At 39.8% G+C, this 66,630-nt stretch overlaps 2 protein-coding genes across 2 annotated transcripts; one reads left to right on the top strand and one right to left on the bottom strand.

Annotated features, from left to right (window-relative positions):
- Positions 1–20,320: 20,320 nt before the first annotated feature.
- Positions 20,321–27,266, bottom strand: SSMEM1 (serine rich single-pass membrane protein 1). Its single transcript, XM_024555060.2, has 3 exons — positions 27,084–27,266; positions 22,369–22,423; positions 20,321–20,811 (listed from the first exon to the last, which is right to left on the bottom strand). The coding sequence occupies exons 1-3, from the start codon at positions 27,264–27,266 to the stop codon at positions 20,321–20,323; spliced, it is 729 nt and encodes a 242-aa protein (XP_024410828.2).
- A 2,388-nt stretch (positions 27,267–29,654) lies between these two features.
- On the top strand, positions 29,655–61,463 carry TMEM209 (transmembrane protein 209). Its single transcript, XM_024554963.3, has 15 exons — positions 29,655–29,767; positions 30,671–30,807; positions 30,912–30,970; positions 32,002–32,133; positions 32,604–32,842; positions 39,352–39,553; positions 46,461–46,636; positions 47,477–47,548; positions 48,936–49,032; positions 50,253–50,378; positions 52,947–53,044; positions 54,156–54,270; positions 54,364–54,461; positions 55,718–55,791; positions 60,212–61,463. Exons 2-15 carry the CDS (start codon positions 30,671–30,673, stop codon positions 60,264–60,266), a joined length of 1,680 nt encoding a protein of 559 aa, XP_024410731.1. The 5' UTR covers positions 29,655–29,767; the 3' UTR covers positions 60,267–61,463.
- Positions 61,464–66,630: the final 5,167 nt, after the last annotated feature.

The raw sequence follows: 66,630 nt of genomic DNA, 5'->3' as shown, positions 1-66,630 counted from the left end.
TTCAGGTTTGAACTGTCTCTAAAGTGATCCATCTGCGTTTGCGTCAAATTGATATCTTCGTTTCTGTGCTTTTTCCCAAAATGAAAATCTCTTCCTGCTTATGACAGTGAAATTGCTTGTACTGGCAAGTTTAAATGAAATGGAGGTGTTTTACTCACCGGTAATTACCAATAATTTCTCCACCCAAAGAAAACCATTTGGTGTATCTTTCCAAATTTCTGTTTTACAACTTTTCCTTAAACAAAAAAAAAATTATATCGTAGATTCTGATTTTTTCCTTTGAAAAATTTTTAGAAGATTTTATTTATTTATTTTTAGAGAGAGGGGAAAGAAGGGAGAAAGAGAGGGAGAGAAACATCGAAGGAAGAGAGGAACATTGATCAGTTGCCTCTTGTACACCCCCACCTGGGGACCTGGCCTGTAACCCAGGCACGTGCCCCCACTGGGAATCGAACAAGTGACCTTCCGCTTTGCAGGATGCTGCCCAACCACTGGTCAGGGCTGGAAATTTGTTTTATTGAAGGGTGCATCGTGATCTGATTTCTGTTTGTTTGGGGTTTTTTTCCATCACCATTTATTCCCCTACACCCTCTTCTACCTCCACCTACCCCTCTCCCCCCTGAAATCACCGCACTATTGTCCAGGTCCATGAGTTCATTCTCTCTCTATTTTTTTGTTTGCTCAGTCCCTCCACCCTTCAGCCCCCCACCCCCAGAGCTGTCAGCCTGCTCTCTATCTATGAGTCTGCCTCTGTTTTGCTTGTTACTTCATTGTGTTCATTAGCTTCCGCATATGAGTGAAATATGGCACTTGCCTTTCTTTGACTGACTTATTTCACTTAGCATAACGTTCCCCAGATCCATCCATGCTGTTGCAAATGGTAAAATTTTCTTCTTCTTTATGGCTGAGTAGTATTCCATTGTGTAAATGTCCCATGGCTGTTTTATCCACTTATCTACTGATGGACATTTCTGTTTCCACATCTTAGCTATTGTAAATAATGTTACAATGAACATAGGGGTGCACAGATTCTGACTGTTAAAAAAGTATTCAAACAAAGGTGATTTTTTTTCTTGTCTATTAGCATAGATCTACATTAATCTGAATTTGCTCTTCATTGCAAAAGGAGAATACACACCTAACCTACTTTTAGGAATCATATTTTATTGCATTTTAGTCATTCGCACACATTATATTCAGCCTAGCAAGAACCAACCACAAATGGACGCAAGGACATTTTCATCTATCCTCTGTGTATCGAATTCTTAGTCTGCACACACTTTAAATCCCTGGCTAGAATTCTCAAGTACCTACCTGAAGGGGAAAACCATGTATCTGGTGTTTCTGGTTTAAGAAACTCCTGGATTAACTTTTGCTGTGTTTTTTGTTGTGGTTTTAATCTCTTTTGTGTCCAGGAAAAACAGAAACCAAGAGGCTGAGTTCAAACCAAGATGAGATTTGAATTGAGTCTTAGGGTGGCCAGGATTTGGCGAGGAGAGCCTGGCTTTCCAGGGGCAGGGAAACACGAGACAGGTAGAGAACTGGGAAAACACACGGCACACGGTTGGGTTAGGCAGGAAGACTTGACCTTGGACAGAGTGAGAAAGGGAAAATATGAGAAGGCGGGGCTAGATGGTGGAGGGCCTCACAGTCCAAGAAGAGGGGTTCACACCTGCTGAGAGGGGGAGGTGGAGAGCCCCAACAGGTTTCTGAACAGGGAAGTGACGATGAAGGCAGCGTTGAGAATGATGAGGCTTGCACGATGGGTTTCCCAGCAGAAACACTCTAAACGGGAAGCCAAGTAAGGAGATTTCTAGACAAATCCAGACTTAAAATGATACATCTGGACCAGGTGGCAGCAGAGGGAACGCATGGGATAGGCTCAAAGAGGTATTTCAGGGCAGGAGTCACGAGTCCGTGGGGAGTGACTGGTGCCTGACGGGGGTAGAAGAGGTCGGGGGAGAATGCCAAGGGTGGGCAGACAGCCGCCTCCACGGCCGCCTCTCAGCAGTTCCTCATCCAACTGCCGCCTTGTGGGGTGTTCCAAAAATTCAAAGAGGAATTTTTTCTGAGAAGTACCGTCCAATGAACTGAAATGACCATAAGTGTTAGGAACACTTTTTAGCTCTATTTTCTTCCTGGACGGGACAGTGGGGGTGAGTCCTAGAGTTGCAGGGAGATCCAAGGTAAGCATGTACCCCTCACTCCTGAGCCTAGGGCTAGTCCAAAGAAGGAAGAGGACTCCAGGATCATGCCTGAGATGAGGAAAAAGAACAGTCCCTGCAACAGATGAAAATAGTAATTAAAAAATAAATAGAAGAAGTCAGGGGAGCAGGAAGCACAAGCCTTAGTAGGAGGCCACAGGGAAGACTCGGGAAAGCACTGCTGTCCCTGTCCCTGTCGTTTCTGACAATATACACAGATCCTTACCAAACGGAGCTTCATCCCTCCTCTGCCCCCTCATCATTCTAGAAGCTGGATAAAATCTGTTTAGATAGCTGTTTTAAGGTGTGCATGACACCATAAACTGAATATTTAAACCATGGCACTCAGTAAGTTTTGACATGTATACACACCCATGAAACTATCACCCCAATCACAAACACAGGCATCACCCCCAATAAAACCCTCAGTGTTTTTCAGAATCCCTGAGAAAATTTCCAGCCCAAAAGAGATCACTAGAGCCCCCTTGCTTTGCCAATGAGGAATGGAGACCCGCAGCAGGGAGTGGCTTGCCTGAAGTCCCAGGGCTGACCCAGGATTGGAGCAGGCACTGGGAGCTCTGTCCTCAGACCCCAGGTCACTGCTCTGGGACTCTGGACTGTCCAGTTATCTTAGGTGATTCTACTTGGCTCTGGGAAAGGACCATTTCCGACCAAACCCTTCCTTGTCCACCTCTCCCCGGGGAAGCTATAACTCAGAAAGAGACAGATGATAGATTTCTTTAGAAAGGTGCTCCAGTAGCATGTTGCTTCCTATTAAGGGTGACGTTAGGCACACTTCTCACTTCTGCCCTTTAACCTCAGGAAGTGCGTAGCCTAACCGCAGGGAGGGTAAGACACTAAACGGAACCATCGGAGAGTAAGTGACGAATTAAATCCTCCAGTAGAACTACCAGACTCCAAAGCACTTCCAAATCCAAACTCTGAATGTCTTTGCATGTAGAAACAGTCTTTCCTGGAGTAAAAAGCGTTCAATGGCTCTGTTAGTAAACTACTAATGCTATTTTTCAGAACATTGTGAATTGGACTTTTGTGTTCTTACTAGAAAATACAAAAAGTCATGCTTTCTGGGGGAAAAAAAGAAAAAAAACATGCTTCAAATTTCAATCAACCAAACTTTAAACCCAATTTTCCATCAGAGGAAGATCATTATATCAGAGTTGCTTGATTCTCTGCCGCACGTGAACAAGGCCACTCTAAGACTGTACGGGACTGCTCTGTTTTCACAAGTGCACCACGGTTGCATCAGAAGTTAACAGCAGGGAGAGGTGAGTGAAAGACATACAGACACTCCCTTGGCAACTTCTCTGTAAATCCAAGGTTCTTCCAAAAATTACTCTATAACTAAAAGTTTATTTTAAAAAATAAAACTTTCTGGGAAGCCACACGCAAGAACAACGAAAATGCAAACAATGTACAGGGGGAAGTATTTGCAGCATATATTTTATTTTATTTATTTTTGCAGCCAAGAAAGTAAGGACGTGGCGCCATGGCTGGAGTGGCAGGTAGCTAATGCTTAAAGACCTGACTCACAGCAGCGGGTACTTTACAGGGTTAATGTCTTTACTACGTAGACAGTCCTTACAAAACTCTACAAGAAAATATCTTGTAGGGAATGGACAATAACAAAAATGGGCAGATCAAACACACGCGCACATACGCACAAATATATGGCCAAATATTTTTAAATGTTCAACATCTGTAGCAACCAAAGAAAGGCTATTTTAAAAAAATGAGATGCCCTTTTTTCCATCAATTCTAGTTTCAATTCATATTTACTCTGCTACCCACCCATAGGTGGGTGCTATGATTCTCATTTTACAGATGAGTTCATCAAAACTTAGAGGTTAAGCATCTCCCTAAGGCACACAGTGAGCTGCCATCAGCGCCAAGACCTGACTACGGGTCATCCGTCACCCCGGAGCCCACGCTACATCACGAGGCACGTGACTGAACGAAGAGCTGACAAAAACACTTAGCAAAGTCGTTGGGTTTTTTATTGTAATTGATGTCTGTTTGCTTGCTTGTTTTTTTATTTATTTTCCATTGACAGTCGACATACAATATTATAGTAGATTCAGGTGTGCAACATAGTAATTAGATGGTTATATACCTTATGAAGTGATCACCCCAGTAAGTTGGGTACCCAGACATCTGACACCATAGTAGTTTTTACAATATTATTGACTATGTTCCCTATGTTGTACTTTACATCCTAGTGAGTATTTTTACAACTGGCAATTTGCACTTCTTAATCTCTTTCACCTTTCTCACCCATGCCTAGAGATACATTTAACCAAGGAAGTAAAAGACCTGTGTTTGGAAACTGTAGGACATTGAAGAAATAAACTGAAGAAGATACAAATAAATGGAAAGATTTACCATGCCCATGGATGAGAAGAATTAACATCATTAAAATGTCTATACTACCCAAAGCAATCTAAAAATTCAACATTTGTTTTTAATATTATCCAGAATTGGTGAGGGTTTGGGGAAAGCGAGCACTAGCAGAAGGGTATATACTATTACCATCTTCCAAGAGAGGGATTTGGCAATTCAAATCCCAAAACTTACAGATATGGACTTCTGCACCTACCGTTCTACTTTTAGGAATTTATTCTAAGGAAATCCTCATAAGCGCACATGAAGATTTACCTAGAATTTATCAAGGTCTGTCTGGAAGAAGTCCAGCCATTGTTAATATGATGAGAATGGTTTGCACAACATCAAGATAACCTAGCAGGCAAGGAGAGTGGATGGAATGCACATGCGTGAACAATGATGGCTTCACTGTACTAGTCAGAGGGAGCAATACACACCATGGAGGGAGCATGTGTACTGTGTGGCCGTTGCATTCAAAATGACTGAGCAAGTAGAACAACAAATCCGCACCAAATTTTGCATTAAGCTTGAACACTCTTCTACAGAAACTCTTTGAATGATACAGAAGGCTGCAGCTATGGGCGACTGGTGATTGGCAGCTTCATTATGAAAACGCATCCACTCGTGCATCAATCTCGTGCAGTTTTTTGGCAAAACATCAAATCACCCAGGTGACTCAACACCCCTACAGCTTGGATTTGGCACTCTGAGACTTCTGGCTTTTCCCAAAACTAAAATCACCTTTGAAAGGGAAGAGATTTCAGACCATCTATACTATTCAGAAAAATATGACAGGGCAGCTAGTGGCAATTGGAAAAACTGTGTGAGGTCCCAAGGTACCTACTTGGAAGGGGACTGAGACATCATTGTCCTATGTACAATGTTTCTTGTATCTTGTATCTTCTTCAATACATGTCTCTATTTTTCATATTGCATGGCTGGACACCTTCTGGACAGACCTCATATTGTTTAAAATGGTGAAAAATTGTAAAAATCCTGATGTGTTCTAATTGGCAACTGGTTCGATCAACCAGAGCAAATCCACATCAAAGATGAGGTGACCATCAAAAATGTTGCTATAGAAGAATATTATGACTATGTAAAGACAGGAAAGGTGTTTATGGAGTATTACAGGTTTTTCTTTTTAAAAGCAGCTTACAAAACAAAACACGTATTCAAAATTATTATATAGGAAGGAAATACACCAAAAAGTTAACCCAGTGACTTGGCTACACAAATTGCCAAAATGTCTTTGTACTTAAGAGTAACTTTAATTTTCTTCAATTTATTTATCACTTAAATAAGAATTTTAAGAAGACCAGATCTCCTTCTGAGGTGGGAAACCACAGACCTCGGCCTCTTTCTTTGTGCCTTGGTCCCAACCTGGTTCAGGGACACTCCTGATACTGTTTCCTAGCCTGGCTTTCCCTTTGGTCGGTGAGTTCCTGGTCTGGGTTCACCCGAACTCTCCATTTTCCCACCAACCTGTTCTTCGAGACTCCCCAGAGCTCACCATCCTGCCCGCTCTCTGCCGCCCCCTCCTGTCACCAGCAGACAACCACTGTGTTAACCTGTGGGACCTAGATTCCATTGGGCCCCAGCCTTCTCCATCTAAAAATAGCCTTCGCACTTGCTTGGGTTTAAAATCCATTACACAAATTCTTTTTTTTATATTAGCCAGGTCGGAAGAACAAACACTCCGCAGATCATTGCTGTTTGCCGCACCAAGGTGGGACGACGTCCAGCACAGTAACTATTGGACCCTCCTCAGCTGGAAGTAAACAGAGGCTCCCAACACCACGCGGTGAAGATCTGTGTTCTGACCCTTCTATGTCTGCATCAGGTTCCCATTTACGATCACCCCAGCTCAAGATGCATGAATGGATTGCTCATTTCTGGAATACCTACCGTGTGACACGTAGGGCTCTAAAGATGAGTAAGATTTTATCGGCCAAGAGCTCCATGTCTAGACCGGCACTGTTCCAATAGACCTTTTTGTGATGACAGAAATGTTCTATATCTGCACCATCCAATGATGCAGCTGCAAGAAAGAAGTGTGGCTGTTGACCACTTGAAATGGGACTGGTATGACTGGGGAACTGAATTTTCAATTTTAATAAATTTTAACTTAAATTCAAAAACTGAAGCTGTGTAAAATATTTTTCCTCTAAACGCACTTTAAGTTTGGGAGCACACTGTAACTGTTGAAAATTTAGCATCCAAAGTGAGATGTGCTATAAATGTAAAATACACACCAGATTTCAAAGACTTAGTATGAAAATTAGAATGTAGAATAGCACATTAATAATTTTTATACTCCTTACATGTAAAAATGATAGGATTTTGAATATCTGGGTTAATAAAACAGATTATTGAAATTGTGCTTGCTTCATTCTACATTTTAATGTAGTTACTAGAATATTCAAAATTTCATATGTGGCTTGCATTAAATTTCTATTGGATAGCACTGGTCTAGAGGGAAAAAAGTAATATCTAAACAGTCTTCTACTAACATACATTTAGATTCTTAGAAATGTATACAAAAGTCTCATGCATACATTTTTTTATTTTTTATTTTGTAATTATATTTTATTGATTATGCTATTACAGTTGTCCAGATTTTTCCCCCTTTGCCCCCCTCCACCCAGCACCCCTACTCCCTCGGGCAGTCCTCACACCATGTCCCTGGGTCACACGTACAAGTACTTTGGTTACTCCATTGCCTGTACTGTACTTCACATCCCCGTGGCTATTCCATAACTACCTATTTGTACTTCTTAATCCCCTCACTCTTCCCCCATTCCCCCACACTCCCTCCCATCTGGCAACCATCAGAATGCTCTCCAAATCCATGATTCTGTCTCTGTTCTTATTTGATTAGTTTGTTTTTTAGACTCAACTGTTGATAGATATGTATTTATTGACATTTTATTGTTCATAGGTTTGATCTTCTTTGTCTTAAGTCCCTTTAACATTTCATATAATATTGGCTTAGTGATGATGAACTGCTTTAGTGTTTTCTATCTAGGAAGCTCTTTATCTGCCCTTCGATTCTAAATGATAGCCTTGCTGGATAGAGCAATCTTAGCTGTCGGTCCCTGCTTTTCATGACTTTGAATATTTCTTGCCAATCCCTTCTAGCCTGCAAAGTGTCTTTTGAGAAATCAGCTGACAGTCTTAAGGGAACTCTCTTGTAGGTAACTAACTGCTTTTTTTCTTGCTGCTTTTAAGAGTCTATCTTTATCTTTAACCTTTGGCATTTTAATTATGATGTATCTTGGTGTGTGCCTTTTTCCATCCATCTTGTTTGGGACTCTCTGCTTCCTGGACTTGTATGTCTATTTCCTTCACCAAATTAGGGAAGTTTTCTTTCACTATTTTTTCAAATAGATTTCCAATTTCTTGCTGTTTCTCTTCTCCTTCTGGCACCCCTATGATGTGAATGTTGGATGTCTTAGAGTTCAACATTCTTAGCAGCCATCCTAAGAGGCTGCTTACACAATCCTCATTTTGGGGGGACTCTTTTTTTCTTCTTCTTGTTGTGGTTGGTTGGCTTTTTCTTCCTTATGTCCCAAATCATTGATTTGATTCTCAGCTTCATCTGCCCTTCTGTTGTTTCCCTGTAAGTTGTTGTTTTTTTCAATTAGTGTATCCTTCATTTCTGACTGGATCTTTCTCTATTTTATTATTATTTTTTTACTTTTAGTATATTTTATTGCTTATGCTATTACAGTTGTCCCATTTTTTTTCTCCCCTTTATTCCCCTCCAGCCTACACCCGCCCACCCTCCAGCATTCCTCCCTCACTTAGTTCATGTCCACGGGTTGTACATAGAAGTTCTTTGGCTTCTACATTTCCTTAACCTCCTTAATACTATTCTTAACCTCCCCTGTATTTTTTGTACCTACCATTTATGCTTCTTATTCCTTGTACATTCCCCCCCATTCTCTCCCTCCCCCTCTCCACTGATAACCCTCTATGTGATATCTATTTCTGTGATTTTGTTCCTGTTCTAGTTCTTTGCTTAGTGTTTTAGTTTTTTAGGTTCAGTTGTTGATGGTTCTGAGTTTGTTGTCATTTTACTATTCATAGTTTTTGATCTTCTATTTCTTAGGTAAGTCCCTTTAACATTTCATATAATAAGGGCTTAATAATGATGAACTCCTTTAACTTGACCTTATCTGGGAAGCACTTTATCTGCCCTTCCATTCTAAATGAAAGTTTTGCTGGATAGAGTATTCTTGGATGTAGGTCCTTGCCTTCCATGACTTCAAATATTTCTTTCCAGCCCCTTCTTGCCTACAAGGTTTCTTTTGAGAAATCAGCTGATGGTCTTATGGACACTGCTTTGTAGGTAACTGTCTCCTTTCCTCTTGCTGCTTTTAAGATTTTTTTCCTTATCTTTAAACTTGAGTAACTTAATTATGATGTGCCTTGGTGTGTTCCTACTTGGATCCAATTTCTTTGGGACTCTCTGGGCTTCCTGGACTTTCCGGACTTCCTGGAAGTCTATTTCCTTTGCCAGATTGGGGAAGTTTTCCTTCATTACTTGTTCAAATAAGTTTTCAATTTCTTGCTCTTCCTCTTCTCTTTCTGGCACCCCTATGACTCGGATGTTGGAATGTTTAAAGTTGTGCTGGAGGTCCCTAAGCCTCTCCTCGTTTTTTTGAATTTTTGTTTCTTCAATCTGTTCCAGTTGGATATTTATTCCTTCCTTTTGTTCCAAATCATTGATTTGAGTCCCAGTTTCCTTTCCTTCACTGTTGGCTCCCTGTGTATTTTCCTTTATTTCATTTTTTATAGCCTTCATTTCTTCCTTCATTTTGCGACCAAGCTCAATCAATTCTGTGAACATCTTGATTACCAGTGTTTTGAACTCTGCATATGATAGGTCAGCTATCTCTTTGTCGCTTAGCTCTGTTTATGGAGTTTTGATCTGTTCTTTCATTTGAGCCATATTTCTTTGTCTCAGTGCATCCGTCATGTTGTGAGGGGTGGAGCCTTAGGTATTCACCAGGGTGGGCAACCCTCTTTGCTGTATTGTGGCACTGTCCATGGGGGAGGGGTCAGAGAGGGGATAATGTCACACTCACTGCATTATAGCCCCACTTTCCAATGAATTCTCCTGTGAGACTGGGAGTTTCTCGCACTGAGGCAACCCCCAATGTAGTCCACCATCAGCTCTGAGTCTCAGTTTCCCCGTTCAGCCAGCTCTGCCCTCGCAGTCCACTGCCTTGACGCAGGTTCTCTCCGTCTGCCCATCTTACTGGTCTGGTTGGTCTGGTTGACTGTTTCTTTAATTCCTTGGTTATCGGAGTTCCATGCAGTTTGATTTTCTGGCACTTCTGGTTCTTTATTCTTTTTAGACTGGTTGTTATCCTCCTTTTGGTTGTGCAAGGAAGTGAAGGGTGTCTACCTACACCTCCATCTTGGCCGGAACCTGTTCCTTTCAATTTTAATATAGCTGTCATTTGAATTTCTTACAATGCACATGGCTACTTCTAATCAGAAAACAACACAATAAAAATGTCATTTTAAAAAGCAGATTCTAGTAACATGATAACCTAAGCAGATACAGTACTTCAGTGAATAATATCCATAAATACATATCTACACATTTTTTTGTACACCTGAAAGGATATTTCTGTTGGACCAATTCTTAATATTGGAATTGCTAGGTCACAAAGTACAAGCATTTTTAAATATTCTCAGGTTGCCCTCCAAAGAAATTATACCTATTTTCTTTCACACCAACATTGCTTTGAAAGGGCCTGATTCTTATACCTTCCCCATACTGGCATCATCAAATATTGGACCTATGTCAATCTAAAATAAAACAATATTTCACTGTCTATTTTGTATTTCTTTAACTATCTGTGAAGTTGAGCATCTTTGTATGTATTTATTGGTCATTTGGAATTCCTCTTCTGTGAACTTTCTATTCATATATTCTGACCATTTTTCTACTAACTTGTTTGGCTTTATCTTATTTTTAAACTTTTTATATATTAGGGAGTATTAGGGCTTGCCCTAATTTTGTGTTCCAATGTTTTTCCCTATTTGCCTTTGTCTTTTCACTTTATTTACTGAGTCTCTCTCTCTTCCTCTGTCTCCCCTCCGCCTCTCTCTTTCTTGGTTTCAATATTTTATGTGGTTCAAGTATCAGTCTTTTCCTTTAAGGCTTCTGGGTTTTACTTATATTTTACTTGGACAAGTCTTCCCTACTTTGAGATTAGGAAACTCTTTACTAGTGCTTTTTTCTAGTACTTTTATGGTTTTCTTGTTTTATCTTTCAATCTTGTTTCATCTGGAATTAATATTTATAAAAAGGAATTAGTTCATATTACCTTTCAGATATATTCTTCAGGAATATATTTTTCAACATTTTATATGTGTTCTTTAATTTTGATCTTTTTTCGCCACGAATGAACAGAGTCAACAGGCTTAAGTCCAAATATGTGATCGATGTTAAAATGCACCCCTTCCAACACATCTAATGATTTCCAGCTTTGTTTCAATTGCACTAAATTTATGAAAATCTAGTCTTCTTATCTCTAACATCAACACATTTGCTTTTCCATGCATAAATGTCAAGAACTAAATATTCAAATGCATGTATAAACTCTGATGCACAAAAATATTGATGCCAATAAAATGAAACAATGTAGTTGTTTGAAAAATTCATTCATGACCTTAAGTACAAAAATGCAAGTTCTGGGAATTGAGGAGTGTCAGTGCCCAGTGCCCAAAAATTCCAGTTATATTTGAACATCAGACGCAGGAGAAGAAAGACTGGGGTGCATTACAGTGAGGTAAGATAAGGGCTCCCACAGGGGTCTCTGCTGTGGGAAGCCAGCTTTCCTGGGAGAGCCACAGGAAAGGTGAAGGGGTGATCTTTGAGACTAGTCTTAAAATTGAGAAGAGGTTCAACACTCAATGAGTCCAATATTTATTTTTTTCACTTTGTTTTTTATTTAATCTTTATTGTATTTTTTCCATTACCATTCAGTCCCCTTACACCCCCCTCCCCCCAGCAATCACCCCACTGCTGTCCATGTCCATGAGTCCTTTTTCCTTTTTGCTGGATCCCTCCCCCCACCACTCACTGTCATCTGCTCTCCATCTATGAGTTTGTCTCTGTTTTGCTTATTAGTTCAGTTTGTTCATTAGATTCTACATATGAGCGAAATCATATGGTATTCGTCTTTCTCTGACTGACTTATTTCACTTTGCATAATGTTCTCCAGGTCCATCCATACTGTGAAGAGTCCAATATTTAAAGATTTGGTGACTGGTTTGCCCTATCTGGTGTGGCTCAGTGGGCTGGGTGTCCTCCCACAAAACAAAATGTCGTCAATTCAATTCATTCCGGGTCAGGACACATGCCTGAGTTGTAGGCAAGGTCCCCAGTTGGGGGCGTGCGAGAGGCAAGCATTTGATATTTCTCTCCTTCTCTTTCTCCCTCCCTTCCCTCTCTCTAAATAAAATCTTAAAACACACACACACACACACACACACACACACAGATTTTGTGACTGGCTTTGCAGGCAGAAGAATCAAGTGTAGGAAGGTGGCTAGGCTGGACGGGGCCTTCTTAAGGTCCTGATAATACCTTTCTCCACCCTTCCCAACTTCCTCTCACCAAAGGAGGGATGGCTCTGATGCCGATGTACTCTTACTGATTGATTATTTGACTTCATTCACAGTTAAAGTATTACTGCAACCCAGCATATGCATTGTATGCCTTCTTATCTTTAATTGTGCAATACAAGGCTTTTTCCCTTTTCAAAGGAACTTCAGACAAAAGCAGAGCAGGTCAGGAGATTTTGCAGGACCAAATTATTTCAAATGACCAAATGGAGCCCTTTGTTGGTGTGGTAACCTGGAATACCAGGCTGCCTTGGCTTCTCAACCCTCATAAAGCCCCTCTTGACTGGCAGGATGTTCTCGTTTTTGTCAAGGCCTGGACCCTGCCCTCACACAGGTCACCTTGGCTCACACCTTACCAGCCCCTTTCCTTTCCTCTGTCCAAGCCCCCTGCCTTCCACCTCGCCCCAATATACCTGAATCATTATCATACTGAAAAAAAAGTATTATTTCAATATTACTTAAAAACTTAATCCTACTTCTCTACTCCCTGAGCCCCAAAACTCAGCACATTTTAAATTAACTAAAAATATTTTAATACCAGAATTCCCAGCTTAGCAGCCATCAGTATACAGCCCCGAATCTCCTACATAACTTAGGGGTTTTCTGAGAAGCGTGCTACATGTCGCATTCTTTAGGGAGTGGCGAGCTGGAGCCGTCTCAGACCAGCTCTCCAAGAGCCAATGTGCTCATCTCTCCCCAACTCCACATTCAGTGATGTCACTTTGGTAGCTTGAAATAAGCAATAGTGGGATTATTTATATCATGGAAATCAGCAAGTGCAATAAAATCAGGGCTTTTAACAATCAAGGCTGATTGTTAAACATTTACCAACCCACTTGAGCTAGCATAAGAACAAAGGGAAACTTATTACAAAAATCTGCTAGTGAGCCCTGGCTGGGCGGCTCGGTTGGGCAGAGCATCATCCTGATATGCCAAGGTTTCAGGTTCAATCCCTGGTCGGGACACATGCAGGACTCAACTAATGAGTGCTCAAATGGGTGGAACACAACAAATTCATGTTTCTCTCTCTCCCTTCCTCTCACTCTACAATCAATCAATAAATTTGTTAAAAAGAACCTGCTAGTAAGGCATCATGACCCCTCTGAGTGGGTAAACACAGGGGCCTTGGGAAGGAACCAGACCCGGGGACTTGACAACCATGAGACTTTCCATCACCTGTCTCTGTCCTTCTCCATCTGTTTCATTCTTTTCTTTCAGGCCCAACCTGCTTTCTCAGGTTCCCAGTCTACGTGGAAGGAAATGTGGACCCTGAAAACCTGCTCTAAGTCCAGTCACCTAAAGAGGCTGGTCGCTTCCTTGGTTGCCATCCCAAATTCTCAGGAAGGGACTTCAAGAAGAAGAAAGTCCTACTGAAGTCTGTGTCTGGATGGGCTCCCCGTGCCACCTGGCAGGATCACGGTGAACCAACATTCACAAGACTTGTGGAATAAGAGGCTCCCAGAAAGAAGAGGAGTAAGGCAGTCAACCCAAAAAAGGCCCACATTTTTAAAGATCTCGGCTCTCACCACTAGGGACAAACCACAGGTCCCGTCAAAGGAGTACGGGCATTGTATTCTGTAATTAACACCTGAAGCATTAAGAGTGCCTTCTAGGGAAGAGGGGCTGCTTTAAAAACCAGAGAAGAGGAGGACTAAGATCCTATATTGGCTGTACGATGGTTCCAGAGTTTGTTCATTCAGCCGCTCAGGACCTGGTCTTGTGCGCATCCTCACTCTGACACGTTCAGAGCAGTGCCTTCATGGACACGTGTGGCTGTCACAGTTGCAGTCATCATGTGTAGACTTGACATTATCCACCAAAAAAAAAGGGACCATTTCTCCCTTGTGCAAGTCTTTTTTTTAAGACCAAAAAAACTTTTCTCAGAATGGCTCCACCTGCAAACTACCCTTTCCAGAATTAGGTCATGAACCCGAGCACATATGTTGACGGAACAGCGCTGCCCTGGCAGGCTTTGACCAATCAGGACCTAATTCTAAGTCTTTCCGGGGGGTGGAGCAATGGAACAAAAAATGAGGGCCTGCTAGAATAGAAGGAAAACAATCCAAGGAGGCTGCCACAGACCCTTTCCGCATCTGAAGGGGTGCAATCAGAAGAAAGAGACAAAAAGACTCTGGCCCTAAGTGGCATTTCTCCAAGCCCCTTTGTCTCTTGCTCAACTCTGACCTGCCAGTCAGTCTTACTAACCCCGGCTGCAGACCCTTCCACTGGGACCTGGTTTTTATCTCCCCGCTCCCCCATTTTGATTTATACTAATTAGTAGCAGAGCTGGCTCCCTGCCTGATGTTCTCACTGCTAAATCAAGATTTTGAGCACGTGAAACTTCTTGGTGAGAGAGGGCCCCAATAAACAAAGACAACTGCGGACAACACACGCCATGGACGGGGCAGCTAGAGGAACCGCCTGTGAAAGAGGCCAAGCTCAGGAGATGAAAAAAAAGATAAGGACAAGAAAACAGTATTGCCCGGGATTATAGCCTTTCTGCTTTTTGGTTTTTGTAAGTATGTTATGCATTTCCTTCTGTGCAGTGAGTGGAAATTTGCAAGGAGAAATAAGCAATTCAGAAAAGGACAAGTATATATTTTGTCATAATGCACCTTCCCTTGGCCAGCTTCTCTAGGGCTCTCTAATAACTTCCAGTTGACATTCAAAAAAAATTGTTTTCTCTTTTTTTCACATCACTCTTTTAATCTTTATTGTATTTTTTCAAAAATTTCAGTTTTCTATTTTCATCTTTGTTAAATTTAGATTTAAAGTGCAGCTCTTTTTTACACCAAGAAAGTGACTACAATCTAATATTATTGATATATAATCAGTACCCAAAAAAAGCATTTTCTCCCTTTGTCTCATTCCCCACGCCTGCATGTTTGTGCCCTTGCCCCCCTCTCCCCACCCCCGCCCCCGCCCATGTACCTCTGTGACCACATGTTCCGGACAGACAGAGAATATCCAGGTGGCCTGGTACTTGGAAACTTGTCAGATGTTATTCAAAGCAATAAAGAACACATCATACAAGTCTCCAGTATATTGTTACAGGGAAACGCTGTTTAGAATTCACTAATTGGGAATTTGTGATAATTTGAGGAGGGCTGGCTGAAGTTAACCTTTGTACTATCTATGGAAAAGAAAGAGAGAGAGTTCACTAAAGTTTCCAATAGTATAAACAAGATTGGAGGGGAATAATTATCTACTTAAAAGAACCAGTTGTTTTGAAAAGCTTTAGAAGTATCCTTTTACATACAAACAGGGTAATTATGATTTAAACAAAGGCTGGCCTATTTCTAAGGCTTCTTTGAAATGTCAATTACAAATTACTCTTGTCTATTCACCAAGACTAAACGCACCCCCGTGTACCAGGCAACAGTTGGTTAGCTTGCTTCCACTTACTCTACTTAGAAATAATAAACCCTAAGTTCTTTTAAAGTAGTAGAATTTAATTCAGGCTTTTCACTAATCTAGACAGTTGGTCCGTCCTATATTGTGGTTGAAGATGCACTAATTACTAGCACACAACAATCAGGAATGCATGGGGCGACAACAGCCTTCACTCGCTCAGTGGAATAGCTGGTTAAGTACCCAACATCTACAAAGAAAGCTCCAGACCACTGGCTTTTTTGTTTTCTTTTTTTAATCTTACATAGTAAGAAGCACATTTCGTATTGCAACCGAGTACACACACACACACAGAGACAAAAACAGTATTTACCCTTATTATGTGCAATGCCGTTATTTTCTACTTATTTTCTAATAAATGCTAGTTGCAACCTCCTAAGTTGATTTCACAATCTATTAATGGGTGACTGTTTTGAAAACACTGCTCTAGAACCCGTGGGGAGACAGTACTCCTTCTGGGAGAAAGGGGTGGCTGTGGGGAAGAGCTGTGGTTTCGGTCGGTTTTCTAAGTGGCGCCCTCTCCCTGTTCTCCTCTCAAATCCTTGGGCAGCAGCCCCACCGCTCTCGTCACTCCAGCCTCTTGTACCTTGACGATCAATGCAAAGTGCATTCTTACCCTCACCAACCCTTCCAGCTAATTTTCTATTTCCCCTCTTTTTTCCGAAGACCACCCTGATTTTCTGCCTGCTCTCCCCAGAAGCTAGGCGGGCTCACCCACTCAGATAAGGCTGCGTCACGCTGCACGGCACCCCCACCCAGCAGTGTGAACCCCCTCCAGCTTCACTTGACCCATCTTATCTCCAGTTTCTGATTCTTTGCTCTGTTTTCCACTAACAGGCCTCTGTTCACTTTGGACTCGGTTTGGTAGTAGGTATTGTTCTCCCAAATTCTAATCTAAGAAGAGATTGGATCTCCTTACTCAAAAGGACAGTAAGGAGTTCACTCTCCTTTGAGAACATAGATTGCATTACCTTCATAGTAAAGACAAAATCTTTGTTGTCAGACAAGACCCGGCTCCCCCACACTCACCGGCTGTACAACCTTGGGTATGTCATTTAATTTCCTAAGCCTCAGTTTCATTATCCGTAAAATTGGGGAAATATCCATTCTTCAGGCTCACAAAGGATAAATAATCCTTATAAAATGCTTGCCTCAGTGCCTGGCATATGGCAAGCACTCTCTAAATGTTACTATTACCAGTGTTACTGTCGTTGCTCTTATTTAGATTTCACGTACTGGCTCATCTCTCCTCCCACCAAAACCACACCACCCAGACGTCCAGGGAGGACACTGGTTCAGAGTTTGAGACCATCTGCCCTGTAGCCAGAGTTCCCAGCTCCTCCAACCCCCCCCTCCCCCCGCCCCAAACACCTGCTACGGGAATACTCTCATTCTCTGCCACACCCATCTCAGTCGGGCCTTTCCCTGCAGCCCACAGTCCATTGCATGGCAGTTCCTAACAAGAATCATAATGCTTGATGTAGCTAGACATCAATTCTGACCAGTTAGCTGCACGGAAGGGCCACAAATAGAAGGCAAGCCCAAGAATTCCATGCCACCCAAACAGGTCCCAACCAGGGGCAGCCTGGTTTATCCCACGTAGCCAAGGAGAGACTGAAGAGGAGCCCACTCTGACCACTCATACCAGACTCTGCATACAAGCAACATCCACCAGGACTGGAGTTCGCGGCCCTGGTTTCCTGAACTGTCCCACCTCACGGGCTCTGTGCCTTGCTCACTAATCCCATTTCAACATGCCTGGCTAAGCTTCTGCTTCTCACCCCACCATGTCCTTGTCTTATTCCTTTGATCCAGCGCATTTCTTTCCTTGGCTTTGAATGTCTTCCCAGCTTTGTTTGACCTCTGTTTTTGGTTTAATGTACTCACAGATTACCCCAGTTAATCCCCTCATATTTACAGCCCCTGGTTTAACTCAACCCTAATTCCTTCTTCCTATCGGCAGCTATCTTCCACCCCCTAACTCTAATCTGTCCTAGCCCCATGGATAAGACCATGAACAGTAACAGTCTTTGATATAAATGACTCTTCAGAAAATAATGTCATTGGTTTATATTCTAAATCCACAAGCAAAACATTCAGGGCATGTGTCTTTACTCTGTTATCTAGAAAATAGTCATTCTTTCCTGGTGAGATTGTATCTGCTAAGACATCACTTACAGCTGTGTGGGAGGTAGTGATTAACTTCCCCTAAAATCAGGATCTTCCATCTTCAGAGAATAATGGGTAAAACCATAGTAATTAAGAGCCAAAACTCTGAAGCCAGAAGACTTGGGTCTAAATCCTGCCTCTGCAACTTACTAGTATATTTTGAGCTTGTTGTGTGTTTTGGTTTTTGTTTTTGGTGCTATTTAGATAAACAAAACAAGATCTTGATCATATCAAGTTGGAAATATCATGATTATTCATTAAGCAGTAGATATTGGCCCCTTCCCTGCTTTCTCTGTCTCTTAGCTTTCCCTAGCTCCTCCCTTTTGAATTCATGTATTCCTGTGTATATTGATTTAATTGCATGATTTACCTGTCATGCTGCCTGGCACCGTGCTGGGTCACAAAGACAAATCATGGAACGAATATATATATATATATATATATATATATATATATATATATATATATATATACACACACACATATACACACACACACACACACTTCACACATTCAGGTGTGGACAAAAGTAGGTTTACAGTTGTAAGTACACAAAACACAGAGTTAACAAAGCTATTGCAATAATCATAACCTGCATTTTTTTCCACATGAACTGTAAACCGCCTTTACACACACACACACACACACACAACACACTCATTAAAATGTTAAGGATGCTGAGATGGAGGACTTTTCAAGGTACACTGGAGCATTAGGGAGGGCCTAGTGAGTTTGCCTGTGGGAACACAGTGGAGGGGGCTGTTGAAAAGTAAAGGAAGTCCACATGGAAGAGGTTGATGCTTGAGCTGAATCTTGAAGCTGCCCTGCCTTTCACTCACAGCCTCAGAACTGTGTCAGTCCCAGGGCAATCTGAATAAGACAGTCTCTGCAAATAAGCTCAGAAACAGTCTTCATGTCCTAGACTCTTGCGGCCTAGTTCCAGTGGTTGGGGCTCCCACAATGCCCTCCTGGTCTCTTTTTTGTGATCAGTTAAGGAAGCCACTATTATCAGAGTGACTCATGAGCCCAGGGTCAGAGCTCTGTGATCTCTCGCCACAAAAGATTCAGTCCTCAGTATTCTGTTGCAATCTTTACCATATGCAGTACTTAAGTACCTAAGTCCTCCCCTAAGACCTAAAGCCTTTCTTTGAACTTTAGCTCAGTGACCAGAGTCTCTGCTGCTTATCTTATCTGGGCCAGTCCTCTTCTCTGGGGTCTGGATTTCCTTTCATTTCCCAGCTGGGGTTCTGCCATTATCTGCAGAATGATCTCCAGAATGGCCACCTGCTGCCTAGGCCTACTGAATTCCCCAGTGCTGGGGTTCCCACTTAACTGGAAAACCCAGCCCCGACTAAGTGTGGGTTCCAGCTAACTTGTGACAAACTTGAAGCCGGGCTCCTCTGAGCCCTCTTCATGGTCAGATGTCAGCTCTGGTGTTCATCACATCTTTGACCTGCCAAGCTGAGTTTCAGCAAGAATACTGCTAAGTAAGTTTAGTGAGAGCCCCCCTCACCCCCCGGCCTTGAGATCTGATCACGCTTGACATTTGATCAAGTTCCTCTTCCTCCATCTTGATGGATAAGTTTTTGGCCTGCCTTTACCAAGAACCCTATTAGGCCAGTTTAACAGAAATCTCCCTAGCCTTGATGTTTCCTCCTAGTAATTTTCCTCCTAGTAATTTTCCATCCACTCACCCCCTTACCCTGCTCCTTTGCTATAAATCACTGCTTGTCCTTGCTGTATTTGGAGCTGAGGTTGATCTCTCTCCGCTATTGCAATCGATTTGACCCCTATTACAAGAGGCTTGAATGAAGTCTTCCCTACCATTTTAACGAGTGTCAGAATAATTTTTTCTTTAACATCTGCCATGCCCTTTGGACAATAACCATGGACAGCCCATGTCTCAGCTGCCCCTCTGGGTCTGCCTTCCCTCCTTGGTCCACTCTAGAAATCAGAGATCTTGTCCCAGGTTCTTGAGCTCCTCCTGCTCACCAGCCTCTAGCTGGCACATGAGCAGCAGTACCGCTTAAGTAGAGTCAGTTGCCTGGAAATATGGACCTGGAGAATACGGGCCAATTCTATTCTAACCAGCTTCACCTAATTCATTCAGTCAGATCATCAAAGCACATGAATAAGCATGAATGGTTTCTGAACATATTTTTAAAGAGCTTTCTTACTGATATTATAGATATAAACAAAACACGTACACCCAAGGGAGAAAATATCTTGTCTTGTGTTCTTTTGAATAAAAAATCATAGTGGATACAAATCTTTGATGTTCCAATGGTGCCATAAACAAATCCACTGGCCTGTTTTTGGACAAAGAATTATTTGAAATTTTACCTCTTGGGTTCCAAGTATTTTTCTGTGTTTTGTTGTTAATAGAGTTTATTGTAAAAAGTCTCTTCATCTAAAGCTTTGGTGATTTTTCGTGTTTTATTTATCCTTTTCATTTGGCTTCAAATAAGGCAAGGACTTGATAAAATTCAAAATTTACTGAATCTTGTGTTAATGTCAGGTACAGAATTTTCCTCTCGAGCATCTGCCTTCATCGGGGCTGTTATTGAAGTGTTTTGAAGGAAATGACGGGCCAACCATTCATGGGTTCTCCTGGCTTTGCAGTAGAGGCAGGGCCTTTCCCTCATTCGGTAACTTCCCACGCTCTGTTGCCTCTGAGCTAATTTTCTCTTTGTGCCGGCTGGTGGTGGGTGTTCACTTTCACTCTCCTTCCATGAGGACGCTCCCAAGTCAGACTCTTCACTGTCGTAGTCCGTAGTATCACTGTCAAGTTGGGTCTGATTCACCGGGCTGAGTTGAGAATGGTGCCTGCATCTTCTTCCGTCGAGACAGTCATTGACCAGAGCCACTTCGGAGTCAGTTTCAGGAGTAACTTGGCTCTGCTTTGGTTTTTTCATCATTTGTGAAGAGTCCCAGCAACCATCTTTATTTTGCCACTTATAGGAGGTATCTTTGCTTGCTAACGATCAATGAAACAAATCAACAAGTTAGGCACATTGTTGCTTATTGTAATTTCACATTATCTAAGAAACCTAGGCATGTGTGGGCTCGCTCTTGGTTGCCATTTGCCAAGCCACTACTTTTCTCCACTTTTCTGCAATTGTGGGCAGCAGACTGCATTTTCCAGTACCATACCAAATCTCCCCATTACCAAAGAGATGCTTGACATATTACTTTTGAATTTCATGAATGCTGATATAAGATCAAGGGAAAAGTCTCCAAAGTTTCCCAGAGAAGGACCCTCTTCTCCTTTGCCTTGAAGACTTAATGATTCAAGTGTGTATATGAATGTGATTTGGGGGGCAGGAAACTAGTAAGAATCTTTTCTTTATACAGCGGGGTGTTGGAGTTGGCCGGCATCAGCCAGCTCATAAGAACCTGATAGTTAAGCTTTCAGGAATTCTGTGAGATAGTTTTTTAGCACAGCCATGAGTAGAAATTAAACTCTCCAAATCTATCATTAAATCAATGTATTATAAATAAACATAATACTCAAAACATCACTCCCTAATTATTTTATTACATTTTATGATGATGCATGTGCTCTTGAAGCTATTTGTCTGCTGTATCTGGACATTGGAAATACCATGTAATGATACGCAACCATGCATCTCTTCCCGGCTCCGTGTTCAATGACATCATGCTGGTAATCTGAAACCAGTTTGGGAGGATAAAAATCAACAAGCACTAAAGGGCAGGTGTTGGTTTATGGTCTTGTTGATTGTCTAGGTGTAAAGCGATGGCGACTTGGTCCTACCATAGGTAACATTTAAAAGCATCATGCCTATAGCCACCACACTGTGAACAGCACCCCAAAATGCAGAAATATTTTTGCAGGGTGTTGTAAAACTATTATCCAATTTGCAAAGAAATCACTCACACCTTCCTGTTTCTTTCATATTCTCTTTAATTTACTGGAAAGTAACATTCATAATGGAACTACACTTGTTCATCAATTGCAGACATAGGTAGGGTAGGGATACAAAGGTAAAAGTCAAGGAAAGTATTTTGTGAGAATCAGCGGTCTCTATGGAATTTACCATAAAGAGTATTATATGTTTTATTATTTGTAAATTGTGTGATATACACTCTTTATATCAGTAAAAAAAATTTAATTTAAATTTTTAAATTTTTAAACACACTTATACACATTTTTGGAGAGCCAGGTGTTAAACATTTTCTAGCATGCCACTGCTTATAGGTTACTGAAAAAGATGTCATTTACATTTCTATCTCTCCAGTAACTCTAACCATAAACGTATGTAAAAGGGAAGCTGTGCGGAGGGAAAACGCTGAGGTATGAAAAGAGAACTTGAGCTTTACCTACCAGGCATGTATCGCCCCTGCTAAAGCAGCTCAGCTGTGCTGCACTAAGGCAAGGAGCTCGTCCAGTGGGCCGCCACAGGTCTGGGAGGCCCTGTAACACTCTCGGCTGTTCACCTCTGTTCTTTGCTTTCCACACTCAGCACATAGTTCCCTCATCACAGTCCAATGCCAAACATGCACTGGCTCTCACCTTTGCTTAATGAAGTACTTGTCCCGCTGTCTTCATCCTTCCTCTTCTCGGACATCTGTTTCAGAAATATAGATTAGTGACCTTACATCATCCACCGCCTCGTATTCCCAAAGAATGCGGACTAGGGCAACAGTCGGACAGTGAAGAAGGCTGATAGGGAAAAAATGGATTCCTTTGGAATGTGGTGCTGGAGGAGAGCTCCATGGGTACCCTGGAGTGCCAGCAAGAGGAACAAGTGGGTCCTAGAGCAAATGAATCCTGAAACAGCGCTGGAGGCAAAAATAGCAAAACCGACGCTTTCCTACTTTGGATAAACCATGAGAAGGCAGGAAAACTAGAAGGCAGCAGGAAAAGAGGAGGACCAAATACAAGATGGACTGACTCCATCAAAGAAGCCGCAGGCGTGAGCCCACCGTTGCTGAGCAGGGCTGTTGAGAACAGAACTTGGTGGCCACCACTCATTCATAGTGTCACCAGGAGTCAGAGCCACTCAGTGGCATGTAAAACACACAGTAGTCATCTTAGTTGGTCGTTTCTCACTTTCACTTCTGCCGCCCACTATTAGGAAGACCATGCTTTGGTGGCAGAATCTGCCGAAATGTTTTGAACCAAGCAAAATGAAACAAAGACTTGAGAGAAAGGGAAACTGATAAGGAGCTATAGGTTATAAAGTTTTCCTGCACGCACATAGAGAAATATCATTTAAAAAGAGATTTGATAGTACTATGATTAGCTTTAAAATTACCTTCTAAAGGACATTTTATCAGGTCACATTATCAATAATTCTTTCAGATCTTTACCTGAATTCATAAACTTAATGTCTCCTAAATCCTTTAGAAACTTTCCTTCAAAATGCAACCATAACATATTATCTGTTAATATGGCAACCAAAATAAATGGATTTCTCTAAATAGTTCCAATTTCAAATATTCTGCCCAATACTGCATAAGTATAGTTGTCCCATTTTTCAGATCAGTGTGCCACTTTTTGATGCTGAAAATGTTTTTGTCAAATAATACAAATATAAAGCACCTCCTCGAGAATGTATCAAAAACTAGAAATACTTATAACACTTTTGACACAGAATGATTCTTCTGGGAAAGTATCGCCAGGAAATAAGCCCCAAAAGAGAGAAAGCTTTGTGTACTGAAATATTCATCACAGTGTAATTCAGATAATATAAAATACAAAATTCAAAAACAGGTAATGGTTACATAAATTATGGTATACTTATATAATTATGTAAGACAGGGGTGTCAGACTCATTTTCACCGGGGGCCATATCCGCTTCATGGGCTGAATATAATTTCAACTCCTTAACAGTTAAGGAGTAGTTACATTTACACAGTCCTAAAATTATTTAGGCCCTTTGAAGGCAACCGCGAGGCTGATGGGGCCCCCGGTGAAAATGAGTTTGATGCCCCTCATATAAGATATAGTTGTAAAAATTATTACAGTAAAAGTAAATCATAACATGAGCAAATAAATGTTATAATGTTAAATTAAAAATTGAGATGCAAATTTGCATATGCAGTATGATCACAAGTTAGCTAAAAATATGGAAAGAAAGATTTTAAGAGATTACAGAATGGTTGGCTTTGAGTGGTGAAAGTATTTCTTTCCTTCTGATTTTTCAAATTGTCTAAAAGGAGGGGAAAATGGATTTATGTAGAAAATCAAACTGTCTTTGGGTGCCAGAGTTGGGTGTTCACAACTACAGTCTAAGGTCCCTGGGCCATTCCTTTCTTAGTATCTGGTCACTACAGTGGTAGGCAAGTATCTCTAATGAGACAGCTCTTTGCCTTTTGCGTTATTGCAGCCATCTCTGAAAACCTTAGGAAGGAATCCTCTTTTAAGATAAGTTTTATACAAGTGGTATTTGGGGACCTTATTTTAAGTTTAATATGTATAGAGATGATTATGAAAAGATTAGACATTTATAAACCTAAAAGTGAATAACAGTTGGTTATTTCTATAGAATCTGGAGTAGGTTTTTTTCATTTTTTCTGCTTTCTTATAAATTTGACATTTTCTTTTTAAAAAGTATATTTTTGGAGGTTATTTTTTTAATTTTATTTTTGATTTTAAAGAAGGGAAGGTAGGTAGAAAGAGAGGAAGAGAAACATATACGCAAGAGAGAAACATCAGCCGGTTGCCCAAGCACTTTCCGTGACCGGGAATCAAACCTGTGACTTTTGGTTTGTGGGACGATGCCCAACAAACTGAGCACACCACCTGGGCTCCACATTTTGTGCATACTTCTGTAACGGGGGAGGCAGAAGTTTTTAAAACACTTATTTGGTTTATATCATTTTCATAGAAAGCATCCATTTTTGACTTGATGGTCAAATCAAAATATAATCAAAAGAAAGATTTTTGCCCTGATTGGTGTGGCTCAGTGGGTTGGGCATCGTCCCACAAACCTAAAGGTCGCCGGTTCAATTCCTGGTCAGGGCACATGCCTGGGTTGCAGGCCAGGTCCCCAGCTGGGGGCATGCAAGAGGCAACTGATTAATGTTTCTCTCGCACATTAATGTTTCTCTCTCTCCCTTTCTCCCTCCCTTCCCCTCTCTAAAAATAAATAAATAAAATCTCTAAAATAAAAAACAATTTTGCATCAAGTTAGGAGGAATCTACAAACTGTAGTCACCAAAAGCATTTTGTTAACTGTCTCTGGGACGCAGTGAGTGAAAAGAACAGCGCCTGCCCTGAGGGAGGGGTGAACCATGGAGAGACCCGGGCTGGGCTCTGCCTTTCTGCCACCAACCAGCTCCTCCATTTAAACACCTCCTAAGCTCAGTTTCCACATATGCAAAGTGAGGCGCGTGGACTGGTATTTGGGAAAATTCCAGCACTGACGGTCTGAACAAACACGAACCAAATATATAAACTAAAGATAGTACACGTAGTCTCTGAAAGCAAAAGGTAAATGTATCTTAGAAGGTGGCAAATCCAGAGGAAATCAGTGTGCTCCATGTTTGAGGATAATTACCACCATACTTCCATCATGTTTTTACATTATTTCAAGGTTTGTAAATAAAGGATCATAGTTTAGCAAAAAAAAAAAAAAAAAAAAGAATTCTAAGCGAAGGGAAAATTCCACCTTCCTTTCACTGGTCCTCATCTGGTTCTCAGATTTCAAACCTGGGACCCTTCAGAACAGGCAGTGCAGCAGATTTTAGCCGCCATAAGGGAACAAAGTGAAAGAGGAAACCTCTAAGATAATTAAGGATTTAATCAGCACTAAATAGATTTAATTCAACATTTCAACTATGCTTTGAAGCAAACAGACGATGTGGCAGGAACTTGGGTCTACTGCCCGCTCCGTCACTAACCACGTGTGAGACATTGGACAAGTCACTTAATTTCTTTGGGCCTCATCAATTTAAAAAGGAAAGATACTGGTATCTTACTTGCTTACAAACAGGAGACGGGACCACATGCAGTCTTGAGGTCCTTGAAGCTTGGGTCTCTATGACTCCAAGGAGCTGACGCAAGCAAGGAGCAGAAGAGCTTAGGCCTCATAAGTGGTTTTCATGATGAAATTGCCAGGAATCAGCTGCAATTTTTTGTTAATTTTCTAAAGTAGCTTTTCTTGCCAGACCAGGCAAATTCAATATACTTAGCCAGGGAGTCTAAGACACATATAAGCTATCCCTTCTAAATCCCCTTTTGGCAAAGTATCTACCATATGAAGCATTTAGAGACCTTTGATGTAACTTCTCAGGGGAAAGAGGTGGTGAGGGGAAGAGTCTTTGATTATTTTAATGGAATACAGCTGGCATAGACATAACAACCTCTTCCTCTCCACCCAGAGCTGATGTAGCACTCAGTCTAGCTAAGCACGGCCTGCCCAGCGATCTGGCAGTAATGCTGGATGATGGTGGTTTGATTAATCATCAACCTGGTATTAATGGCCAGCAATGATTCCATGTCAGCAACTTACAAGAGCTTGGTTACTCGTTATATGCTGGAATATTACAGTCCTGATAAAGTGGGCTTTCTCCTTCCTAAGAGGATGGTATTTTCTTCTGCTAGTGTGGTCTAGAGTGGTGACTTTAGTTCTGTTTAGTTTAATTTAGTTCCGCATCTTATTCTATTCAGAGAGTGTATTGCCCCATTCTAAAATCGCCAAAATGCTACGACATATATCCTTAAATACAACAACTTAAAAAAAAAATCTGTGATTAGATTTTTGTGGCTGCAAAAGGAATTTCGAGATCATTAACCAGGAGAGACGTTTATCCCACCATTACACAGCATATGGACAAAGTGCAAACAACCTCAATATTTCAAAATTGCAGATTTGTTCTGGTGCAATCACGCACAAAAAGACGCCGTCACTAAGGGTGCTGCTGTGCAAATATAATTTGGAGAACCGTTACAATATAACATTAAGTTTTAAAAGGCAAGATATGAAAGTACGTACTATATCATAGTGCCAACCAGGTCAAAGATAGAGGTGGAAAGATGTATATTGGAATAGAGAAAAAGAAAAAAAAAAAAACTAGAAAAACACACTCCAAAATGTTAACAGTGATTATCTCTAAGAAATAGGATTATAGTAGTTTAAATTTTCTTCATCTTTTTCTTGGATTCTCTAAAATAAGATTGCATGATTTTTAAAAAGTAGTTTCATCAAAATAAAGTGAATTTCTTTCATGAAACATCCCCTAGTATAAACATATCATTTAAAATGAAAAAGGATATCCTACCCAGAGAGAAGTCCGAGAGAAGAACATCAAGATCAATATAATGACAAAATACCAAACAAGGAAGATCCCTATTGTCCCACAAGAGTCGTCCTGCTGGCACTCGTAGTCCTGGTTTGGAATGGTAAAACTTAAAGGCAATGGGGGCGGATCCACCTCCCAAAACAAGGAAAGCAGCTTTCCCATAATGGCTTCTAGCTTAAGAATAAAACATGCTTGGAGGGATGGCGGCGGCTGGGAAGTACTTCCCTCTGGGTGTATGACAGCTTCCTTGGCAACCTATTATGACATGCACTGCGGCAACTATGACGGGAACTGACAAACACTTTTTGGGTTTCTAAATCTTTGGAAAATTTAGCTAAGTTACTTCTATGAAAGTTTATAGCCTTTTTCCCAGAGCTTCATGTAGTACGTTGTGCCTCAATCTTTTCTTCCCCTGAAATTTGTATATATCGTAGTACACCCTTAAACAACATTGGTTTTACCTGCACAGGTCCACATATTAGGATTTGTTTCAGGAAATACCTGTAGTGTTGTTGATCTGCATTTGGGAGTCCAAGGATGCAGAAAGCAGACGATATGCATGGATCTAGGCCATTTTACATAAGGGATTTGAGCATCCTCGGATTGGGGTATCTGTGGGGGTTCTGGAACCAAACCTCCACAAATACCAAGGGTAGTTATGTTTGGGGGGAGTCAAAAGCTATACTTGGATTTTCTGTGCAGGGGTTGGTGCCCCTAACCCCCATGTTGTTCAATAGTCAACCGTACTGTATTTTCTTTAAGTACAATATTTTAAAATCTAGGTCTATGCAGTACCCATTTTTTCCCATCTCATATTATTGTAAATTAACATATACAATTCTGATGTGTTACAGACTGAACTGTGTTTCCCAAAATTCATATGTTGAAGCCCTAACCTTCAGTTTGGGTGTAATTAGAGATAGGGCCTTTAAAGAGGTCATTAAGGTTAGATGAGGTCATAAGGATGGGGCCCTAATCCAATATGACTGGTGACCTTATAAGAAGAGGATGTGCAAACACATTTTTTTTTAAAAAGGCCAGTGAGGGACACAAAGAGAAGGGGCATCCAATGTGCAAGACAAAGGAGACAAGTCTTAGGAGAGACCAATTCTGCTGGAATCTTGATCTCAGACTTGACTCAACCTCCAAAGTGAAAAAAATGCTGTTGCTTAAGCCACCTAGTCTGTAGCATTTTGTTAAGGCAACCCTAGCAAACCCATACATAAATCTAATTGGAGTAGTAGTGTTCCTTTTTAAGCTTTGAATAAATTCACAGTCATTTATAGATTACATTGAGAGAAATTATCCATCTATCTTTTGTGAATTACATCAAATATATACAATTTCTTCTTAGGAAAGAAGAAATTGGTGCGTTCATGGGGTAGGGAGAAACCTGGTATTCCCAATTTGTACAGAGAACCCTTTCACTTTGAACAATTCTCAAGTTAATTCATCTCTCAATCTAAAACTAGAGCAAAACACCATTGCTGCTAAGGCAATCTAAAAATTATAAAAATCCCACTCTAAAAAAAATCTGTTAGATCTTTAAGAACACAGCATACCTTCATTTTTTTTTCATTAATATATAATACCACAAGGAAGCTTCATTTTCTTCTATGTGACTTTAGGAGCATTTCAGGAAAAATTTTGGTCGTTGGGACTTACATGGTGTAACAATCCACTAGCTTATTGTGACTTGCCGTAATGTCAGTATGGCATAATGTCATGCCTCCCTGCCTCGTCAAGGGCCAGTCCCCAAGCCCCGTCCATTCTGATCCTTGTCTGCCGGAGACCTGCTTCGCCTCCTCCAGGAAGCTCCTCGGGAAGCCCGCGCTGGGCCCGCGGTGCCTCCTGGAGCTCACCGCACCTCACCTGCCAGCCCCTAATGCACCTGCCGCCCTCCTCCACCGAGCTCCTCCGGGCAGAAACCCGACCTTTAACTTTTACACCTCCGTGTGGTTCGGTGGCACACAGTAGGCATTTGTATCTGTTAAATAAAAACCAACTGAACTCTATGACGAACCTTTCCTCGGGATTGAAGTTCTTTCAAGGAAAATGCAGGCAATTTAAAGATATTTTTTTAAACCTCAAAACCACTAGCAACTTGAACAAAAATGTTTTGGGTTTCTTCTTGTTACTGCTGCACCATCGTTAAATGGAATTTTAATTATTAACATGGGGTCAGAATACGATTCTTTTTTTTTTTTAACACAGAGGTGTGAGAAATGCTTTGTCATTGCTGATGGTGTTTTAACACATTACCATGTACTCTAGCCTACCTATTAGCCATTCTGCTTAATACAGTGTTTTAACATGTAAGTCCATAAACGCCCTAAAAAAGCTAAAATTAAGTTAATACATAAAATTTAATTTAGCTTGTTATAATTACTACTTTATTCTGAGGGTTCAGAACCGGGCCTGAATCTTTACCGCTGAGCTTTCTCCCAACACCTGAGTGCAAGCCTCCAATCCGAGGATGTTTCCCTGGTAACGCTCCCAGGCTCCGTCCTTCCCCCACAACCCTCCTCTTCTCGCGAGAAGAGATAGCCTGCCCCTTTCTTCCGGTATTGTAGGCCAGCAAGCCGGCCTCAGCCTTAACGCTTTGCTTCGCGCATGTGCAGTAGTGAGTGGCGCGAGCCAGCGGTTTCCGGCCGAAGATCACGGTGCGTTTTCGGGGTCAATTTTTTGCTTCCTGCATGTGGAATCCACGGGGGCCTTGGGAATTCCACGCCTGCGGATCTGCGAGGGCTCAGCCACAGGGGGTGTGGCCAGGTGTCCCGCCACCCGTAGAGGAACCGAGGAAAGAAGCAGTAGGGGTTGCAGAAGTTTGTCCTGCTAGAGCCAGGGAGGGAAACTCGGACTATAGAGTTTTGACTCCGGCTGCGTGGCGGGAAGGGTACTGCTGTGTACTCCATGGGATTCGAGTCCATATAACGGAAACATATCTCACACTTGTCTGCAGGAGATGAGGCCTAGCAAGACAAAGGAAATGTCAATCCCAGTGTAGACCAAAACTGAATGCACACTGCTCCCGGTTCGCCCTCATCCCTTTCACATCAAGAGTACTCGCCCTTCTAAAACTTAAAAAAACAAAACGGAGATCCCTGGCGTGTATCGGTCTGAGTTCAGAGTTTAAGATCATAGTTAATGGTTTCTGCGTAAGGCTGTGGGAGAGTCTTTGGTGGCTTAACGGCTTAAAGGGAATAGTTTCTCCCAAAACTTGGTAATTTTGAGTTTCTTAAATTAGCCCTTGTGACGTATTCCAAAACCACAATACAGAGTAATTGCAGACATACATAACTATCAATACTTAAGTAACAAAATAAGACTTTTTTATTTATTGGAAGTATTAACAGTTTCTGAAGTGACCAGCCACTTCTTTGTTGATTACAATATGGTGCCAATGAAGTTATAATTTAGGGTTCCCTTTGCATAACTAACATTACAATGTAAAAAATTTTGGAAAAACATTTTAAAGATGAGGAAAGGTGTGTGCATTTTTTAGTTACTGTTATAAATGGAGTAGTTTCTTTTGATTAATTCTTGTGCTTTTTGTTTTTGAGTAGATGCAAGGGGAGCCAAGCCCTAGTGCTTCCCTTATTGACAGAACCATCAAGATGAGGAAAGAAACAGAAGCTAGGAAAGTGGTTTTAGCCTGGGGACTCCTAAATGTATCTATGGCTGGAATGATATATACTGAAATGTAAGTTTAATTACCCGCCCCCCCAAAAAAAGGCCAGTGGTTGGTTCCACAAGGGGTGTGTGTGTGTGTTTAAAGAGATTGAAAAACCTTTCTAATTTTTTCAGGACTGGAAAATTGATTAGTTCATATTATAATGTGACATACTGGCCTCTCTGGTATATTGGTAAGTAATTAACTTTCACTGTGATTTAGAGTTACTGTGAATGAAAAATTGCATTCATATTTAATTCAGCTTAGTATTCATGCCTTCATTCAACAAATATTTGAGTGCTTACTATGTTCTAAAACTGGAAATGTACCAGGAAGGGAACAAAGTTCCTGTCCTCGTGGATGGAACATTCCAGTAGAGGAGACAATCACATTAAACAAATCCAGGTAATAATGAGTTCCGTGAAGAAAAAGTTTGGGGGGAGAGAGATTTGTATCTGTTACTTACTCTCCCTGAAATTCCTTCCCTACTTCTCTATTTTTTTACCTTTCAAGAGCAACCTTTTTTTTTAAGATTTTTATTTGCTTTTAGAGAGAGGGGAAGGGAGGGAGAAAGAGGGAGAAAAACATCAATGTGTGGTTGCCTCTCATGTGCCCCCTACCAGGAACCTGGTCTGCAACCCAGGCATGCACCCTGACTGGGAATCGAACCTGTGACCCTTTGGTTCACAGGCCGGCACTTAATCCACTGAGCCATGCCAGCCAAGGCAGCAACCAGATTTCTACAGTATTGATGAGTTCCTGCTTCTGTCTGCTCTTCAGTAGTCCTTCCTTGGGTATAAATCCTTAGGACTGGTAAAGGAAATTCCATCGTCTCATACACACCTTCATCTGACGTCCGTTGTAGAGGTGGTGTGGAGATGGAAAGGCAAGAGTTTTGGAATCTCACTCCTGCACACCTAAGCTAGACTCAGTGGCTTCAATAACTAGCTGTGTGCCCTTGCAAAAGTCACTTGACTTCTCTACAGCTGTTGGATCTTTGAAGTGGAGGTGAAAATGTTTATTGTACAAGTTTTAAGGATTAATGATAATATTTTGAAACTCAGTAGTAAGTACCCTACACATAACAGACATTCATTAAGTGGTAACTGTTACAAGGAGTAAGTTTTCAGTTTTGTTGTTAATTTGCTAATGTAGAGTGTTGTTTATCCTTTTGAATGTTCCACCTCTTCTATTTTTAAAAAATTAATTGTTATTCTCTTACAGAGCTTGCCTTTGCATCTCTCTTCAGCCTAAATGCCTTATTTGATTTTTGGAGGTATTTCAAATATACTGTGGCACCAACAAGTCTGGTTGTTAGCCCTGGACAGCAAACACTTGTAGGGTTGAAAACAGCTGGTAAGTTTTGCAAAGATGGGGGAAAGGTTGGCAATAACTCTTTCTCAATTTAATTTTCCCTTTTCCTAGACTCAGCTAGAAGGGACTCGGGCCATCTGGTTCAGCTATATTAAGCAGGTCTACAATAAATTGTGTTAAGACCAATGACCATTATTCCTATTTCTATAAATTAAATGGAACTAGTAATAAATAACCTCATGAAGGTTTGTTCCCTTGTTTAATTAAAATTAAAATTAAATTACTAATGCTTGCCGCATTGAAGCTAATTTCTAATTTTGAACTCTGGAAATGGTGAAAAACTAATTTGGGTCTTTTGGTAGTAATACTTTATGTAATTTAACAATTAAGTTCTCTATTACTTTCCCTTTTTCCGAAGAAAAAGATTCCATTCATTAAATCTGTTCTCATAGAAATTTTATTTTTATATATACTCATATTTTATTCATTTGCCATGTATTTGCTTTTTCCAGTTGTACAGACTACTCCTCCACATGACCTGGCCTCAACCCAGATCCCTCCCTCTCCACCTTGTTCAATTCAGGGTCAGAGTGTGTTAAGTTATAGCCCATCTCGTTCACCCAGTGCCAGCCCCAAGTTCACCACCAGCTGTATAACTGGATACAGCCCTCCGCTACAAGGCCTGTCATCAGGTGGCAGTGCTTCGTACGGCCCAGGAGTGACCTATTCGCCCATCAGTGGTTATAATAAGGTAATGACTCTTTCCTTTTGGCCAATCACATTATTTTAAATTCAAAGGTACCTTGACAATCTAGTGAGTCGAAACTCCTCATTTTGTTGATGAGAAAACAGAGGAACAGTGGATAATGGACTTGCCCAAATTGCTCATTTAAGAGCCAATAATAAACGGAGATTTCTTTACACCCCTTAGAAGTTCTTTATACTACATCTTAAAATGAAAGAAGGATGTAGCTTTTGCAAAGGTAATGAACTGAGGTTCACCCTCTAGGATCTTTCCGCAGAGTTTTTAAAACAAGTTGAAACTATGATGATTTTTTGTTTTAGTTTCCTATGCTCGTGTTTCCCTCTTTGATTCTTTTTTTTTTAATAAAAATTGTATTTACTGATTTTTTTTTCAGAGAGAGGGGAAGGGAGGGAGAGAGAGAGAGAAAAGAAACATCAATGAGTGTTTGCCTCTCCTGTGCCCCTTACTGGGGATAAGCCTACAACCCAGGCATGTGTCCTGACTGGGAGTCGAACCACTGACCCTTTGGTTCACAGGCTGGTATTCAATCCACTGAGCCATACCAACCATGGCACCTCTTTGATTCTTTATGTGAAACTTCTGTATATCCTTATAGAATTTTAATGCTTTCCACCATGTTAGAGGGTCTTTTAAGTTAAAAACCGGGATTGCCATGTAATTTCACTCTGGAGTATAGACACTGCACTGGATGATTAGAAATCTTTACTCCAACTCCCACTGTATAGTGGGCTTTTGTTTTAATTGGTAGGCTTGACAGAAGCAAAATTGACATTTAAAATTGCAACTCCTGCCTGAAGCATAAGAACATAAGAGGGGCATTTAAAGGGGAGTGGCCACACTTCCAGATGCACTCAGCAGTTACTATAGCTACTAGAGAAATGAGGAATGTCTGGAAATAAAATCCAGTCTTCCCTTACCCTTTTACATATTATTTCTTTATGCAAGTTAAATATTATGAGGAAATACACATATAGTGATACTTCAAACCCATAGGTAAACATGACTTTTAAAAATTGTTTGTTTTCATGAGAAAAATACTATATGATCATTATTAAAAAGTTAGAAAATAGAAGAAATATTACTCAAGTCCTATCACTCAAACATCTGTTCAGTAGCTATTTAATACTCATCCAGTGGGTATACCATAGTTTACTCTTGAATATTTATTTTCATTTATTAAAAACTTATTCATCTGTACTAAATATGCCTGTACATAAAATTCATAACATTGCTTAATTATCTTTTTTTGACTAGATTGTAACGTGCTTGAGCACAAGATTATGTGTTTTTATTCATCTTTGTTTTCTTAACATAGTATGTGGGTTATAGAGGCTGTGTAAGTGTTTTTTGAAGCGAACTAAGACCTTGGAAAAGTTAATGAAATAATTATTTTTCGGGGGGGGAAAATGCCAAAATTGACTACGAAGTAGAAAATCTGAATAAATCAAGGAAGAAAATTTAAAAACTTAATCAAATACATCCTCAGAATACATTAGGCCACAGGAATTTTTATCATTGAGTTCTTTTAAATTTTCAAAAAACAGTTACTTTTTAAACATTTGATTATTAAAATTTTCATATGGAAATGGAGGGACCAGTACTTTGAAGTCCTGTGTACCACTGATCTTCAACAGTTGCCAACATTTTGTTAATATGTGAACAGATAATTCCGATCCAATTCAACATGTTGGAAGTGCAAACTCTAGACTCAGAAATCTGGATTGAAATCTGGGGTGATCTTGAGCAAGTTACCTAAGCTCTCATATCTAAAATTAGTACAGTAATGCTATTTGCCTGTTATTAATTGGATGAAATAAGATCACGTATTGTAAGCATAAAATATTATGCCCCTTGAGCAAGGATAAACCAATTAATGAAACAATAGCTCAAATAGAGTTGTAGTATATAAGGATTCAACATGTTCATTGAAATAAAAGAGAAATCAGTGTGGAAGAGGATTAACATTTTTATTTTCAGACAGCACTGAACTATTACATGATTTGTTACTCTTTCATTTATTACAACTGAATATAAATTGATTGTGAAACCCTGGCAGAAAAGAATTTCCAGTGTACTGGACTAAACAGTTAAAAATATAGGTAATACCAGTAACCAGTAATAGTATTTTTAAATAGTTTACTTCATAAGTATAAAAATGCAAATTCAAAGTACATTTTAAAAATTTTCCAGAAATGAAACATTTTTAAAAAGTAATGCTGAAGGGCATATACCAAAAATAGGTACAGTTGTATGTTCTCTTCTGATAGTATAACTCAGTGCAACATTTTTAAAATTATATTTTATTAATTATGCTATTACAGTTGTCCCAAATTTTCTCCCTTTACCCCCTCCACCCAGCACCCTCACTCCCTCAGGCAGTCCCCACACCATTGTTCATTGTTCATTGTTCAGTGAGTCATGCGTAGGGGCTCTTTGGCTGCTCCATTTCTTACATTCTACTTTATGTCCCCAGGGCTATTCCGTAACTACCTATTTGTACTTCTTAATCCCCTCACCTCTTCCCCCAGTCCCCCACACCTCACTTCCCATCTGGCAACTATCAAAATGCTCTCCGTATCCGTGATTCTGTCTCTGTTCTTGTTTGCTTAGTTTGTTTTTTAGACTCAATTGTTGATAGATATGTATTTATTGCCATTTTATTGTTCATAGTTTTGATCTTTTTTCTTAAATAAGTCTCTTTAACATTTCATGTAATAATGGTTTGGTGACAGTGAACTCCTTTAGTTTTTTTCCTGTCTGGGAAGATCTCTGTCTGCCCTTCGATTCTCAATGATAGCCTTGCTGGGTAGAGCAGTCTTGGCTGTAGGTCCCTGCTTTTCATGACTTTAAATATTTCTTGCCAGTTCCTTCTAGCCTGCAAAGTTTCTTTAGAGAAATCAGCTGACAGTCTTATGGGAATTCCCTGTAGGTAACTTAACTGCTTTTCTCTTGCTGCTTTTAAGATTCTCTCTTTATCTTTAACCTTTGGCATTTAATTATGATGTGTCTTGGAGTGGACCTCTTTGCATCTATGTTGCTTGAGACTCTCTGTGCTTCCTGAACTTGCATGTCTTGTTTCCTTCACCAAATTAGGGAAGTGTACTTTCATTATTTTTTCAAATAGATTTCCAATTTCTTGCTCATCTCTTCTCCTTCTGGCATGCCAATGATGCAAATATTGGAATGTTTGAAGTCGTCCCGGAGGCTTGTTACACTATCCTTGGGTTTTTTGGATTCTTTTTTCTTCTTGTTGTTCTGATTGGTTGTTTTAGGATTCCTTATGTTCCAAATCATTGATTCAGTTCTGGGCTTCATCCACTCTACTGTTGTTTCCCTGTAAATTATTCTTTATTTCAATTAGTGTATCCTTCATTTCTGAATGGATCTTTTTTATGCAGTTGAAGTTCTCACTAAGTTCCTTGAGCATCCTTATAACCAGTGTTTTGAATTCTGTATCTGATAGATTGCTTATCTCCATTTCATTTAGTTCTTTTCCTGGAGTTTGGATCTGTTCCTTCATTTGGACCATGTTTGTCTCCTCATTTTGGCAGCCTCCCTGTGTTTGTTTCTGTGTATTAGGTAGAGCTGCTATGACTCTGTGCCTTGGCAGCGTGGCCTAATATAGTAGGTGTCCTGTAGGGTCCAGTGGCACAGCCTCCCCTATCACCCAAGCTAGGTACTTGAGGTGCGCCCTTTGTGTGGGCTGAGTACACCCTCCCCTTGTAGTTGAGCCTTGGTTGCTGTTGGCAGATCAATGGGGGGAATTTACCCAAGCCAGTCAGCTGCAAGGACTGGCTGTGACCACTGACCACCAACCTCCACCCTCTGTGGAGAATAATCTGTGCAATGCAGGGTGGAGGTGCTCCAATGTGGTCTGTAGCTGTCCACTCGGTGCACCAACTCTGGGGTTTCTTGGGTAATGCAGGCCAAGGTCAGCCCCGACCTGTGTTTTGCCCAGGGCCACCTGCCAGGGCTGTCAAGTAATTTGAGATGGTTGCTTCTAGTGCTGGACTTGGAGATTCCCAGGTGAAGCCAAGCTGTGAATCTAGGCTGACTGCTATTCGTGCTGGGCCTGGGGCCACTTAGCAAGGTGTAGGAGTGAGTACTGGGGGCTCACTGAGACTGGCTATTGCTTATTTGAGAGGATGTAGGAAGTTGTGAAGCTTGAGCCAAGACCCGCCACTCATATGGAAAAGCAACTTGGATGAGCCCATAAGTTGGGTGGGATGGAGTCTCTGGGGATCTCCAGGATGGGGAAAACATTGTGAGCCAGGTTGATGGAGTCTCAGATACGGTACCAGCCTGCTGGCTCTGTGGCTCTGTGTGGGGAGGGTTAAGAAAAGAGACAGTGGCCTCTGCCTGCCTTTCTGTCTGTAAGAAAGCTGTCCCCCAGCTTCTGCCTTGATGCCAAACACTTCAGTTTCTCCCTGTATGCCACTGGATGCCTTTCAAGCTGCTACCCCAGGGCTAGAGCTCAGAGGGAATGAGTGTGAATAAGTCTGTGTGTGGGTTCTTTAAGAGGAATTGCTTGGAACTCCAGCAGTTTCTTCCATCGACTCATTCCCCTCTGGTTTTTGCAGCCAGAATTCATGGGGACTTATCTTCCTGGAACTAGAACCCTGGGCTGGGGGCCTGGTGTGCAGCTGGGACTCCTCATTTTTGAGATATTCCTCCTGAATTTTTATCTGCCACGTGTGGATATGGAGCCAGCCCATTCTGTGTCTCCTACTAGTCTGGATGGATGTGGTTTCTTTAATTCCGTAGTTGTCAGACTTCCATTCAGCTTGATTTCTGATGCTTCTGAGTTGTGGTGGTTCTATATTTTAGTTGTAATTTTGATGTGATTGTAGGAGGAGGCAAGCTATGTTCATCTATGCTGCCATCTTGATCGGAAGTAAAACATTTTTGTTGGGAAAAATATGTATAAAAATGTTTGTTTCAAATCATTTCAGTTCTAGGAATCTTCTAAAGGAAGTCACTAAATTAAGCAAAGATTTATGTATAAAGAAGTTAATCATAACACTTACAGTAGCCAAAAATTGTGGACAGTCCAAATGTCTAAATTAAGAGAAGGTAAAAAGAAATGATGGTATATGTAATATTTATGTATATACAATGATATACTATATAGTCAGTAAGAATATTTATAAAGGATTTTTATAGGAAAATACTTGGTTAACTTTAAATAAAACGGGGGTATAAAATTAAAAAACAGTATTGTGTCAATTACATGAAAAAATACATTGACATAGCCATGTACATGTAAAGATTTGAAAATACATAAACTGTGAAAAGATTATATTAGCTCTGGGTAGTAGAGTTCTAAGTGTGACTTACTTTTTTTTTCATACTTTTCATTTTTTAAAAAATGCATATATTCCTTTTTTTTATCCTCACCCAAGTATCTGTATTGATTTGGGGGAGAGAGAAAGGAACATTGATGTGAGAGAGAAACATGGATCAGTTTCCTCTCATACACTGCCCCAACCATTGAACCCACAACCTTTTGGCATGCAGGATGATGCCCCAACCAACTGAGCCACCTGGCCAGGGTATATATATTACTTCTTTTAAAAATAGGCTTATATTTAGGATAGTTTTGGTTTCACAGCAAAATTGAGAGGAATGTACTGTGATTCCCCATAAAGCCCCGCCCCCACACAGGCACAGCCTTCCCGAATGTGAATGTCAGACACCGGAGAGGTCCCTCTGTTACAATTGGTGAACCTGCCCTGACTCATCCTTCTCACCCGGAGTCCGTGGTTCTCATTACAGTCCTCTCTCGGTGGTGGACATTCTGTGGGTCTGGATAAATGTGTGACATGTGTCCACCATTACAGTATACAGAGTATTTTTACTGCCCTACAAATACTCATGCTCCACCTATTCATCCTCCCCCTCACCCCAGTCCCTGGTAACAACTGATCTTTTTACTTTCTCCATAGTTCTGCCTTTTCCAGGATATCATACACTTGCAGATGTACTATATGTAGCCATTTCAGATTGGCTTCTTTCACCTAGTAATATGCATTTAAGTTTCCTTTCTGTTTTTTCATGGCCTCACAGCTCTTTTTTTTTTTAATGCTAAATAATATCCTATTGTCCAGACATACCAGTCTGTCCATTCGCCTACTGATGGACAGTAGTTGCTTCCAAGTTTTGGCAACTATGAGTAAAGCTGTTACAAACATCTGCGAGCAGGTTGCGGTGTGGACAGAAGTTTTCAACTTGTGCGGATAAATACCAAGGAGCACAATTGCTAGGTGATAAGAGTATGTTTAGTTTCATAAGAAACCATCAGACTGTCTTCCAAAGTGGCTGTATCAGTTTTCCCACTGTCAATGAATGAGAGTTTCTGCTGCTTCACATCCTCATCAGCATTTGGTGTTGTCAGTGTTCTGGATTTTATTTTTGGTATATTGCTTTTTGAAAGTCAAAAACCAAAACAAAAATAAGTTTCAATTGAATAAAGTTTTTTTTTTTATTTTGTCTAGTTGGCAAGCTATACTTCATCTCCTTCTCCTCCATACCCTACCACGGTGGGACCAGTGGAGAGCAGTGGATTGAGATCGCGCTACCGCTCTTCGCCCACTGTCTACAACTCCCCTACTGACAAGGAAGGCTACATGACAGACCTGCGAACTCTGGACACTTTTCTTAGAAGTGAAGAAGAGAAACAGCACAGAGTAAAGCTGGGTGTGTACATGATATTTTTTAGATCTAATGTATATATATATTTGGTGTCACTTTACATTATCCTTAACCTATTATTTTCATTACTTTGATTACCCATACCTAAATGTTTAAGTCTCTTTTACTAATATACCATGTGTAGCTTAGGAGAGAAATACATTTTGTTTTTATATTTTATGCAGTCCGAGTTAAGTTCACCAAATTTATAAGTAAAATAAGGCTGAACTAACTGAGAAATCTTAAACCTTTCATCTACATTAAGATCGAAAACCTTTTCATACACTGTACAATAAGTTATCATTTGCATTTAAAACTTAAGGCTATCAAATGATTTTGAAGTGGCGCATAGCAAAGCTCATTGAAGCGATAGTTGTCTCCTTTCCGGGCGTCCTTGGGAAGGTTGGTGTGGCAGGAAGGGGGAAGGACAGAGCATGGATTTACGCTAGAAGTGCTACTGTTTCTCAAAACATTTAAACTTAACTTTTGTTTACCTTGGAAAACAGTGTTAGAAAATCTTAAATGTATTTGGGGTGGATTCGATTATTACAAAATGAATTATTTTAAAGCAAATTAGGTTATTGAGCACAGTAATGGTTTTCGCCCCTCAGGAACTGTCCCAGAAAGCACATTAGGTGTGAAAGCATGGCCTCGACTAGGAAGCCAGTTATTGGGCCATGGCTCTTCATGTCACTTTAAGTCTCTCCATTGACTTTTAATAGCATTTTGCCTAGAAATGCCACAAATGTCAAAGAAACAAATCATATTATCTTGTTACTTGTCAATACATGCTTTTTCTTTTTAAATCTCAAAATATTTCAAGTATACTGAAAATTATAGGGTATAATACAAAGAACAACCTATTAGCCCTCTGCGTATATTTGTCATAGCCAGAATTTTTCTAACATGACTTTTTGTGTCTTCTTTGACATATGAGTTTTTTGAAAATATTGTTATTATTGATTAGCACTGCTTTTAATTTGCAAACATATGAAATGAAAGGCTATCTTTTTTTCTATTCTCTAGGTTGATTGTACTGTGGCTACAGATTCTGATCTGTACTCTATTGATTTTTTGGTATTCTTTTTTCAGACTTGCATTTTGGCCTGCTATGTGATTACTTTTTATGAACGGTTCTTGGTGTATTGAAAAGAACGCATAGTCTCACCCTGACTGGTGTAGCTCAGTGGATTAAGGGTGGGCCTGCAAACCAAAGAGTTGCTGGTTCGATTCCCAGGCAGGGTACATGCCTGGGTTGTGGGCCAGGTCCTCAGTAGGAGGCACGTGAGAGGCAACCACACATTGATATTTCTCTCCCTCTCTTTTGCCTTCCTTTCCCCTCTCTCTAAAAATAAATAAATAAAATCTTTTAAAAAAGAATGCATAGTCACAAATATCGGACTCCATATTTGTTCATTTAGTAAGCTTTTTCATGGTGTTCTTAAATTCTTTATCTTATTTATTTTTGTCTGCTTCATCTATTAGTTACTAGGGAAGTATGTTTAAAAAAACTCCCTGTGATTGTCTCCCATTAAATGTCTTCATAATTCTGTCAAAATTTGCTAAATATCTATGAGATGTTAAGTACATGTAAATTCAAAATTGTTAGTATCATTCTGGTCAGTTATTACTTTTATTTTTGCCTTCGAGAGTATTTTGTCTAACATTAACACAGCCGTACTATTTCCATTTGGTTAGCATTTGCCAGGTACATCTATGTTTATCCCTATACTTCTAACCCTTCTGTGCCCATAGGTTTCAGTTAAGTAAGAATTTTGTACAAATCAATTTGTAAGAATAAGTATTTGGGGGAGCTACTTTTAGACTACATAAATATCTTCTTCATCAAATTAAAAAAAATTATTGTATTTTTTCATTACCATTCAACTACCCCCCCACTTGCTATCACCACACTGTTGTCCATGTCTATGAGTCCTTTTTCCTTTTTGCTTGATCCCTCCACCCCTAACCTCCCCCTTCCCACTAGCTCTCATCCTGCTCTCTATGAGTCTGTCTCTATTTTGCTTATTAAGTTTGTACATTAGGTTCTACATATAAGTGAAATTATATGGTATTTGTCTTTCTCTGACAAATAAGACAAATTTATTTCACTGGCTTATTTCACTTAGCATAATGTTCTCCAGATCCATGCATGCTGTCATAAAGGTTAAAATTTTCTTCTTTTTACAGGTGAGTAGTATTCCATTGTGTAAATGTCCCATAGTTTTATCTACTTATTTACTGATGGACACTTGAGCTGCTTCCATATCTGGGCAATTATAAATAACGCTGCAATGAACATAGGGGTGTTTATGTTCTTCCAAATTAGTGTTTTGGGTTTCTTAGATATATTTCCAGAAGTGCAATATCTGGGTCAAAAGGCAGGTACATTTTTAATTTTTTGAGGCATCTCCATACTGCTTTCCACAGTGGCTGCACCAGTCTGCATTCCCAGCAACAGTGCAAAAGGGTTCCCTTTTCTCAGCATCCTCACCAGCATTTGTTTGTTGATACATTGCTGATAGCCATTCTTACAGGTGTGAGGTGATATCTCATTGTGGTTTTGTTTTGCATTTCGCTGATGGTTAGTGACGTTGAGCATCTTTTCATATGTCTATTGGCCATCTACATGTCCTCTTTGCAGAGGTGTCTATTCTGGTCCTTTGCCCAATTTTTAAAAAAGATTTTATTCATTATTTTTTAGAGAGAAGGGAAAAGAGGGAGTGAGGGAAAGAAACATCGATCTGAAGAGATATATTGATCAGTTGCCTCTCGCACATTCCCAAGTGGGGACCTGGCCCACAATCTAGGCATGTGCCCTGACTGGGAATCAAACTGGCAACCCTTTGGTTCATAGGCCAGTGCTCAATCCATTGAGCCACACCAGCCAGGGCTGCCCATTTTTTAATTGGATTGTTTGGTTTTTTTGGTGTTGAGTTTTGTAAGTACTTTATAAATTTTGGATATTAACCCCTTATCAGATGTGTTCGCAAATGTTTTCTCCCATTCCATGGGTTATCTTTTTATTTTGTTGATGGTCTTCTTTGCTGTGCAAAACCTTTTTAGTTTGATGTAGTCCCCTATGTTTATTTTTTCTTTTGTTTCCTTTGCTTGGGGAAATATATCAGATAAAATATTGCTACAAGCAATGGCCAAGATTTTACTGCCTGTTTTCTAATAGGGTTTTTATGGTTTCAGTTCTAATATTTAACTCTAATCCATTTGGAATGTATTGTGTGTGGTGAAAGAAGGTGGTCTAGTTTCATTTTTCTGCATGTATCTGTCCAATTTTCCCAACACCATTTATTGAATAGACTATCATCTTTAGCCCATTGTATGTGCTTGCTTACTCTGTTGAATATTAATTGACTATAAAGGTGTGAGTTTATTTCTCGGCTCTCTATTCTCTTCCATTGATCTGTGTGTCTGTTTTTGCCAGTACCGTCCTGTTTTGATTATTATGGCCTTGTAGTATAGTTTGACATCCTCATCAAACTTACTAGTTTTAACATCCTTTTGAGATCTTTTCAGAATTAATTATTACTGTGTTGGTTGTCTCAGTGACTTTCTAATTCTGTCATTCTTTCAATATTAATGCCTTTTATGTTTAAACTTTTTTGTGGTAAAATATACATAATATTTATCATTTTAACTACTTTTTATTATGTTCATTGGGGTGACATTGGTTAATACAATTATATAGGTTTCAGGTGTACAATCTATAACACATCAACTATACGTTGTATTGTGTGTTCACCCACATCAAGTCTTTTTCCATCACCACATTTTAACCATTTTTAAGTGTATAATTCAGTGGTATTAACTATTATGTTCATGTAGTTGTGCATCACCTCTCCTTTTTATTTATTGTCATTCTACCAGAAGATGGATCTTTTCCTTCTCAACTATGTCATTTATTTTGATAGTTAGATTGTCTCAGATTTGGCTGGTGGGACAAATCTGGCTTCTGTGTTTTTTAGACATGACACTATCATTGTTTGAGCACTTTAAAAAACAACAACAACTTCCCAGTGTCACAAGATATGATTTCCACAAGGGTGATTTCCATCCTTTGTGCATGTAAATAAACAACATAAGGAAAGCAGTTTTATTATTTTATACTCTTAGATACTGTGCTAAGATTTTGTAATGTATTTTATTGATTATGCTAATAATCAATCTCCCAACAACCTAAATAATTGATTTCCCAATTGATCATATTTTTGATCATCTTTTTCTTAGATAAGTCCCTTTAACATTTCATATAATAAGGGCTTGGTGATGATGAACTCCTTTAACTTGACATTATTTGGGAAGCACTTTATCTGCCCTTCCATTGTAAATGATAGCTTTGCTGGATAGAGTAATCTTGGATATAGGTCATTGCCTTTTGTAACTTCAAATACTTCTTTCCAGCCCCTTCTTGCCTGCAAGGTTTCTTTTGAGAAATCAGCTGATAGCCTTATGGGAACTCCTTTGTACATAACTGTCTCCTTTCCTCAGGCTGCTTATAAGATTCTCTCCTTATCTTTAATCTTGGCTAATGTAATTATGATGTGCCTTGGTATGTTCCTCCTTGGGTCCAACTTCTTTGGGACTCTCTGAGCTTCCTGGACTTCCTTAAAGTCTATTTCCTTTGCCAGATTGGAGAAGTTCTCCTTCACTATTTGTTCAAATAAGTTTTCAACGTCTTTGTCTTCCCCTTCTCCTTCTGGCACCCCTATGATTCAGATGTTGGAACGTTTCAAGATGTCCTGGAGGTTCCTAAGCCTCTCCTCATTTTTTTAAATTCTTGTTTCTTCATTCTCTTCTGGTTGAATATTTATTTCTTCCTTCTGGTCCAAACTGTTTTGAGTCCCAGTTTCCTTCCCATCACTGTTGGTTCCCTGCGCATTTTCCTTTATTTCACTTTTCATAGCCCTCACCTTTTCCTCTACTTTGCAACCATATGCAACCATTTCTGTGAGCTTCCTGATTACTAGTGTTTTGAACTGTGCATCTGATAGGTCAGCTATGTCTTCACTGCTTAGTTCTATTTTTGGAGCTTTGATCTGTTCTTTCATTTGGGCCATATTTTTTGTCTTGGCATGCCTGTTGAATGGTAAGGGGCTGAGCCTCAGGTATTCGCCAAGGCAGGGACAACCCACATTGCTGCGTTGTGGCACTGTATGTGGGGGAGGGGTCTGAGAGTGAACAATGACGCTTGCTTGGCTCTCAGCTGGCTTTCAGTCACTTCCCCTGCTACTCACAAGCAAATAGGGCCATTCTGGTGCTGATTCCTGGGTGGGTGGATTTGTATGTGTTCTGGGACCCTGTGGGTCTCTCTAATGAACTCTCCTATGAGGCTGGGAGCTTCTCCTGCTGCCTCAGCCCCCACAGGTGTTTTCATTCAGAGGTTTGAGGCCTTTATTTCCCTGAGTTGGAACCCTGGGTTGTGTGGCTATCTCTCTCCCCAGTTGTTCCTCCCAGTTTTTCTGCACGCAAATGTGGGACCACCTGGTCAGCCACCTATTGCCTTACTGGGAGTCCTCTCTACCCGGCTGCCTGTCATCTCCACCCCTCCTGCTGGTCTGGATGAATGTTTCTTCTTTAACTCCTTGGTTGTCAGACTTCCATACAGTTCGATTTTCTGTCAGTTCTGGTTATTTTTTGTTTTTAAATTTGTTGTTGTCCTCCTTTTGGTTGTGAGAGGAAGTAAAGTGTATCTACCTATGCCTCCACCTTGTCTGGAAGTCTCTGCTAAGATTTTTTTAAAAACTTGTATCTGTGATTTTTCTGTGTATGAAGTGTCAGTTGGTATTTTTTGTTACTATAATACTTTAATCAGTTGATTTTTTAGTTAAACTCTAAAAAAAATAAGCCCTTCATAAATATCGAGTCTTCGAACATGTGCTGTTTATTCTAATACTGTGCTACGTGCTAGGGGAAAAAATACTCCCAGCCCTCAGAAAAAAGAGAGAAACTCTGACTTTAAATATCCACATATTTTGTCGTGGATAATATGCTCCTTTGTATGTGTACCCACATTTTTGGACCAAACTTTCAGGAAAAAAATCTTTCATTTTAATTTTTTAATTCCATTTTTTAATTGATTTATATTTAGAAACAAAACCTATTATCATATTCCAGAGTATTATTTTGCATATGGATATTGTTATAGCTTTCTAGAGTTATGCTTTTAACACATAAGCATAAATAAAAGAATTAAAAACATATCTATAGATACTGAATTAGTACCATCCATATAATGTGCATCCTTATTTTTCCCTCAAAACTTTGGGCAAAAAAATGTGCATTATACACTGCAAAATACGGTAATTAGTCTTTAACTGTAGGATTAAGTCCCTGAGTGTAACTACATACATTTCCTAAAAGTAAATTCAAAACTGTGATCAGCAGAGTCTCCTAATAAAGCACAGGACTCACCACAGGATACGAATAGAACACAATACAGTGCAGGGAAGAGTGAGTTTAGTTGCTAGCCCAAAGAGTAGCTTATTAGCAGGATGTTGTAGTTATCCCATTCAGAAAGAACTTCTAAAAAGTCAAGCAAGGAACTTCTTAGCCTATTTATTTCCTAAAGAAATTTGGTTTTTTTGCTTGTTTGTCGTTGAATCATTTGAAAGTCCTAGAGAATGAAAAGAGCATAATTTTATAACAAAAATAAACGTTTTCAACCACTTACGGCTCTTAAATTAATACTGTTCAGAAATGTCCTTGTAACTTTTAGCACAAGTAGTCCGTGTTCTCTAAAGAAAAGACAGTGCTGGGGAGGAGAAAAGAGAGAAGCTTCTGCAGGCTTTGTCTTCCTCGGTTGCCCTTGCCTCTGTGCCTAGTTACCCCACGTTCGCATACTAACCCTAGGTGTCGGAATTACTACTGCACACTGATGCTCTTTAATTAACCCTTGTAGGGAGCCCAGATTCTGCCTCGCCTTCCACCAGTCCTACTTTCTGGAACTACAGTCGTTCTATGGGGGATTATGCACAAACTCTAAAGAAGTTTCAGTATCAGCTTGCCTGTAGGTCTCAAGCCCCATGTGCAAACAAAGATGAAGCCGATCTCAGTTCTAAACAAGCTGCAGAGGAGGTAAACAGAAAATAAAAATGACTTAATACTTATGATTTACAGATTATTAGAAAGTCCTTTTTACTTCTGGAATGCTTTCTTTTTCTGTAATCTCCACTTTTGTTGACTAGGAACATCAATCTGGCACACATTAAACAATGGAAAGGCTCCTATCTAACTTTGTACCTAAAACTCAGTTACATTGTGTGTTTTACTGTTCGTGACACATAGTCGATATTAGTGTCCTGCCTAAAACATTTTTTTGCCTTCATTTATAAAATGCTACCTTAAGTAACAATTTGTACTTAACATGTACAAGACTCTTGCTTTTAAAATATATTTAGGCCCCGGCCAAGTGGCTCGGTTGGCGAGAGCGGCATCCTGTGCACCGCAAATGCTGCAGGTTCAGTCCCTGGTCGGGCGCACATGGGAGGCAGCAGATCAATGTTTCTCTCCCACGCTGATGTTTCTCTGCCTCCCTCCCTCCCTCGCTCTCTAAAATCAATGTAAATATATCCTTGGGTGAGGATTTTATGTATATATATATATATATATATATTAGATAGATAAGATCACCTGACAGTCTGGGACTTCATCAGTTTAATACCAAATACAGGATTTTTATTTTCTTCTTAAAAGCAAGAAGAATGTTTATTAAACATACCAACTTAAGGAATGTTAAAGATGTCTGCATGAATAGCAATAAGTGCATAATAAAATTATTGAATATTAGATCATTATTGATGTTTGTGAAATTTTTTTTCAAAGTATTCCAAATATTTTTGAGGTGGGGGAAGGAATGACTGATTTCTGGCAAGATTTTTTTCCTCATTGATTGTACATTTTAAACATTTTTAATAGGTTTGGGCAAGAGTGACTATGAATAGACAACTTCTTGATCATATGGATTCATGGACAGCTAAGTTCAGAAATGTAAGTTTGGCATTATACTTTGGACAGTAGCAGTGCCTCTTAATATACAAAGTATGTTATTAGAGTACCAATTAGAGATGTTAATTGTTAACTAGATAGCAGAATTACTAGAAGTGCAATGTGGATGGCACGTGACATTTACCTTACTATGTCCATTTTTAAGGGATCTCTCCCTCCCCTGTTTAGTAAATCAGGTCTTTTGAGTAGATAAAGGAACAGTGTGACCTTCTTCCCTTTTCCAGCCTCTCAATTTTATTTTTCAAAGAACTTTTCTGTCAGAGTCTATTGTGTATCTAGAAAAGTAAGGGAAACAAAAATGAGGTCTTTGCCATAAGAAAAAATTCAGTTAAGAGAAGATAATATATACATGAAACTATGTCAAACTATATCAATTTCTTCGATTTTTTTAAAGAAGAACCCTCTCTATCTTTAGCCTGGAGGTTGGGAAGGCCACTTCTTTCGTGTACAGAGTGAGTCAATTCCCTGGTTTCAGCCCCGCCCCTCTTTCTCGCCCTCTGGAACCTGTGCGGCCCAGGTTCTGCTGGGCAAGTGGGCCCCTCCTCCACTGCAGGTGTCTGCACTTAGATTCTGTATCGGCCACAGCTTCTTCCCCCGTTTCATCTTGCAACATTCATTCATCAGTTCTGCATCTTCTAGAAATATGTTGAAATCACTTGTATTCCTTTTTCATTTCTTTTATTTTAATTTAATAGGGTATCAAGAGGGAGTGGTAAAAAATAGCAGCCTACTTTCTTGAATGAGAAGCCTGGATGGCTTTTAAAAATAAAAACTTTTGCCCTGGCCATATGACTCTTTTGGTTGGAACATTGGCCAATACACCAGAAGGTTGTAGGTTCAATCCCTAGTCGGGCGGGGCATATACCTAGGTCACAGATTCAGTCCCTGGTCAGGGCACGTACGGAGGCAACCAATTAATGTTTCTCTCTCTTTTCTCTCTCTTCCTCTCTTTCTAAAACCAATGAATGTGTTGTTGGGTGAGAATTTAAAAAAAGTGTGTTACTAATTGCAAGCCAGTATATATACTACATGAATAAATGTATGAATAATTACCCTAGAAGTGTAAAGTGAAGTTTATTCTTTTAGCTTAAGTATAATAAGCACAGAAAGAGTCATTTAAGAAAATCTTAACAGATAACTGCAAGTTTTATATTTCCTTCAAAAAAAAACAGGCATATGTGATCTAAGAATATGCTCTAATAGCGTATTTACATAACTCTCGCTGACTTCAGGTAGCTCCTACTACCATCCTCTCACACTTGGTTAATGTGGAAGTACACGACAGTAAAAAAATCGGAGTCTTATGAATAGTTATTTGAGAAATGCTTTGGAATTATGTGTGCAAAATCTTTACCTCATTTTTTCCTAGTGGATCAATGAGACGATATTAGTGCCGCTTGTACAAGAGATTGAGTCTGTCAGCACACAGATGAGACGCATGGGGTGTCCAGAGCTGCAAATAGGAGGTATGTGGAAACAGCCCAGTGTCTGATGTACCTTAATGAATCTGCCAAGTGGAAAATTTCTGTAGTGGGTTGTTTAACAACTTCCTTTGTTATCTTGGGATGAAGAAAAAAACTAAATGTCTATAATGTAGTTGTTTTATAATACAGTCTTATTGAAATATAATTTACTTACCATACAGTTTACCCACGTAAGGTAGTCTAGCTCTCCAAGGTTTGAGTGTACAACCATTACCATAGTCAATCTTAGGCTATGTCATCATTTCAAAAGAAACCCCGCGTATCCTTTAGCAGTCACCCCAGGGTTCCCACCGCCACCCGTTCCCCAGCCCCCGGCAACTACCAGCCTACTTCCTGTCTCTACAGCTAGGCCTCCCCTGGATATTTCATGTAAATGGTATCGTGCAATGTGTCATCCTTGTGACTGGCTTCTCTCACTTAATGTAATCACATTTTCAAGTTTCATCCACGTAGCACGTGTCAGTGCCAGCATGATGTGCTTTTTAAAAAAAGAGCAACATTGCTTTATATCTGCAAAAGCAGTATGCCTATGTTCACATAGAAGATTTGAAAGGTACAGAAATACTCGAAGAAAGTTACCCACAATTCTACTTCCAGAGATGACTACTATCCATTTAGTCACAACCAGTTGTTATTTTTAAAGAAAAATACTGTGATACTAACTATATGTATTTCAGTTGTAAGTTATCCCATAGTTTAAGAACATGAAAAGTACATATTTAGGAGTTGAGGAATTATTGTACGTATATATGTATATATTTCTAATTGAATTGGAGTCATACTGTTTTGAGGAAATACGGTACATATATATGTATATGTTTCTAATTAAATTGAAGTCATACTATTTTGTTACTGTTCTTCCATCCCGCTTTTTCTATTTGTTAAGTATTCTCCAATATTGCTTTTATTTTTATATATCTTTTGTATATTATTTATAGATCTTTCAAAATGAATCTGGCTGCTGCTTTTGTGGAGAGAGAGAAAGAGGGAGGCGGGGGGAGGGAGACAGATAGATAGATAATCTGGCCACCTTGTTGGAAATGATAAAATAAATTGTAAATAAAGTAGATAATGTAAATTGTTAAGATAAACTATTAATGCTGTTGTTTTTTCCTTCAACATCTACTGAGGGAAGAACATTTTAGGTTTTTTTAGAGACTCACATGAATAATAACGTGCTCTGTGTGTTTTATTTTTAACAGAGGCCAGCATTACCAGCTTGAAACAAGCCGCTCTGGTCAAAGCTCCTCTCATCCCCACCCTGAACACAATCGTGCAGTATCTGGACCTTACCCCAAATCAAGAATACTTATTTGAAAGGATCAAAGGTAACTATTGCTTTGAAGTGGGACAAAATGAGAACTTTTTCACTACTTTGAGATGGAAAAAATTTTTTTGAAAAAATTAAAATATCGGCCCTGACCAGATAGCTCTGTTGGTCAGAGTGTCACCAGATGCGCCAAGGTTGCGGGTTCGATTCTGGGTCAAGACACGTGCAAGAATCAACCAGTGAATGCGTAAGTGGAACAGCAAATCAGTGTTTCTCTCTCTGTCTCTCCCCTGCCTTCTTTCCTTCCCTTCCTCTCTCTCTCTAAAATCAGTAAATTTTTAAAAAGAAAAATTAAAAGTATCATTTCATTTTTATAAAACATAAGTATGATCTTGTATTTCATAAAAATGTATTTATGGCTTAACTAAGGCTTATACTTGAACAGCTTTTGGATTTATATTTTATATGCTTAAGAATTGTCAAAATAACATACTTAGTCTTGAATATGTTAGTTAATAATCTTATTCTGTATAGGGAAACTTAAAAATGAGCTAAATGGTCTCAAGTAAATATTTCACTCATTTTCTATTCCTCTGTTTCTTCTACTTTTATTTATATTTTTTATTGTTGTTCAGTTACAGTTTTCCCCATTCTTCTCCTCACCCCGGCTGCTCTCCCCGGCCCCATGATTTTCTATTCTTAAACTACCAAGAATGGGTGCCACTTGGGCATTCTTTATAATTTTAGCAAGTTGATTCTTATTTCTTTCAATTTTTGTGTCATATTTATTATGTTTCTTTTTTTTATATTTCTGTTATCTTCTGATCGCTTTGGGGAGGGGAACATGGTGTAAGGAGGCTGACTTGGGAAGCAGGAAACTGGCCCCCCTGGCATTCCCATGCTGTCTCTTTTGCCCCTGTTTTTATGTGGATAAAACTCTATAAAACATTCTCATCACTCAAACAGATTTTAGAAATAGTATTTCACTCTGCCGATTCATTGTAAATCTTAATTTGAAAATATTGTGGCATCCCGTTCTTTCCCCTAGGTTTGACTAATGTTCAGGAATAAGCATTATGGTGACTTTAAAAATCTTTGTATATAAGGAGAATCCAAATGTACAGGAAACTAGACGCAGCAGTGTGTTCAACCCTCTTTACAGCACCCAGTCCCAACGACCGCCAGTCCGTGGGCCGCCTCTGCTCTCTCCGTGTCCCCGTCCTCCTCTCTCTTCCTGTATTATTTGAAGCAAATCCTACGTACCATTGTCACTTTATGCCTAAATATCTTCATATAGATCTCTAAAACATAAGACCTTTAAACAACATAGCCATAATATTACACCTAGTATTTTTTAACAATGTCTTTTATATCATGAAATCAATAGTCTTTGTACAAATTTCCAAACATCTCCTAAAATGTGTAATTACTTTTTTTCGTATTGTTTGAATTAGGATTCAGATATTATCACATGTGATGATTGGCTGCTTTATTTAGGTCTCATGTAAGCTATAGGTTTCCCATCATCCTTTTCTTTTCTTTGCAACTTACTTGTTAAAGGAACTGTGTTATTTGTTCTGTAGCAGTTCTCCTGGTATGGATTTTGCTGAATGCATCCCCACGGTGTAGTCTTACATGATTCTCTGTTCTTACGTGACCTGAAAATTCAGGTTACAATTTTTTGGCAAGATTGCCTCATAGGTAGCAGGACATCTATATATCCAAAAAAAGTATATATGTGTGTGCACATATATACAAATTATACATAAAGTATTAACATATATTAAATACACAAAAAAGTCTAAAAAGTACAAGGAACCCTAGTTGAATAGTTGTCAACATTTTCCATAGTTGATTCTCTCCCCCCTTTCTGTCCACTGCTCCCCCCCATATACAGGGTCCAGCAGAAGTAATGCCATTGAGTGTGGTGGGTGGGGGGTGTGAGTGTCTCGCACGAGATGGACAGCAATTTGAGCATTTCACCTAAAATGTCATATGGTATGCTTGAGTGTGGTATTGTTATGTTATAGAATTACATGCTTGTAATGTTATAATAAAAAATTTTGTGATAAAATAGGGGCATTATTTGTGCTGGACCCTGTATATACACACACACACTTTTTTTTTTCATTTGAAAGTATATTGTAGACATTATTACTTTTTAGCCCATCAATTCCTAAAAAAATAAATAAATTTCTCCTGTGTTACCACAATGTTTCTATAATATTGTCTAATATACAGTTCATATTTAAATGTCTTAATTGTCCAAAGAATGTTATATACCCTTTTTTTTTTCTAACCAGGGTAGAGTGTAGGTTCACTCATTATATAAATTGGGTTTTTTTCTTTGGACTTTGTCTCTTTGTCTAGAACAGTTCTGCCACCTTTTCCCATGACACTGACTTTTTTAAGAATCCAGGACATCAGTCTTATCTCACATTTTGGATTTATATGATTCTTTCTTCTGGTGATGTTTAAGTTAATCTTTTACATCTTATATTTCTCTATGTTATGGGTCTTTTGCTCAGGTTTTTTAAATGATGTGCTTCATTTATTTTAACCCCTTAGTCTTTTTTCCCTTCATTTTGCATAGTCTTAGTTTTTTATTTCACCTTCGTTGCTACAGAACTTTCTCAGGGAGGCTGTATGAGCTCATTTCGATGGAATAGAGGCGGAGACTTCAAAGGACGCAAGTGGGATACAGACCTGCCCACTGATTCCGCTGTAAGTCTCCAGTTTTGTTGTTGGATTTACGTGTTTTTATTCCCCCATTATCAAAATAAGAATTCAAAAAGATTGAGAAACTAAGGTAGCAATAAAAAGTTAAAATTAACCCTGGCTGATGCGGCTCAGTTGGTTAGAGCGTTATCCCATGCACCAAAAGGTTGCTGGTCTAATTCCTGGTCAGAGCACACACTTAGGTTGCGGGTTCGGTCCCTGGTCAGGGCACATACAGGAGGCAACTGACTGATGTTTCTCACATTGATGTTTCTCTCTCTGTGTCTCTGTCTCTCTCTCTTTCTGTCTCTCTGTCTCTTTCCCTTCCTCTCCCCCTAAAATCAATAAAAGTATCCTTGGGAGAGGATTAAAAAAAATTTGTTTTAATTAAAGTTGTACCAATATCTTAACCCCACAAGTATTACTACTTTGGTTTATTTTTTTCATTTACTTAGATTGTGCTATTTTTTTATGTTTTTTTTTTCAATCATAGTTGTAATCATTGTATGTGTAAAACTATTTATCTTTTTTTTCATTTTTATAATGTTTAAGTAGTTTTTTCATTATTACACACTGTCATTTAACTGTTCTCCGATACCAGAACTAGAAGTTTGAGAAATGTGCTAGGGAAGGGAGTTTTGTCTGCTCCGTCTCAGATAACACTGCAAGGACGGTCATGGTGCACCTGCCTTGGTTAGGGATCACTACTCTGGGAAAGACCCTGGGGTGAGGTTACAGTATCAAAGACCATCAAGTTTGGGGGCATTTAAGAGTTTTTCAAAACCATGTTCTTTATTTTTTTATAGTGCCTGTTATATGTGAAAATGAAGTTTTAAATGCTGATATTCAAATTGAGAACTGAATACATGTATATTTTATCTTGGTTTTGCTGTTAATTAACTATATGGGTATGAATGATCCACTTAACCAAAAACTAGGAATATCTTTTATCTTTCATTTTGCAGATTTCATCTTATAACAACTTAAAAGCATTGTTGTTAATTCTCTCTTTATGGAAAAGTTTTAAAATTGGGGTCACAAACGCAGATGTTTTTAAAGGGCTACATCCATGATAGATTTTCATGCTGACTTTGAAAAATTGTTTCCCCATTTGTAGATCATCATGCATGTGTTTTGCACCTACCTTGATTCCAGATTACCTCCACATCCTAAATACCCTGACGGAAAAACATTTACTTCTCAGCACTTCGTCCAGACACCAAATAAACCAGGTATAAGCCTCTCCTAAAAGAATGCATTGAGCCTTTCACATGAAACACCTAGTGGTTTTGTTTGTTTTTTCACGTAGCATATTTCCTTTGCAGATGTGACAAACGAGAACGTTTTTTGTATTTATCAGAGTGCCATCAACCCTCCCCATTACGAGCTAATCTACCAGCGTCACGTCTACAATCTTCCAAAGGTACTTCTGAATGTGGAAGCTGCTATAATGGAATGTCATGGATGACTCCTTTGATATTTTTAAAATTAGAATCTCTTGTTTATGGAATAGGTAAATTTTCTAAATTAGAGAAAATGTATTTCTTGCATATCCCCTTTTTTAACTATAAAAGTATTATATGCTTAACTTAGAAAAGGCTTTTAAAATACATATCAACTATGTTATAAAAAAGGTTATTGTACCAACTTACACGTTTATCCAGGTATTTTACTCTTGATTGCAAACATCAGTTCCTTTGATGACCTTTGCAGTTATTTTTGTTACCAGCGTCTTTACTAAGAAATTTTACAGGGACTGTAATCATAAAATATGTTCTCCATCAGATTCCCGAGAATATTAATTTCATTTTTTTCAAGTTTAGTATTTCAATTTTGTATGTAAATATTTTGGTCCATTGAAGTTCCTTTGAATACCCATGCAAATTTTAAGAAACACTGTCTTTTAAAAATTAAATATCCTCAGATTCTTGAGTAAAATCACTGAGTCAGAGTAAGCAGGAACAAGTTAAACAGTGAATTGAAAATCTAAGTTAGGAGCTAGTGTATGGATCAGAAATTACATGTAATAGTTTGATTTTAGGGCTTGCAAAATGCTGCCTTATAGTCACTTATAGATAAATTTATGTTTAACCTGTTACTTACACTGTTATTAACATAAAATTGAAGTGTGATTAAAAGTTAGTCAATCCCCATACTTTCGTTTATGCTGTAATTTGGGGGATAGAGCACCAGCCTCACAAGAGCTCTCTGATAGGCCTTTGTAACTGCTGCTCTCCGTGCGTGGAAACTTCCCGGTGGATTCACTTTCTGCTCATCTCTCAGGCCTCGACTTCATCTTTCCCTTGAGGAGGCATTCCCTGCCTCACCAGTGTGGGTCAGGGGCCTGCATATGTTCCCATGCCCCCCCCCCCAGCCCTCATCACTCATCACACTTTCTGTAATTCTGAGTCTACTGTCTGCCTTTCTACTGGACTTGAAGCTCCTCGACTACATGGATCCTCGCTGTCTTATTCACTGCAATACTGCCACTTGCTAGCACAAAGTAGGCACTTCGTTTAACGAATGAATGAGAATCTGCATTAATTGGAATTCTGAGTTTGTAGAAGGTGAATTGACAGGATTTCAGTCTGAAATCCTGAAATGATAGGTGCATTTACCTATCAGACTGAATCTTTTGCTCAGTTTACTTTAAATCTTGCCTTTCTGCCTTTGTTCCAGGGCCGAAATAATATGTTTCATACATTATTGATGTTCCTCTATATCATAAAGACCAAAGAGTCAGGAATGCTTGGGTAAGTATTTATGCTTTAAAAACACAAGTACCTTATTTATTAACAATCTTAATAGATTGTGTGGGAGTTTCAAGTGGCTGACTTTGGGAAGGGTGCTTGAGGGAAACAGGGAACTGCTTATTTCTGTCATAAACTTTTAACAGTATACATTTTTTGTGTTTTTTTTTTACTTTTGTGATTTATTTTAAGAAAAATCTGAAAAAGAAGATAAAAAATATGAACAGTAAAAATGACAGCAAACTCAGCTATTAACAACCACACCTAAAACAAAAACAAAAGCAAACTAAGCAAACAACTAGAACAGGAACAGAACCATAGAGATGGAGATCACATGGAGGGTTGTCAATAGGGGAGTGGGAGGGGGAGAGGGGGGAAAGGTACAGAGAATAAGTAGCATAAATGGTAAGTAGAAAATAGACAGGGGGTGGGTAAGAATAGTGTAGGAAATGTAGAAGCCAAAGAACTTATAAGTATGACCCATGGACATGAACTATAGGGGGGGAATGTGGGAGGGAGGGGGTGGACAGGATGGAGTGAAGGGGGGAAAATGGGACAGCTGTAATAGCATAATCAATAAATATATTTTAAAAAAGAAAAAGAAAAGACAAATCTTTCTTTAAAATGCAAATATCCATGCTAAATTTACATAGAAATAAATTTATAAATAAGATAAATGAGGAACTTTATTACAAAAAGCCCTTCACAAATGGTAATTTCTATCAATCATGTTTTCTTGTTTCTTCATGCCCTCACCAACACTGCAAATAATAAATCTCAGTTTGATAGAAAAATGTTTTAATTTGGGCTTGTTTGTATATGAGGCTAAGCATCTTTCGTATTTATTGATCACTTATATGATGCTGTTCTGTGAAAGTCGTGTGTGTGTATGTGTGTGTGTTTTAAGATTTTATTTATTTGGTTTTGGACAGAAGGGAGGAAAGGAGAAAGAAAGGGAGAGAAACATTGAACACTTGCATCTCGCATGCCCCAAGTTGGGGACCTGGCCTACAACCCAGGCATGTGCCCTGACTGGAATCGAACTGGCGACCTTTTGGTTTGCCGGCCTGTACTCAGTCCACTGAGCCGCAACAGCCAGGGCTTTTTTTTGTGTTTTTGACCATTTTCTAAATTCTTGTTTTCTAATTGACTTACATACTCCATTTAAATGTGATGATATTAACGTGGATTTGCTATCTTGGGCAAGTCCATTAATTCCTCATAATGTCCATTTCCCTGTTGGGGGAAAGGCAGTTGGACCACATCATTGGCCTACAGTTGTGTCCCCCAGGAGAACAGTTCTGAGATCTGTGTCAGGGTCTTGCCACTTTAAAAACAAAGCCAAACTGGAGCCTAATTTTATTCCAGCCTTGCCATTTCAAACACACAGTGTTCTGCAAAGTTTATTCTTCCAGAGAGACAGAGTAAGCTGCCTTTCAATAATATTGTTAACTGGGCTGGAAAAATTGAAATTGTCTACTTTGTTCATCCTAAATACTTAGTAATAAAGCTCACATACTGTTACAATAAATTCAAAATTGCACTCTTGTTATTTTGGTGATTCTAAATTTTAGTGTGTCAGATAATAATTGAAGTAAGTGGACCCCAGCTAGAACTGGGGAAATCTAGTACTACGAGGTCTGGGAGGATGCAGTCCTGGGTTCCGGGTCCAGCTCTGCCCTCACTAAGTAACCTAAGGCTAAGAAAATGTAAAGGGAGGTGCCTGGAGTAGAAAACAGCTGGGGTCCATTCCAGTTCTGATACCCATACCTCTTTACAGTTTTGTTTAGGCATCCTGTCTTATGCATGTTCTATGCTGCAGGGGGCATTGAGCATTTGAAACATGTCTAGTCCAAATTGAGGTGTACTGTAAGTGTAAAACACAGACTGGAAATCAAAGATCTAGTCCCCCCCAAAAAATCACACTAATAAGTTTTCATATTGATTACATGTTGAAATAATACGTTGGATATATTGGGTGAAATGAAATACATAATTAAAATTAATTTCACCTGTTTTTACCTTTTTTAAACTTTTTAAGGTGTTTATTAAAAAATGTAACTATGTGTGTGGCTCGCACTTGTGACGCCACATTGTCTTTCTGTTGGACGCACTGCTCTAGCGAAAGCCAAGCGCCTGTTGTTCAACATACTAGATGCAAAGATTTAAAAAGATGTAAACAAATTTATAAACAAATATAAATATTAATCAGCTTCTTTTATCATAATTTTAACATAAAAGATAAATAGTAACTTCACTTTTGTGAGACATCTACACTACATGGTTCTTTATTTTTTTAATTACACAAATAAGGCATGTTCAATTTAGAAATGCTTAAACATACAGCTGTGTCTAAACCAGAATTTGAAAATTCCCTGCTAATCGGCTCGGTCACTCTCTCTGGAGGTGCCAAGTGTTAACAGTTGCGAGTGTATATTTCCAGAGTGAAAGTAAGTTGATTTTGGCTGTTTTTCTTTTTTTTGTTGTTTTTTGTTTTTGTTTTTGTTTTTAATATATTGGACCCACCCATATTAGTCTGTGACCTGCCTTTTAACATGATAAACATCTTTGACATTCTTCTATGTCAGTAAATACAGATTTTTTTCCTAAAATTTCTAGCAGTATTTAGTTATAAAACACATGGATACCTATGTATTTGGAAGACAGAGTGTGCTATAAATATATTGTTTGTAATTCTTCACTTAACAGAATGTCTATGAGGTTACTTTGTAGTGAAGAATTTAGAAATATTTTAAATAATGAATTTTTAGCTTTTGGTTTTAATTGAAAATTTATCTTTTCCTCTGTAGATCCAAATTGGTATTTTGATGCATAATTCATTTGCCATGATGCAACAGCATGAAGCTTGTGTTGGGGGCCATGTACAATTTGTCATGTGCATAAAAATGTGAAAACTTTATAAAACTACTCAGTGGAATAGTAATTCACTGAGGCAAAAAAGAAATAGTTTTTGAAATGATGATCTCTCTCTAAATGTGCAACTTATAATGAACCTTTTTTGACTAAGGCTACTTTGTGTTTTATTTATTTGGGTTTTCTTAACCAGGGGGAAAAACTTTGAAATTAACTTTAAAAATATGATTGGTTAATCTTTTTATGTATTCTAACCTAATCAAATGGTGAAAAACCACTATCCTTTCTCTTAAAGGAAGGAGTGAGCGGCTCAAATACAGTCGATTTGGAATCATGCCCTAGATCAGCAGATTGACCCGAAAACACTTTCAATCTAATGCCACATATCTGTGCCGTTACTGGAATGAGCTGAATGCTTTACTTCCAAAGGGAGAGAAATCTAGACAGAACCAACCACACAGTAGTTTAAGCGTTCTGTTCAGTGAAAGACACCCTAAATAAAGTTTAAAGCTAAGTGATAAACTGAGACAAAGCATTGTAATTGCAACATGTACGGCAAATCTAAGTTAATATTTCTTACATATAAAGAGCATATGTAAGTTAGTTAGAAAAGAAAAATATAGAAAATGATCGAAGACATGAAAGACTTTTTCATAGAAAATGCTAGGCAAGTGGTAATAAACATGAAAAGATGCTTAGCCTCATATACAAACAAGCCCAAATTAAAACATTTTTCTATCAGTGCGATTTATCATTTGCAGTGTTAATGAGGGTATGAAGAAACAGGGAGACATAGTTGATAGAAATAACCTTTTATGAAGGGCAATTTGTAATATATGTTTTTAATTTTTTATCAAAATAGGTACATACTCATAATTTTAGTGCTAAAAGTGTGTGTGCTAAATCATATAGTGCTGAAAGTTTATGACAGAAATAAGCAGTTGTCTGTATTACCCAAGTCCACTTCCACTTGAAACTCCTGTAGAGTTTCCTTGTTGTTACTCCTGTGGTTCCAGGTGATAGAGGTATGCAGCTCTCCCTTGGTTCTTCAATGCCGGACGTAGTTGGTTGATTTTCTCACTCTGTTAGATGAGTGATTTATCTCTCTTACATCCCTCCTCTCCCCTTAACTGTATACTCTGAATACAGTTACATTACTCTCTGCAGTGAAGTTGATTCTTCTTTTTATTATATACAATATGGTTTACCCATATGCAAATCCACTAAAGCATCTCTAATAATTAGAAAATTCCTAATCAAGGCAGATAGGTAAAATTCTGTCTGATATAACAGTTCTTGAGGTCTGCTGAAAAAATTAAATTTCAACACTCTATAAGTCTATTTACTCTAAATTCAGGTTTTAAGCGCAGTTAAGAAGTTACTGTTACTAGAATTCACCTGATAAACCATGTATGTGTACCATACCTCATTACAGAATGACATTAAATGTCACCAATTAAACATGTACTACTTGTTTTAGTCATTTATGTAAAGACCTTCAATGCTTGGCAACCTTCAGTTCCACTGAAACCTTTCTTTTTCTTTGTAGGAGAGTTAACCTTGGTCTGTCCGGTGTGAATATTTTGTGGATTTTTGGCGAATAGTGGATCATTTAGTTCCAAACATTTGGACTTGTATCTGGCTGAGTCAGCAGTTGAGTGGAAGCATCCGAGTCGCCGCCTCCTTTGTTTTATGGCACACTGCGTATGTGTTCCAGGCTCTTTAGATTTAACGAAAAATTACCTGTTTTAAAACTTCCCTGTGAAAGCGTGTCCTGTATCTTCTGCACCAAGGGGCACCACCCTCAAGTTTGAGCCACATCTCAGGCTGTTCAGTTGCTTACAGAACTGCAGCTTTTCAGACTGCTGTTGACCCAAAACGGTGCAATTGCCACTTAATTCAGTAAACACGAGGCCTTTTTCGTTTTAACTTCCAAATTAGAATCATCTACCTCAGTCTTCCCCACAAAAACTGATTTTTCAATTACATTATTTAGTATAAATATTTGAAAAGAAACAAGCAAGTTGCTAACATTCTTTTTATGTTCTAATCTCTATCTTTCCCCAGTGTTTGGCAAGTCAGCCCAGGGCCCATATTTTAAAAATGAGATCAACTTCTAAGTAATGTGATAGTTCTTGTGTGTTTTTAAAATATAATTGAAAGAAGTTTGGCAGGATTATGTTTAAAAAGTCAACTCTTGGGTTAAATTTAGCCGACAGAATTAACTATTCGGGTCTTAGTTAAGAAGCTGAGGACATGAAGAAAACTACTGCTTCGGTTTCAGTAAGTCAGGTAACATTTTCTAAGAGGCCTATCTCTGTCGCCTCCATTTTTAAAAATTGAATTCCACAATATTGTATGATTTTAAGAGTTCCCTTTAAGATCATATGATTTCTTATGTTTAGATTTTTTAGGTATGTTCCAAATATCTGGAGAATAAGAAGTTACCAGGTTTATAAGTTTTGCTTGACTCTCCATCGGTATTTTCTTGTGTGTGAATGTGGTACCCCCAGGCCGACCGGCAATCGCATACATTTGCTGGGTTGACATACTTTCTGCTTCCATCACCTGGAAGTACCTAAAACCAGTATGTTCTCAGTAACTGCATGTCAGTACCATATGTGCAGCCCACTTTGTGTAATTTTTTATACATTCTCTTTTTCAAAAAGTTGTTTCTGTTTTTTAAAAGTTGAATGTCCACAGGAAAGGACGTTTCTATCTTTCAGCAGCTTTTGGTGCATGTTACTATGTTTGCTATGTTGTTTTACAATAAAATATCAATTAAACATGTTAAATATAAAGACGTATTAAGAGCTCAGTCTGTTATTTCAATAGTTATCAAAAATGTCCTGGAAGAACAGTTACTTTGCTGCTAGACTATTCAGATGTGTATTCTTTTTATTTTTTATTTAATTTTATTTATTTTTAGAGAGAGGGGAAGGGAAGGAGAAAGAGAGGGAGAGAAACATCAATGTGTGGTTGTGTCTCCCATGCCCCCCACTGGGGACCTGGCCCGCAACCCAGGCATGTGCCCTGACTGGGAATCGAAACAGCGACCTTTTGGTTCCCAGCCCACACGCAATCCACTGAGCTATACCAGCCAGGGCCAGATGCATATTCTCTATTAAAAGCAGTAAGGAGAAAAATGTTAGCAATATATTAAAAAAAAGTATATAGGACTTAAGGCAGCTTTTAGTCCAAAAACTTAAAGCTAGAATCTTTAATTTTTTAAGTGTTCATCAAAAATACAATATAACAGCCTGGGCTGGTGTGGCTCAGTGGATTGAGCACCGGCCTGTGAACCAATGGGTCACCGGTTTGATTCCCAGTCATGGCACTTGTCTGGGTTGAAAGAACTTACATGTATGACCGCTGGACGTGAACTGAGGTGGGGGAATGCTGGTGGGAGGGGGTTATAGGGCAGAGGGGAATAAAGGGGAGAAAAAAATGTGACAACTGTAATAGCATAATCAATAAAATATACATTAAAAATTACAATGTACTCTAAATATACATGTAAAGAGACTATGCATAAAAAAGAAAAGATACTTTGTCTGCATGCTAAGTCTGGTAGGTAGCTTTCCTATATTAACTTATCTTCACAAATGTTTGAGCCAGCTTATATTTTAATAGAGCCTTCATTAAAAATTCACATATCAGGAAAACTGCCCAGAAAATATGGTAAATTTTTTGGTCCTGTATTAAAATAAGTAAATATCTACTTTTCTCTAAATGTTATTTATAGGATATTTTTCACAAGTTTGTATTGCTCGACTCATCCTTGTGGGCTCAAGTCCACTAATAATCTAGATTATTTTCACTGTATCATTTACTCTTTTTTCTCTGAATACCAACTTTGACTTCAGCCAAATTTATTTTAGGGGCATAGTTAGGTGTTTATAATTTAGTTCCTACTGAGACATAAAATGCTGTGTTGCTTGCCTTTCTCAAGGTGTTACACACTTTACACTGATGTTTTAATGGTGAGGACATGCAGCATGCGGATGGCATGTCTAAACTCAGCTTTGCAATATAAACCCTTTGAATGTGGTGTTCCTCAACGGCCAGTCTTTGCTCCTCTGCTTCACTGTATTATGCTTTTCCTTAAAGACCTCATTCATTCCACAACTTCATTTATCACTTCTCTGCAGTTAATTCTCAAGTTCACCACCAACCGGAATGTCTCTCCTGAGCTCTGGTGTTCCATTTCCTGTGACCTGTCAGACATTTCCACTTAGATACCGCAGACCCTGTGTCTGGAACGGAATTCACATCTGCTGAGACCAGCTCCCTCGTCTAACATCCGTGTTCCGTTCATTGTATTAGCAGTTGCCCACACTCAAAACTCTGGTGTCATCTTTGATTCCTTGAGCTCCCTGGGTCCCCAATCCAATCAGGCAGCAAACCTCATCCATTCTTTCTTAACAGTGTTTCTTGCAGCTGTCCCTTTCCATTGCCGCTGCCACTGTGCTCATTTACACCCTTCTCAACTCACACAGGACTACTACAGCAGCCTAATTAATCTCACAGCTTCCTAACTGTTGCCATGCCTCCAGATTTTCCAATTCATCCTGCACATTCTCTGCAAATTCATCTTCCTGAAACACCTGTTTGATCATTTCATTCCCCTGATGAATTCCTTAGCCTGACATTTAAAGCCCTCCGCAATCTGGCCCCAAGCTAGCCTCATCCACCCAGGTCCTTGGTTGCAGCTGGTGCCGGCTGCTCCTCGCTGGGCTCCCTGCATGCTGCCTCCCGGTCATCCGGATCACTCCCTGGGGATGCTGCGGCCCTCCACAGCCCACCCCTGCCTGAGACTTCACTCTAATTAAACCTGCTACTTTTTGGAGCTGGTCCTGACTGCTCCAGCTGGCAGTCATTTCTCCCCCCAGGGTGATCTGTGCCCTGTTTTTGGCACTCAGCAGTCATATGAATGGGTTCAGAAGTGACTTCTAGTCTTTCTAACTGTGTGTCCTATATCTTGCCTCATCCTCATGAAGTAATTGCGGTTTTTACTAGTTTGAGCTATACTGCTATTAAAGAAGACTTGATGGAGGCTTAAGGCTATTCTTGGAGAAAGGCTTACATTCTCCTCTTTGAAGGATGGGCACTTTTTGAGCATCCAGGCACACTGACATGAAAAGTCAGGGTGTTAGGGACATGCCGCAACCAATTCCATGTGCCCTTGGGGGTCTTCCATAGTGCGCTGGGGTGGGGCCATTGCACTCAGCAGCTCATTGTCCCACATGCTGCAGGGTGAGGGATGGGACAAGCTGTTGGTTCACCTACCCGTCCGGGCGGCTTCTATCCCCTCTGTCCCTACACTGTGTGTGAGGATAGGCAGCGGAGGGCCGAGCTCTCTGGCGAGAAGGCTCCTGGGTAGGACCTGTGTGGGGACTTGTCTGCACACTTATGAGAGGGGCTTGCACGGTCAGCACCTTGGCCCCCGTGACGTTGCCATGTCTCGCACTGGGTATGCCGGGGGCTTCCTGCCAAGTCTGCAGGATTCTGAGGCGTTAGCTCTGAGCCATGTCTCTCATTTGATCCCTGGATGGCGAGCAGTAATTTCACTTCCACAGTGAATGGGCTACACTGACGGGGTCGGAGGAGAGGTTATGGATTCTGCGGCAGTGGCACCTCATTTGGGGTTGGGAAGAAGAGTCTGATACAGCTGGATGGGCATGGGGAACAGCTTTGTGTGCCTCTGGGACCCATCCATCTGGGACAGCAGTGACCCCAAAGGTACTTCATAGCAAAGTCACACACAAACAACCGCTACGGGTGGTATTTAAAGCTATAGGTGAATTTTCCCATGCCCCACCACAAAATGATTATTCCAAAGTCTGTCTAACCAGAACAGCCAGTGGCCTCAGTGGGCTGTAACTGGGAGGACTGAGCTTCGTCCCTGATGGGGCAGGGCAATTAACTTTTTACCCCATGATTTCCGATTAAGATAAAGATAACCCCTCATACCAGAGATCATTGAGAAGGCAAGACTATCGGATGGCAGTGTTTTTAAGTAGTGGAAAAAATGGCTTTAAAAGAGTCTTTCAAAATAATATATTAGTGTAAAACTAGGAAATGGCCCCTTTGGTGTTGTAAAGCAACTATCTTGTGGCCTTGACACTCACACCCACCCCAAGCATCCTAGCCCAGCTGTAGCTGCCGCCTCCTCCCTCTGTGCTTCCCCCAGCCCAGACCTGGCCATCACCCAGTCATAAACACTACTGTCCTTGTATCCTGGAGGCTGGGCTTTCTGGTCTACCAAGAAAACACATTCTCCTTCCTTTCCCATTTCTAAACGAGAGGGAAAAAATAACAACCCTGAATCAGACTCTGCTTTCATGAACTGCAACCCATAGGAGGAAAGTCAGAAGGTGATGATCTGCTCTGTTGGGGGCAGAACTTGTTTTTTCAGGAGCAGCAGCCAGGCATGGTTCTTCCTCAGCACGTGGTGTGTAAACTGGAATCGGGCAGCGCCGTGATGGTTTTGGCCCAGGATACAGGCATTAGCTTACTGAGCTCCAACTGCAAAGAAAGGCCCTGTGTTCCTAGTGGGGAGGGGTATCATCCACTGGACGGCCTGAGGGGCAGAGGAGGAGTCCAGCCAACTCGAGAACAGGAGACTGGGCAGAAAGAAATCTGAACTAAAGCCACCAGCCCCCAAACCTGGTGGTTTGAGAAAGTTAACAGGATTATGGCTTCCATCTCAAGTTTGTTAACCACGCTTAAAAATAATAATACAATACTTCACTTCCAGTTAAATGTTCTGCTCGAGTTCTTTGATTTCTTTTTAACGCCATCTTGAAAATTCCTGGAGTTAAATACCTTCAAGTGGTGGTCAGACACCACTTAAACCAAGTGCCTTGGACAGAACTTGGCGGCAAAGTCCACATCCTGGAATAGTGTCCCTTAAAGTAGACACTAGATATTTCCTGTGTAGTCAGAGCAATTCTATTTCCTTTAAGCTACTGTATCACTCTGCATCAGTTGATGCTTTTTCCCACCTCACAACTCTGTCCCCTCGCATACCTCCTCCCCACACACCCACCTTCAGTAGTTTCTGTTAGAGAGGGGTCCGCGACTGTTGCTGGCCCGCCCTCTGGCCTGATACTGGCATGTGCGGTAGTGGGGCGACACTAGAACAGATACCCAGGGACAACTGCAGCCCCCTCAGATGGAAGGCCTGTGAGCGGCGGCCATTTCTCTTACACTGCAGCTCCCTTCAGGTCCTTCAGGGCAGGTATGTATTAGGTGCTTGCTAAATATCTGGTGAATTAATCATTGGGCTAAGAAGACAGAATTCACTTGAAAAGAACTGGAATTTTCAGTGAGTGTGCTTCCCATGCTGAAGACCATGGAGAGCCCTCTGGCTGGAGTGAGTGTGGCAGAGAAGAGAAGCAAGGAGTTGGCAATCGGCAGTGGGATCTAAACTCACAGAAGGTCAGGCCAGGGGGCCCACTCTGCGTTTGCATGCATCCCTCTTTGCTGGGCTCCGTGAAAGCATTCAGTTGTGAGGAGTATGTATGTGGCCGGGGTGAGGGCAGGCGGAGTCATCTAGATACATATCTGCCAGGAGTTTCTCAGTCAGATGCAAAACTGCTGGCACCACAAGCACTCCCCGCTGGAGCTGTATTGGGGCGGACACAAGGGCTGAGGGCTGGGAGCGCTGTGATCTGGTCACAGGACACCATTACCCTGTTCTCCGAAACACGGGTGTTTTCTCCACGTGTGTATCTACTTGGACTAGAGGGTGTATTTCCTGAGCTGCTTCTCTGGAATCTGCTTTCTGTGATGAGGAAATGAAGACAGTCCATGGCCACAGTCCGTGCCTCCTGGCCGGGGCGGTCTCAAATGCATACCCTAGTTGTGTATACGTTGAATGAGTTTACAAGCATTTACCGAGTGCCTGCTCAGAGCTGTGATGTGCCCCCTCCAGTTGCTCACCGTTTAGAAGTGGAGGTGAGT

The sequence above is a fragment of the Desmodus rotundus genome, chromosome 6 (genome assembly GCF_022682495.2).
Source record: "Desmodus rotundus isolate HL8 chromosome 6, HLdesRot8A.1, whole genome shotgun sequence".
In the NCBI taxonomy this organism is placed as follows: Eukaryota; Metazoa; Chordata; class Mammalia; order Chiroptera; family Phyllostomidae; genus Desmodus; species Desmodus rotundus.
Note: the sequence above shows the minus strand (reverse complement) of the source record. Positions and strands in the feature narration are given on the sequence as shown.

Bases quoted from the DNA above. Each gene is read 5' to 3' on its own strand.
- TMEM209 (XM_024554963.3), top strand. From the start codon at position 30,671: ATGCAAGGGGAGCCAAGCCCTAGTGCTTCCCTTATTGACAGAACCATC. The intron at 30,808-30,911 runs GTAAGTTTAATT...TAATTTTTTCAG, and splicing joins GGAATGATATATACTGAAAT to GACTGGAAAATTGATTAGTT. The intron at 54,462-55,717 runs GTACTTCTGAAT...CCTTTGTTCCAG, and splicing joins ACGTCTACAATCTTCCAAAG to GGCCGAAATAATATGTTTCA.
- SSMEM1 (XM_024555060.2), bottom strand. From the start codon at position 27,266: ATGGGAAAGCTGCTTTCCTTGTTTTGGGAGGTGGATCCGCCCCCATTG. The intron at 22,424-27,083 runs GTAGGATATCCT...TTTCTGAAACAG, and splicing joins TCTCTCGGACTTCTCTCTGG to ATGTCCGAGAAGAGGAAGGA. The intron at 20,812-22,368 runs GTGAGAGCCAGT...ATTGATCGTTAG, and splicing joins AAGTACTTCATTAAGCAAAG to CAAGCAAAGATACCTCCTAT.